At 57.9% G+C, this 70,046-nt stretch overlaps 2 protein-coding genes across 2 annotated transcripts; one reads left to right on the top strand and one right to left on the bottom strand.

Annotated features, from left to right (window-relative positions):
• The first annotated feature begins 12,600 nt into the window (after positions 1-12,600).
• On the top strand, positions 12,601-32,492 carry GPR143 (G protein-coupled receptor 143). Its single transcript, XM_056113786.1, is given in 10 exon segments — positions 12,601-12,772; positions 12,775-12,858; positions 16,030-16,139; positions 16,761-16,855; positions 19,390-19,482; positions 19,772-19,881; positions 21,097-21,205; positions 22,235-22,352; positions 25,206-25,440; positions 32,387-32,492. Coding segments are annotated over 10 exon segments (1,194 nt in total). The 5' UTR covers positions 12,601-12,624; the 3' UTR covers positions 32,479-32,492.
• Positions 32,493-37,203: 4,711 nt separating this feature from the next.
• TBL1X (transducin beta like 1 X-linked) lies at positions 37,204-57,622 on the bottom strand. The gene is made up of 14 exons (XM_056113782.1): positions 57,520-57,622; positions 47,218-47,363; positions 45,608-45,866; positions 44,634-44,766; positions 44,350-44,491; positions 43,738-43,801; positions 43,526-43,623; positions 40,639-40,699; positions 40,146-40,267; positions 39,195-39,269; positions 38,982-39,109; positions 38,322-38,487; positions 37,772-37,873; positions 37,204-37,628 (listed from the first exon to the last, which is right to left on the bottom strand). Exons 1-14 carry the CDS (start codon positions 57,575-57,577, stop codon positions 37,602-37,604), a joined length of 1,581 nt encoding a protein of 526 aa, XP_055969757.1. The 5' UTR covers positions 57,578-57,622; the 3' UTR covers positions 37,204-37,601.
• Positions 57,623-70,046: the final 12,424 nt, after the last annotated feature.

The following is a 70,046-nucleotide window of genomic DNA, read 5'->3' as shown; positions in this document are numbered from 1 at the left end:
GGGTTGGGGGGGTGCATCATCAGTTTGTTATTGATTGTTCTTAAACCGGTGGACACACGTTCAGCTGGTATATTTCCGGAGGGATTCGGGCGAAATTCTGAAAAAGCCAGCACTACCGCACACGCACACACACGGGCGCCCAGACGGACGCGCCGGAGGCAGCGCGCGGCTCGGGTGCGCTCCGGTCCCCGGCCCCCCGGGCACGCTCGCGGGCGCTGCCGCGGGGGCCGAAACTCAGTAAATATTGATGGGCGATGGGAAACGGAGAAGCCGGGCAGCTGCGAGCCTGGGTTTCGCTCCAGATAAAGGGGCGCGGGTCCAAAGGCGCGGGTCCCGCCCGTCCCCAGCCTCCCAGCCTGGCACGGCGCGAGCAGCCTCGCCGAGCTCTGGGCAGCGGGGCGCGTGCGGGGCGGCCCCGGGCGAGACCCTCGGGCACGCCTGCGGGGGGGAGGGGACCCGGAACCGAGGCCACCGAGACTGTCGGGCGGCCGGGAGCGAGCCGGGCCAGGGGGTGGCGTCCGGGCGCCCGCGTCCCCCGCAGGTGAGCCGGCCCGCCGCGCGTCGGGGCCGTCCCGCCCGGCGCCAGGTCCCCGGCGGCCCCCGAGCCGCCCCCACGGGAGGCGCGCCCTACCTTAGTGATGACCAGCGGCTCGCCGTGCTCGCGGCCGCCCTTGAGGGTGAAGCCCCACGGGGCGCCGCCGCTCAGCCGCACCTCCAGCAGCCGCTCGGGCCGCGCGCGGGGCTCGGCGCCGGCCATGGCGAGGACGGGGCGGCCGAGGGCGCGGGGCCAGGAGGCCGGGCCGCGCGCCGGCGGCAAACTCGGGCTGCAAACTTGGGGAGAAAGTGCCGGCCCGGCCGGCGGCGGGCGGGAGACAGGCGCGCGGGCGGGCGGGCGGCCCCGGGGGGGCGGGCCCAGGGGGGCGTGGGCGCCAGGCCGGCCCGGCACGGGGCGGGGGCGGGGCCGCGCGCACGGGAACCGGGGCGGGACGGGACTTTGTGCCGTGGGGCGGGGCGAGCTCTCCGATTGGACCCGAGGCCTCGGGGGCGGGCGTGCGCGCAAAGAGGGGCGGAGCCCGAGCCTAGAAAGGGGCGGGGCATGCGTTCAGTTCGGGCCGGGGGCGGGACGTGCTCTAGCAGAGGCGAGAGCAAGCAGGGGGCGTGGCGTGCTCCTTGAGAGGGGCGTGGTGTGCCTCAGATAGGGGCGGGGAGGAAGTCCCAAGAGGGGCGCGCCGTGCGTTCTGAGAGGACCGGGAAAGAAGGGGGCGGGGCTCGCGCCCTCAGATGGGCGGGGCGTGCGCTCTGAGAACCAGAGACAAAGGGGGCGGGGCTCGAGCTCAAAGGGGGGCGTGGCGTGCTCTCTGAGAGGCCCGCGGACGAAGGAGGCGGGGCTCGTGCTCAGAGCGGGGCGGAGCGTGCACTCGTAAGACTCGGAAAGAAGGGGGCGGGGCTAGATCTCAGAGAGGGGCGGGGCGTCCTCTGATAGGATCGAGTAGAAAGGGGCGGGGCTCGAGCTCGAAGAGGGCGGGGCGTACGCTCTGAGTGGACCGGGAAAGAAGGGGGCGTGGCGTGCGCTCAGAGCTGGTGGTCCGGTGCAAGGTGCCGGGTACACCCAGGTTCCGGCCCCTTTTGGGGCCGCGGGGCCGTGCGTGGTTAGGGGCGGGGCTGGCCTCGGGCCCCGCCCACCGCGCGCGTGGCCGCTGGCCGGGGAGGACGCGCTGCAGGTGAGCGGGCGGAAGGGGCCGGGCCCGGTGCCCTCCATCTTGCTACGCGCCTGGCCGTTGTCCACCCGAACAAAATGTTTTGGGCAGCCGCGCAGGTGACAGCGGCAGCGCGGCGTGGGCCGGCCCCGATGCTGCCCTTTTCGGTGTCCACACCCCCTGGGACGACAACGTCCAGCTTTGCACCTTCCCGAGCCCCGCTGGTGCAGAGGCCGCCAAGCGCAGGAGTGGCCTGGAGGTCCTGTCTCCCAGACGAGGCTGCATCTCCCACAAGAGGTGGGGGTGCGGGTGGAGGGAGCTCCGCAGGCAGGAACCCCCCTTGCCACCCAGTCCTGCCAAAACTCTTCCCTCTCTTCAAAGCACTCGGCAATTCATGGGCATTGACCCGGGTTTGCACGTTTTACTACACGCATGCCTTCGTGGACTGTTGAGAGTTCGTGGTGGCCGGCTGCTGATTAGCACCTGTTTTCCCCCAAAGCGCCTCCATCCCGGCCTCCCGTTTCTTCAGGTGACAGATTCAGTCCTTTTCACCCTGTGGCTCCTGGCTGATGCGCGTTTCATCTGGGCTACCAAAAGTAAGGCTGCAGGAGGGTGCAGTGACCACGTGCCACTCCGTAAATAGCTCCAAATTCGCGTGCAGAAAGACTGCACGAAGCAACTATTCCCTCTGCAGGGTATGAGACCCAGTGGGCCCCAGTGCGACAACCTGACTTACTCCTCTTTAGGTGCAGCCAGAAGGGGGTCTGGAAGAATCCACATACTGTCCTAATCCACAGGAGGTGTATCTGGGCTGGTGCTGGAGAAGGCAGCTGCAGATGACATTGCCCAAAGCTGAATACCCGCATCTTCATATGCACAGGCAGGTGTGAGTGAATTGGGTGGGGCACAGCTGCCACTGTGTGCTGCCGTTATTTGCAACATGTTACCAGCATGACAGGTTGCAAAGGGAGTCCCCATTTCATTTCTTACAAGTCACAGCACCTGCACATAAAAAAAAAAATTGTAAATCCCTGAACATAAAAAGTAAGCAGTAGAATAAAACAGAAGAAATTGCACCACTTCAGTGGTGGGTGGGGTGGAGTGGGGGGAGTGAACGGTCTCGGGGAAACTGTGGTACCGGATTGCATGATGCATGAAACCCCATCAGTATTGTAAGCCATGGTGCCTAAAATTTTAAAAAGACCTAAAAAGATAGTATGTAATGCACTATGTAAATGTACCTAGAAGTTTCCAAAACTCTCTTTGCCCCAAAACAGTACCCCACCCCCAGTACCTTAGTGGCATTGATTCAAAACTCCCCTCTTGCCTGGAGCTAAAGCTCAGACCACTGTTGCACTTAAGGCAGAGAAGACTATTGCTGGCAGAATCCTCTGTCCGTTGTGAAATCAAGTCTGTGTGCCTCTGGGGCAGGTTTTGCTGCTCATCCCTGAACCTGGTGCCAATGTGTTCTATTCTTAAACTGAGCATAATTTTGCTGGAAAATTGGGGTTTTTTGATTATTTTTTGAGCTTTTTGTTTTTGACTTTGGGGCCACACCCAGTAGTGCTCAAGGCTGACTCGTGGCTCTGTGCTCAGGCATTACTCCTGGCGGGGATTGGGGAACCCTATGGGGTGGCGGGGATCAAACCTGGCTTGGCCACATCCAAGGCAAATTCCCTATCCATTGTGCTATGGCTTCAGCCCTGGAAAACTGCTTTTGAGTCTTCCTAGGGCGCCTTCGCCTTCCTCCCAGTTTCCCATCACTTGGTGCTGGCGAGGCCACTCTCTGCTCTTGCTGTTAAGCCTGAGCTAAGTACAGGGACTATGAGAAATGAGCCTCCGTAGCCCTTGCAGTTTTTCCATGAACTGTTTTGGGGCGGGGGTTGGGGGCCCACACTTGGCGATGCTCAAGGGTTACTCCTGGCCCTGTACTCAGGAACCAGTCCTGCTGGTGCTGAGAGTACCCTACAGGATGCCCGAGGTTCAACCCAGGTTGGCTGCATGCAAGACAAACGCTCTCCCCACCATCCTATCACTCTGGCCTCTCATGGAAATTTAGGGGAGTCATTTGTTCCTAAATTACTGCACGTGCTGCCTTCACTCCAAGGCATATGTCTTGAGTCCCTGCTGTCACTGCAAGACACTGCTGGGTGTCGTGTGGAAACACCAGTGATTCATGGCTGGAAGGGTCAACTCAGAAGGGGGACTGACTCTTAAGAACTCACGACCCATGGAGCCAGAGCGGCAGGACAGCAGGGAGGGCACTTGCCTTGCACACGGCCAGCCCAGGTTTGAACCCCAGCACCCCATAGGGTCCAGTGAACCCAACCAAGAGTGATCCCCAAGCACAGAGCCAAGAATAAGCCCTGATGAGCACAGCCAGGCGTGTCCGCAAAACAAACCCCAAAAACTCACAGCTGAGACCGAGAGTCTCTGCAGTGGGTCTGATTGTCAGTGCCCACTTTTGTCCTTGCAGAAAGTGGGGCACCCGTGTTCCACGGGCCACTTCTCTCGCCCCCACTGCCTGTGCTGAGATCACGGGAGCCGCAGTCCAGGCTTGTCCCTCGACAGCAGCCGGCTGGCACTCAAGGAAGCCCTGCCCTCGATGCCAATGTCGAGTGTCCTTGCGCTGAAGGTGAACGCCCAGTGTCAGATGTTTAATCCAGAACTAATCCTCTTTCAGAAATGCGACTCACCCAGTTACGGTTTCCGTTGCTGTTGTGCAAAAAGAAGAGGTCAGTCTGAATGACAAACGAATGACAAAGGTATGCAGAGCTCCCCAGTCCTCCTTCATTTCCAGTTGTGGCCTTGCAGGTGACAGCGGGCCCCGCAGGACACCTTTCATCTGCTCCCTCCCGTTCTTTTTGGAGGAGGCCATTGGGCCCGCCAGCCCACTGCTCAGGGCTTCCTCCTGGCCCTGTGCTCACGGATCACTCCCAGCAGGGCTCAGATATGACCATCTGCGGTGACGGACATTGAACCTAGAAGGGTGCCAACAAGACCAGGGGAACCCTGGTCCTCTCTCTCAGCTCTTGTCTCCTTCCTGCCCACCCTCCACCCTCCACCCTCCAGCTGGCCTCCTGGCCTCCTGCTGTAGCCCTCCTTGTCCCCAGCCCACCCCCCCGCCGCCCCCCCCCCCCCCCCCGTTTTTGCAACTTCCAGCTGTGGCCTCCTTGGAATAACCAAGGAGGAATTTTCTGGAATATCCTGGAGGGGATGATGCAGCAGGAAGCCCCACAGTTGGGAGACACTGTTCTGAATAGCCCTGATGTTCATCCTTCTGGGACTGGGCCCCCCCTTCCCCCTCCTCCACCTTCGGTTGGCCGACTGGGACCCTGCAGAGCGCCTGCCTGCTGTCCCCCAGCCTGCTGTGGTTCCTGTGGCTTTCCTGTGCCCGCCAGCATGGCCCTCGGAAGGAGCTGTGGTCTGCGGTCTGTGTGCACTTCCCCTGGGGGGGCGGGGGTGAAAGGGCCACAGCGACAGTACAACTCAGGGCGGGCGCTTGCCTAGCCTGCAACTGGCCCCGGGGTCCATCCCCAGCCATACGGTATGTCCCTGGAGCCCATCAGGTGATTCCTGAGCTCAGACCCTCGAGCACTGAGCACCGCTGCATGCGACCCCAAAAAGGAAACAAGATACCAAAACCGCGAAGGTCCTGAGCATGTTGGGTGGGCTCGGTTTGGTCTGGACAGGGTACCACCTAGCTGCGCTGCCAGGCTACTCTGGGCCTGGTGCACAAGGCACCCTGGGCATTGCCAGGGCTGGGAGCTGGGCCCCCGACATGCCAGACGTTAGCTGCGGCCTGTGGGGCTCTCCCAGCCCCCGGTGACCTTTGTGTGTGCGTGTATTTGATTTGGGCCACACCATTAGGGCTCAGAGGGTTACTCTTGTCTCTGTGCATGGGGTCACCCTCCTCCGCCATGCCCAGGAGCCGTGCTGTGTTGTGGACGGGACCTGGGGGCCCCCAGCTGCCTGTGCTGCTTACACACACCTCACGGGCCTCACCCTCTATATGCACTCTCACACACTCCACACATACACACCCTCCACGTGCACACGCTCACACCCTACACACACACCCTCACACCTTACACACACACTCCACACGCACACACCCTCCACATGTACACACCCTCCACAAGCATACCCTCACGCCCTCCACACCCTCACATCCTCCACACACATCCTCATACCCACCACACATATACACACAGCCTCATACTCTACACACATACACACTCCTTCATAACTTACACATATCCCTTCATACCCTACCACACATATACACACAGCCTCATACCCTACACACACACACACACACACACACACGCGCGCGCGCGCGCGCGCGCGCACACACACACACCAGTATACCCTACACAGACACAGACCCTCATATCCTACACACACACACACACACACACACACACACACACACACGCGCGCGCGCGCGCACACACACACACACCGGTATACCCTACACAGACACAGACCCTCATATCCTACACACACACACACACACACACACACACACACACACACACTCTTCAAAATTCCTTTTTTGGTTTCAGGCCACACTCTCTGCTCGGGGCTTCCTCCTGCCTCTGTGCTCAGGAATCCCCCGAGGTTGGGATGAAGGAACCACATGAGCCGCCGGATGGCCCCGGTCTGCCCCCTGCACTGTTCTTTCTTCCCGGTGTGGCCAGCTGTGGCCTGCCCAGCGCTGAGGGAGGGAGCACATCCCGCCTTGGCCCCACGTGCCCAGTTCCTCGCATTTCCGTCCTGGGGGGAGGGCTGGGAAGGCTTTGTGGGACCTGAAACCGGCTGAGAAGGCGGGAAGGAAGGGCCCAGAGCCCAGGGTCCGGTGAGCTGTCACTCTGCTTCCCTTGGCTGGTCAGTGGGGTCGAGGCAGAGTACCCCCGGGTACTGGAGGATGGAAGTCCAGGCCCCCTTTCTCCTCTCTGCACGCCTCTCCTTCCCCCATCCCACCCCCACCGCGGTGCTCCCCTCCCCTCGGCCCAAGCCCCCTCCCTCGCATCCATCCCCAGGGAGCTCGCCCTGGCCACAAGGAGGCAGATCTAACTCCAGTGGGGGCGACCTGGTAGGGGTCGCCCTGGAGGGTCCATCTGAGGCTCTCGGGCCTGGGGAAGCTGTTCCAGCTCACCCCCTGCGCCCCTCTGGCCTGGCCAAGCCGAGCATTTCTCTCTGTGTCCACCTTCTGGCCGGAGCAGGCCCCAGAGAGCTGGCCCAGGAGCCCAGGCCCCCGTTAGCGTGTCCCTGGCCCACCCTACCCATGTGTGGGAGGGCGACCTAGGCGACTGGGTGCACGGCCCCGGGTAGCTGCGGGAGGTCTGGTGGCGTCCAGACCCTGGGGGTGCGTCCCTGCCCGTCTCACTGGCAGCCACAGCAGTGGACACCCAGCTCGTGACCTCCGTCGGACCACTCCACAGATTGGCTGCAGATGGACACTCAGGTGCCCAGAAGGGTGGACACGGTGTGGATAGCCCCTGCGGGGTCCCTGGGTTCTCCACATTCAGGACTCTCAGTGTCACCTGCAGAACCTTCTTGGTCGAGTCCATGTGTGTGCCGCTGGGGCTCGAACCCCAGACCTCACCCACGGACCGCAGGTGCTTCCCCGCTGAGCACTTCCCCCCCCCCAGCAAAATCTTTCTTGCAGCCTTCGTGGACACATACTTCGGGGCCCCTTGGCGGCTCTGCAGAACCCACAGGGCGCCACGTCCTCTGAAGTGGGAACACTGGGACCTGACATTTTCCCACTGGTGCCCGGGAGTGAGTGCCCTACCCACAGCCCACCCAGGTCTGAGCCCTGCCTGGTACCTCAGAGTTTCCCCTGAGCCCCCCCAGGAGGGATGCCTGAGTGCAGAGCTGGGGGTAAACTCTGAGCACTGCCAAATCCAAACCAGAAGTTACTGCAGGAGCTGGAGAGATGGTGAGCGCCCCCCGGGTCCAGAAAAAGCTCTTGCTTGTGTTTTGATGTGTAACTGTGACTCATCGGCACCGGCACCGGCACCGGCACCGCTGTCTTAGCCATCATTTATTTACTTGACAGCAGGACGGGGAGGGGAGGGGGGAGCCCGGAGCACTGAGGCACACGCTCTGCTTGTGAAGACCCAGGTTCAATCCCTGCTAACCTTAAGGTTCACAGCACGCCACCTGGAGTTGGCTCCTGAGTACCGCGGGGCGTCACCCCAAAACCCAACTAAAAATGATTACTGGGCTGTGGGGTGGGGGAGGGGGAATGTGCCTTACTGGCTGCAGAAGACAGCAAGTTGGCTCACAGCACCCCTGCCCAGTGCCCGGGGACACTCCCCAGGACTGTCTCCCAAGCTGGGCCCCAGCATAGCACAGCAAAGAGAAGGAAGGGGAGAGGGAGGAAGGGGGGCAGGGCAGGCTGCAAAGAGAGAGGGGGGAGGGAGAGAGAGGAAGGAAGAGAAAGAGGGAGGGAGAGAAAGAGGGAGGAAGGGAGAGAGAGGGAAGGAAAGAGAGAGGGAGGGAGAGAGAGAGGGATGGAGAGGGAGAGAGGGATGGAGGGAGAGAGTGAGGGAGAGGGAGAGAGAGGGAGGGAGAGGAGGGAGAGGGAAGGAGAGAGAGGGAGGGAGAGAGGGAGAGAGGGAGAGAGAGAGGGAGACAGAGAGGGAGGGAGAGAGAGGGAGGGAGGGAGAGAGGGAAGGAGGGAGAGGGAGAGAGAGAGGGAGGGAGAGAGAGGGAGGGAGGGAGAGGAAGGAGGGAGAGGGAGACAGGGAGGGAGAGAGAGGGAGGGAGGGAGAGAGTGAGGGAGAGAGAGGGAGAGAGAGAGGGAGGGAGAGGAGGGAGAGGGAAGGAGAGAGAGGGAGGGAGAGAGAGGGAGAGAGGGAAAGAGAGAGGGGGAAGGAGAGAGGGAGAGAGGGGGGGAGGGAGAGAGAGGGAAGGAAAGAGAGGGAGGGGGAGAGAGAGGGATGGAGAGGGAGGGAGGGAGAGAGGGAGAGAGAGAGAGAGGGAGGGAGGGAGGGAGAGAAAGAGAGAGGGGGAGAGAGAGGGAGGGAGAAAGAGGGAGGGGAGAGAGGGAAGGAGAGAGAGAGGGAGGGAGAGGGAAGGAGAGGGAGAGAGAGAAGGGAGAGGGAGGGAGGGAGAGGTGGGGGCTGTGGTCCTAGGCCTAGGCTCCAGATAGGGAGGGGGAAGGGGCGGGGGAGCAGGAAAGGGGGAGCTGGAGGGGGTTGCAGAGAGCCCTGGGGTACTTTGCGGCCCATCCTCACACAGGCCTCAGGGAAGGCCTGGGCCAGTCCCTGCCGAGTGTCCCCGGGCCCCTTCCAGAGGACTCGGCTGGGCATCCCCCTAGCTCAGCGCACTCAGCTTGCCTGTCTCCTTATCATCTTCCTTCCCGGCCTTCCCTTTCCGGCCGGCATCCTGCCTGCACTGGCGCTTTGTCCCCTGCAGTCCCCCCTCGGGGGCCTTCAGAGTCCCTGAAGGGCGCCTCACGTGCTTACAACCACGTGCACAGCCACACTCACACAACCACGCACGCACACACGCAAGCAGCCAACATCAGCCTCACCTGTACTCCTGCCATCTGAAAAGCAATCTCATTATTAATCTTTTTTGTATGAAATAATGGGATGGGTTTGGGTGAGGCCACGCTCTCTCCCTCTTGCTCTCTCCCCCTTTCTGGTCTCTGTCTCTGTCTCTGTCTCTCTCTCTCTCTCTTTTCTCTCTTTTGGGATAGGGCCAGGGTTGGTTTGAGCCACATCTGGCTGTGTTCAGGGCTTCCTCCTGGCTCTATGCTCAGGGATTACTCCTGGCGGGACTGAGAAGACCCTGAGGGGTACCTGGGCTTGAACGGGGGTCAGCCGCGCATTGTCTCACTGTCTACTGTCGCTCTGGACCCATCTCTCTCTCTCTCCCTCTCTCTCTCTCTCTCCTCTTCAGGTGCTCAGGGGAAGCAGATGATGCGGTGTGTTGCACTGAACCCAAGGCCTCAGGCGTGCGGGATTTGTGCTCCAGCCCTCTGGCCTATCACCTCCGCCCCCCTGCCTGCATCTGTTGTTTTGGGCCTAGACCCAAAAATGCTCAGGAGTTCCCTGTGTTCAGGGGCCATATGTGGTGCCAGAATTCGAACCCGGGTCAGCTGCATAGCAGGCCGGCGGCTCCCTCCTGCCCTGTCTCTCCGTGCCACTCCTGCATCTCTTTGATTTTTGTATGTTTGTTATTTGGACATAGGGGTCACGGCCACTCTCCCTAGTCACAGAGCCTTGCTCAGCACTTGCTCCTAGCTCTGTGCTCAAGGCTCAGTCCCAGAGGCCGTTTCTGGGACCTACGGCACGGCTAAGAATCAAACCGTACTTAGCCACAACAAAGCAATCGCCCCACACCACCCCCAGTCTCTGGCCCCTTTGTGAATAAAACTTTATTGGGACAAAGGTGGGGGCTGGGGGGAGTGCGGGATGTCTTGGTTGGTCGTGGGGTGGGTTTTTCGCGGCCATGCCCGCGGGGATCAGGGCTGACTCGGGGAGCACTCATGACGGGCCGTGTGCAGGCAAGTACCCTGACATGCTGTTCCATCTCCCTGGCCCTTGCAGGCACGTTGAATCACCATGGGGTGTCCTGGCCTGTGGGTGGCTGCAGCACAATGTGACGGGGAGCCAGCGGTGTGCACAGAAGCCACCTGCTTCCTGCTGATGGCAGCCTCAGAGCCCAGGGCTGCTCGCTCACTTGGGAGTTGGCGGGCTGGGCTTTTTGGCTCGGGTGGTTGCTTTGGGGCCAGCAGCGGTGATGTTCGGGACTGTGCGGTATTGGGGGACGGGCCCCAGGACCCCTGCTTCACGGGCTTGCGCTTGCTCGTTGCTTCTAGAGTCACACGCAGCTCTGCTCAGGGCGACGCCTGGCAGTGCCCAGGGTGCAGCCTGGCTCCCCCCGACCCAGACCCTGCCCTGGAGGGAAGCTCAGGGAGGTCACAGCCCCTCGTGCCCAGCATTGCCATGTGCCACCGCGCTGGTTCCCCGGACTCTGCACATGTGACCTTGCAACCGCAGGACAAGAAAGAGATGAGAAACATGTGTTCTCTGGTTGGCTTGCAGAAGACGCACCTGGCAATGGTAATGAAGTCGGCAGGGCAGGCTGCGCGTCAGCTGCTACAAGGCACCCAGCTAGTCCCTACCACCCCAGCACGAGGTGACAGTGAAAGCTTTCGGAGGCCACAGCGACAGCACTGCAGGGAGGGTGCCTGCCTTGCACGTGGCCAACTGGGGTTCCATCCCCGGCACCCCATAGGGTCCCCCAAGCACTGTCAGGAGTCAGAGTGCAGAGCCAGGAGGAGCCCTGAGGACTGCCAGCTGTGACCTCCTAAGAACAAAGAGACAGAAAAACCACCTTTGCTTAGTAAATCCATCCCTGGGGAAGGGCGCTCTTACTTTCACTGTGGAACTTTCCATTTTTGCCCCCACCTTCAGTCTATGTCTTTGTTCTCCATTGATCCATGTAAGAAACATGCGTGTGGAAAAAAGTGGAATTTTCACTTATGGAATATAGGGGAAGCAATGGGGGCGGGTCATGTTGGAGCAGCGGTAAACTGTTGGCAAGACCCGGTACCCCCAGCACCTGGAGAAGGATTCCCAGCAACCCCGTGCTGCGAAGAAAAAGAAGAAGGAAAAGAAAAGAAAAGACCCAGCCTGCTCAGGGTTTCCTCCAGCAAACCACTCAGGGACCACTCAGGTAGGGGAGGGGATGGATTCTGATTTGGCTCCCCCACCGAGCGATAGCACAGCAGTAGGGCGTTCGCCTTACAAGCAGCCAACATGGCCGACCCGAGTTCGATTCCTCCGCCCCTCTCGGAGAGCCCGGCAAGCTACCGAGAGTATTCGATATGCCAGACACAGTAACAACAAAGTCTCCAATGGAGACGTTACTGGGCCTGCTCGAGCAAATCGACGAACAACGGGAGGGCCTTTACCTTTACCTTTACCATAGTTCTGGCCGAAATAGTAACTCATTTTTTTTCTTTTTTCTTTTCTTTCTTTCTTTTTTTTCTTTTTAATTAAACCACTGTGAGATACACAGTTACAAAGTTGCTCATGATCAGGTTTCAGTGATAGTGTCCCAACACCTGTTCCTTCGGCCATGTACAATTTCCCACCACCAATGACTCCAGTTTCCCTGACACCTCCACCCCAACCCCGAGGTCTTTGTCTGTGTGTGTGTGTGTGTGCCTCTGTGTCTCTGTTTCTGTCTCTGTGTCTATCTCTGTGTCTGTCTTTTCTCTTTCTCTCTCTCCCTCCCCCCACTTTAGGCACTGAGGTTTGTAATCCCATCAGGGAAAGGGGTTCATGCATCCCCCTTCACCTCCTTTCAGCCTTCGACTTTTGTACAGAAAGTGAAGTTTCGTACAGAAATTGCTTACTTGGCTGGGGCTGAGAGTCACACTTGCCTAGCATGCATGAAACCCGGGGTTCAGTCCTAAACACCGACAGCGACAAGGAAAGGAAAACGCAGCGACCTTCTACTGGCGGCTGAGCCCTTTTGCTGTTCCGGACTCGCTTCGACTGCGTCGGGTGGGGCCGTGTTTCCCACGCGGGAGCCGTGTTTGACCCCGCGCGTGGCTGGGGGCACACGTTAGAGTGCACTGGGGCCTGTCAGCAGCGCCAGCAGGGAAGATGATGTTCCCACAGTGTCCGCGCGGACATCCCAGCACCCGTTTCCTGCCCACTCCGGTTTTAGGGGTGCGGATAGGCAGGACTGACCCCCAGGGCGGCTCCTGGGAGCCGCTGAGGAGAGAGGCAGCCCGGCACCCTCCCCCGGGCCGCGTGAGGCCCTCGTGCCCTTTCGGGGGCGCGCGGCCCCGCCCCGTGCGGGGCCTGGTAGGGGGGCGGCGGGCACATGACGCCCCGCCTGACCCGGCCAGGCCGCCCCGCAGAGCCGCGCCTATCCCCCAGCGTGGCCCATGGCTTCCCCGCGCCTGGGCACGGCCTGCTGCCCCACGCGGGACGCCGCCACGCAGCTGGTGCTGAGCTGGCAGCCGCGGGCCTTCCACGCGCTGTGCCTGGGCAGCGGCGCGCTCCGCCTGGCGCTCGGTCTCCTGCAGCGGCGGCCCCCCCGAGCGCCCCTCGGCGCGCGCCCCCGGCCGCCCCCCGCATCCTGCGCGCCGCCTCCGCCTGCGACCTGCTCGGCTGCCTGGGTAAGGGGGCGCGCGCGTGGCCCGGCCTGGCCCCGGGGCAGACCCCTGTCCCCGCACGGCCCGGGCTAACTGCCCGACCCCCCTGGGAAAGGCGCTTGTGCGGCGGGCTCTCTGGGCACAGCACTCCGAGGGACATAGGTGCACGCGTGGGGCGGTCACTGGGCTCCCGGACCCTGCAGGCAAAGCCTGAGCGCTCCAGCCCTTGCCCGTCTTCCAGGTCAGACATTTGATCTGTTTTGAAGGGCTGCTCGTAAAGTGATGCTCAGAAAGTGTGTGTGGGGGGGGAGGGGGCACACGACCACCAGCCACAGGATCACCAGCACTTCTCTGTATAGGGACCCCAGTATACCCTCAGGTCTGCTGTGCTGGGGATACCCGGACCGCCCCTCCCCCCAACCATAATGGGCACGACCCTGTCCACATCCAGAGAGATGCTCTCTGCCCAGAATGGGGGTGGGGGGGCTGGATGGGGCCATAGCTACAGGGACTTGACCCCACTCTCTGCTATACTGTCTCCCCACCCAGATGTTTGTCTTCTCCTTCAAAAAACAAACAGTTGTGTTTGTTATGGCAAGTTTTCTAGAGACATTTTACTTGTCACTTTGGCGTTTCTCTGATGTTTGGCTGGCTGGTTTTTCTCTTCATCATGTTAGTGCCCGGGAGCAAAGCCAGGCAAAGTATGTCCTCCGCCTTGGGAACTCTCTCTACCCCTAAAGGAAATTTAGAATGCAATTTATCAGCACCCAGAAAATTTCATGGGAGGCCACAGCAATAGCAGAGTGGGTAGGGCGCTGTTGGTGCATGTTCTTGGTCTGGTTTTGATCCCTGGCACCACATATGGTACCCCAAACTCCACGCGGAGTGAGCCCTGAGCACCGCTGGATGTGGACCCAAAGACAAAAACAGAGAAAAGAGGGACCAAAGCGATACGACAGTGGGTAAGGTGCTTGCCGTGCACGTGGCCAATGTGGACTTGATCCCCAGCATCCTGTATGCTGCCTGAGGCCGCAGGAGGAAGCCCGGAGTTCCGCTGGGTGTGAGCCAGAAACAAAGGAAGAAATATTTCATGAGTGCCGAACAGCATGTGTGCGTGCGTGCGTGTGTGTGCGCGTGCGTGCATGTGTGTGTGTGTGTGTGTGTGTGTGTGTGTGTGTCCGTGTCCCAACCCCACCCCATTCCCAACTTTGGGTTTTATACTCCAAGTAAATAAGCCACAACCCACCAGGCAAAACCTCCCTCTTAGCTGCGGCCCGCAGGGAGGATTTGACATTTCTGGTCTGTTTGTCTCTTACTGGCTGCCGCCGCCACTCCTGTTGGCGCTCTAACCCTGTGGGGTGGTGCCCAGGGGCTGTGCCAGGCCCGCACCCGGATGTGCTAGGGAGGGAACCCAGGGCCTGGCACATGAACGACACGCGCTCCATCTCTGGCACCACATCTGCAGCATGAGGGCCGTTTTCCTGCACGGAAATCTGAGCACTTCCTGGCTCACATGAATGCCACAGGACACCTGCACAGTGCTGGCTCATGCCGTGGCCTTCAGCCACCGGAAGTGGTGCCAGTCTGCAGGCGCAGAAGGGTTGAGGTGCCCTCTTGGTGAGTGCGTGCGTGCGTGCGTGTGTGTGTGTGTGCGTGTGTGTGTGTGTGTGTGTGTGAGATGCATGGTGGTGGCTAGGATCCAGGGCCTCACATATGGAAGGCAAGTGCTCTAATGCTGAGCCACAGTCCCGTGCCCCAGAGAATATTTTCAATAATTTTCCCACTGATTCCTCCGGAAGTGACATAAGATTGTGGGAACCTTTCCCACAGAGAGGCTGGCTTAAAGGGCAATTTCCTCTTCCTGTTTCCTTTCCCACATATCTCTGGTGGCACTTGTGTCATCCACTTCCTCCCCTGACATGCAAGGACTGTCTGTGACTTCGAGATCTCCCTCTGACTCCTCCATCCTCATTTGCTGTGGAATCTTTTTTTCAGCACTCAGGGGTCACTCCTCAAAGGACTCATGGGACTATTGGGGTGCCGGAGGTTGAAGCCAAGTCAGCCTCTCAGAAGGCCCCTCACTCCTGCCTCCCAGAATCACATCTTAATGCCAAAAAAACTAGGACATCAATTCTAGCAAATAGTTTTTTTTGGGTAAAATCCAAGTGCCTGGAGTGATTTTGCCCAAGTCATAGTTATTGCCCTAGTCAGTCACGCCATCTCAGTCTCCCCTGCTGTTCCGGCCTCCTCCCCCTCCCTCTTGCCCCACCCCTCTCTCTCATTTCTCTGCCTCCCTGCTTCCACACATGGCATCCTTTCCTCCTACTTCCCTTTCTCCCTTCCCCGTCCCTATCTGTCTACTCATTCATCCACCGGTCTGTCATACATCCACTCACCATCCATCAACCCATGTCTGCACCAACGCACGTGCCCATCTATCCACCTTCCCATGTATTCATCCCCCCACTACCCATCCATCCATCCATCCATCCATCCATGACCCATCCACTCACCTGTCCGTCCATCTGTCCACCCACTTATCCATGTCTCCATTTGTCCACCCATCCATTCATGTGTCTACCCACCTACTACCCATGCATTGTTCATCAATCCATTTGTACATGTGTGCATCCACCACTCATCCATTCACCTTCCAATCTATGTATCCATTCATCCATCCGTCTATATCCATCCATTCACCTATCTATCCATCCATCCGCTTATTCATCCATTGGCCATCTACTTCTACACATCCACTTAAGTCCTCCACCCAGTTATCCATCCATCCATCCATCCATGTATCCATCTACTCCTCGACCTACCTATCCACCCACTTATCCCTCCATCTACTTCTCCATCCATCCAATTATCCATCCATCCATGAATCCATCCATCTACTTCAACCATCCACTTGCCCATCCATCGATACACTCACCTATCCCTCCCTCCATTAATCCATCTATCCACTGCAACCACTCACTTATCCACCCATCCACTTCTCCATCATTCATTCCTCCATCCACTCCTGCACCCACCCACGCCCATCCATGTATCCATGTCTCTATCCCCATGCACCTGCTCACCCATCCGTCTCTCCATCTGTCCGCCATTGCACGTGTCGCCGCCCCGTCTTGTGGGGAGCCTGGTCAGCCTCTGAGTGCATGAGCAGACACAGCCCCCGCGTCCTCTCCACAGGAATCGCCGTCCGCTCTGCAGTGTGGCTGGGCTTCCCGGACTTTGTGGCACAGGTGTCTGACGGAAACAGCACGGAGCCCTGGGCTGCCGCCTTCTGTGTGGGGAGCGCGGTGAGTACCCGCATCCCCTGCCTCCCTCCTGCGTGCCTCCAAGTCCCCCTGACCCAGCACCCAGCTTCTCAGCCCGGGCCCCAGGCCCCTCACTCCTGACGGCAGAAAGCCAAGTTCTGCTGCACCCCACCTTCCCCACTGCCACTCTCAGAGCCAGCTGGATTGGGGGGCGCCTTCCTCCCCCATCTGCCCCTTCACCTTCCCTGCCACCACACTCAGCTGAATCGGGGTGGGGGTGGGGCAGAACATGACACAGAGGGACCAAAGGGAAGAGCCGGATCTGCTGGCCGTGTGCAGATGAAACACGCATTGAGAGCCATCACGCTGCAGGTCCGTGCCCAGGACACGCCCCGTGCCCGCAAGCCACATGCAAGGACTCGCCAGCTTGCCCCTTGCCTGTAGCACCACCCCGTGTTCTGGGCACCCCCATCTGTGAGCCTGTCCCTGCTAGGCCGGGCTGTCACGCAGGGGACCATCCCCCCCTTCCCCAACACACACACTCAGTGGAGTACGGAGCACAAGGGCCACCAGCTTTCCCCAGCCCCACGTCCCCTGGCTGCCAAGGCTGGCGCGGGTGGCTGCGGGGGTGCGGTGTGCCCTGATGCGACTTCTCGGCCTCAGGTGTGGGTGCAGCTACTGTACAGCGCCGCCTTCTACTGGCTCTTCTGCTACGCGCTCGACGCCTACCTGGTGGTCCGCAGGTCCACGGGGTTCAGGTACTCCTCGGCCGGGCGGGTGGAGGGCCAGGCAGGCAGCGGGAAGCAGGCATCCACTCGCCACAGCTCCTTGGCACCAGCTGTTTCCTCTGAAGGCCAGACCCCCCTGCCTATCTAAAAGGGGGGCCCGGGGGCTGGAGTGATAGCACAGCGGGTAGGGCGTTTGCCTTGTACGCGGTCAACCCGGGTTTGATCCCCAGCATCCCATATGGTCACCCGAGCACCACCAGGAGTAATTCCTGAGTGCATGAACCAGGAGTAACCCCCATGCATCACCGGGTGCGACCCAAAAAAGCAAATAAATAAATACATAATAAAAAATAAATAAATGGGGGGCCAGGAAGTGTCGGGCTTCTGGAAGTGTCCTGCTATGTCAGCTGCCTCCCGCCCCCAGCCATCAAAGGAGGGCCCGAGACTACGTCAGCACGTAGGGCATCTGCCTTGCACACAGCTCGCTCGGGTTGGCTCCCCGAACCCCGCATGGCCCTCTGAGACCCACCAGAAGTGCTCCCTGAGCACAGAGCCACGAGTGAACCCCAAGCACTGCCCAATGCGGCCCTAAAACAGAACAACCAAAATATTAAAATATGGCAAGGGACCTTGAAATCTCATTTAAGAACAATTTTTCAAAGCCCAGATTGAATTCAGTATGTACTCTTTTCTTTGAAACAAAAAACAATCATAATTTAAAAAATAACAGTTTTTTTTTCTTTTTGGGTCACACCCGGCAATGTTCAGGGGTTACTCCTGGCTCTGCGCTCAGGAATTACCCCTGGCAGTGCTCAGGGGACCATATGAGATGCTGGGAATCGAACCCCGGTTGGCCGCGTGCAAGGCAAACGCCCTACCCACTGTGCTATTGCTCCAGCCCCCAAAAATAACAGTTTTTAATGCCAGAAAATGTCAGTAAATAGGCTGGCCTCTCTCCCCTCTCTCTCCGTCTCCCTTTCCCTCTCTCTCTTCTCTCCCTCTCTCACCCTCTTTCTTCTCTCTCTCCCTCTCTCTTCCCTCTCCCTCTCTTCTTTCTTTCTTTCCTTCCTTCCTTCCTTCCTTCCTCCCTCCCTCTCTCCCTCCCTCCCTCCCTCCTTTCTTTCCTTCCTTCCTTCCTTCCTTCTTTCTTTCCTTCCTTCTTTCTTTCTTTCTTTCTTTCTTTCTTTCTTTCTTTCTTTCTTTCTTGCTTTCTTTCTTGCTTTCTTGCCTTCTTGCCTTCTTGCTTTCTTGCTATTTGGCTATACCTGGCAATGCTCAGGGGTTACTCCTGGCTCTGCACTCATGAATTACTCCTGGTGGTGCTTGAGGGACCCCATGGGAGTCCCCCAAGGGGTGCCAGGGATGGAGCCTGGGTCGGTCATGTGCCAGGCAAACGTCCTCCCCATGGTGCTATCTCTCCAGCCCCAGGAGCTGTTGGCGGTTCATATTTCACTCACCATCCATCCATCCACCCTCCCATTCATGTATACACTCATCCACTTAAAAAAATATTTTGTCTTTGAAATATTGTTTTGCTTTCTTTGAAGCCACCCTCAGATGATGAGCTGAGGCCATTCCTGGCTCTGTGGGCAGGAGAGACCATCCCGGTGCAGGGGCTGGAGTGGGATCCCCGTAACCCCTGAACCACCCTCCGCCCTGATGGAATTTGTTTTTGGCAGCCGTGAAAGCTTTTTTGCAAGTGTTTCTTATGTTGGATCAAGCTATTATTCTATCAGCAGAGAAAAGTTACAAAAGTAGCCCATGAAAGTGTTGCAAGATAGCAGAAATCTGTCTCGAAGAGGAAACCATACTTGAATGCTTTGTTTTACAAAGGATTTGGTAGCAACCATTTATAAGTACAACATCGAAGCTAGGAGGAATATTACTGCGGGTGAGAGAGATAGTACCGGGGAAAGTGGGCGACTTGGTGCTGGAGCGATAGCCCAGCGGGTAGGGCATTTGCCTTGCACGCGGCCGACCCGGGTTCGATTCCCAGCATCCCATATGGTTCCCCGAGCACCGCCAGGAGTAATTCCTGTGTGCATGAGCCAGGAGTAACCCCTGTGTATCGCCGGGTGTGACCCAAAAAGCAAAAAAAGAAAGAAAAAAGAAAAGAAAGTGGGGGCCTTACTTGTGGCCAATCTCTGTAGCAACCGGCTGTATGTGGCCCCCAAACTTAAACAAACAAGCTACAAACATCTGAAAACTTGGGGAAATGTGGCAGCAGAGGTTTTGCGGGTGCCGTGTCGAATTTGGGAACTCTGTAGGAATTATGGGCAGGGGTGTAGCAAATGAGAACTCCTTGCAGCCAGAGCAAGGTCGAGACACTTCTGCAGATTCCTGTGTGTGTGCGTGCCTTGTACCCTAGTTCTATCCCTGACGTAGTAGAGGATCCCCAGGCGCCACCAGGAGCCAATGACAAGCAGGGGAACCCTCCGAGCTCCGCCCCCTGTCGCCCCAGTGCAGAGGGAACAGGGGACAGAAGCGGGGCGGCAGGCGCTTAGCTCACTGCCCCGCTCCCGGCACTGCCCTTCGTGCCCTCAGCCCCTCCTGCTCCCCCCCAGCACCATCCTCGTCTACCACATCATGGCCTGGGGCCTGGCCGTGCTACTGTGCGTGGAGGGCGGGCTCATGCTCTACTCCCCGTCTGTGTCCAGGTAAGCCGTGACCCCCAACCCCCGCCGGGCCGGGCTCCCCTTGGTGTGCTCACGGGGCCCTGTGCAGGCTGTGACTACACACCCCAGAACGGCCCACCCCGGACTGGGGAGTACTCTGACCTGACCTGGCCTTCCCATGAGGGTGGGCAGGTGCCCCCAGGGAACTGTGCCCAGGGAGAGCATGCCCCTCAGCTGTGCCCACGGGGGAGTGTACAGACCCCAGGTGTGCCCAGATGAGTGTGCCCCTGCAGGTGTGCCCAGGTGAGTATGCCCCTTCTTGTGTGTGCAGGTGCGAGCGGGGCCTGGAGCAGGCCATCCCGCACTACGTGAGCACGTACTTTCCCCTGCTACTGGTGCTGCTGGTCAACCCCATCCTCTTCAGGAAGACGGTGGCTGCTGGTAAGGGACAGCAGGACCCCAGGAACCCCTTCTCGGGCCGGAGCCTCCCGGGAGCGGACTGCAGGGAGCGCCCCAGTGGGCCTCTCCCTGCCAGGCAGCAAGATTCTCCCTCCCAAAGGCTCCAGGGAGGGGACAGGGGAGGGGGTGGCAGGGAGCTCGCACTGAGCACAGCTGCGAGGATGTCTTGCAGGGGGCCCCGGGTGGGGGGTGGGGGGTGCTCAGGAAACAGGACGTGGAGCACAGGAAATGAGAAGGACGCCCTCCTGCTGGGATGCAGTGTCCCAGCCACCCTCCTCCTCCAGGCATCAGGTGCGGGCCAGAGCAGCTGCCCCTGTGTCCTGCCCGCTGGCGGCTGCTGACCGCCCAGCCCACTGGGCCACTCCAACAGGAAGTGGTTTTCGTCTCCGTCTTTTCACGCCTACATTCAAACCCGCCTCCAGGGCAGGAGGGATAGTGCAGCCGGGACGGCGCTGGCCTGGCATGCCACCAACCTGGGTTGAGTCCTTGGCACTGCCCATGTGGTGCGCCAGGAGTGATCCCTGAGCGCAGAGCCAAGACTAAGCCCCTCACATCGCGACCCTGTGTCCAACCTGATTTAGTCGTGATAGCAACCAGAGGAATAACGCTGCTTCAGTTGCCAGTCCCCTGCCAAGTTTGGTGTCGTAGTACTTGTAGAGTAGTTGTGGCAAACGTTGATGGAGAACAGCTGATCCGGGAGTCTGGAGCCTTTCCCTTCCTTCTCTCTTCCGCTCCACCCTCTTCTCTTCCCACGCCCGAGTGGGGACGGGGGTGCACCTTATCTCCGACCTGGAGAGACCCTGCCAAGTTTGGTGTCGCAGTACTTGTAGAGTAGTTGTGGCAAATGTTGATGGGGGCTTGGACAGAGGGGACAGAGCGCCCCTCCCACTCCTGACTCTATTTGCCAAACTTCTGTGCTTCTGAAACCATTCCAGGACACCCCATGCACGGAAGCCCGAACACAGTAGCGGCTGAACTACTCAAACATTCCCCGGCAAAAACAGTAATAAAACGATTCCAGAGCTGAGGTGGTGGGCTGTCTCTCCCACTGGCTCTGTGACAGCACCAGTGGCTATTGGACTGGGAAGGGTAGGCAGGGCCTACCCGCCCCACGGGCCCTTGGGGATCCCCTTCCTGGTTTCCGGGAAACCATCCACGGGGCCACTCAGGGCATGTCCCCTCTGCTCCTCCACGCAGTGACATCCCTGCTCAAAGGAAGACAAGGCGTCTACACGGACACCGAGAGGCAGATGGGCTCCATGATCAAGACCCGATTTGTCAAAATCATGCTGGTTCTAATTACCTGGTAACTTTAATTGTCATTGCCTGGAGCAGGGATGACGCTGTTATTCCCTTATTCGGCAGGTCCACCAGCCCAGGCTGCCAACAGCTTCCAAGGGGGAGGGGGGGCTAGAGAGTGGGCCCGGGTTCGCAGAGAGAAGTATCAGCCGGTGCATATTCTAGGAGGTGTTCAGGAATCCCCCGCATCTGCATGAGGGTGGGATGGAGCATGTGAATACACGGTCCGGCGGGCGTTGGCAGCATCTAGGGGGCACGCCGGCACACGCACAGGGGTGGGCAGAGAACCCTGGCCACCGTCAAGGGAAGTGTATGTCAGCATGTCGTAAAGAACACAGAGGCTCGTGGACGGAAAGGGTCCACCCCTGGCCACTACTGTCCAGCAGGGCTCTGGGCTCCCTGTCAGTGCAGGACAAAAGTTCTACCTGGGCCCAGTCAGAGTCAAGAGAAAGGAACAGGGCAGCTGCTCCGCTAGAAAAGTGCTCACCCTGTCTAAATGACATGCCTCGGTCAGGTCCATTTTGACGTTTCCTAACCCTGGGGAATCCTGCCTTTCCGGAGGGACAGTGGCAGGAAGCTCTGGCAGGGAGACACCCTTGTGTCCACCGCCGAGTTGGCTCTGTCCCTCGGGGGCCTCCAGGCTTCTGGCCCTGGATGTCAGGTGCGGGCTTTCCTTACCCCCCTCCCCCCGCCGCAGACCAGGCTCTGTGAGATGGAAGCTGCCCAGCGTCCGGGGCGCTGCCCCGTGGAGAGGAAGAAAGTGAGAGGGTCACCGCAGCTCAGAGTCTGGGGTCGTGCCCGCGAGGGCACTTCCACCGCAGGAAGTGACCAAGACCCAGACCCAAGAGGGAGAATGGGAGGGCCGGAGCCTGCCTGGACCCGATCCCGCAGAGGTGCTGGGTCTGGCGGCTCCTGGGAGAGTCAGGCAGTCAGTCACCTCTCTCTGCCGATGCGCCATGCTCACGGGTTCGAACGGGTCCAAATGGGTCTCCCCCAAATAACTAAGCCTTGGTTCGGGGCCGCTTCTCTCCGCCAGCTGGCTGCCCAACGTCATCAATGAGAGCCTGTTATTCTACCTGGAAACGCAACCGGACATCAGCCGGGGCTCTCTGAGGCAGGCCAGGACTGCAGCGAAGACCACCTGGTTCATTCTGGTGCGTCTCTCTGGGCCTGGGGCTTGGCGGCGCGTCTTTGTCTTGTGGGGTTTTGGGCGGCGCCCGTGACACTCAAGGACTGCTGCTGGCTCTGGGCTTCGGGTCAGTCCTGCCATGCGGGGGTCAAACCCAAACCTCTCACATGGACAGCCCATGAGCCAGCGTGCCAGCCCTGGAGTTTTCCTTCTTGGAGAGAAGCGGGGAGGGGAAACATGAAGAGCAACAACAGAGAAATCCGTAACTGCCTGCGCGCCCGGCCAGTGCGTGTGGAGGGTCCACCGGGTTCCGCCTTGGAGGCCTGAAAGCACTGCCAAGTGTAATACTGCATATCCCAGTACAAGGAGCCCCTTACCCGCTCCTCAGGCTTATTTTTTTTCTTTTTGGCTTTTTGGGTCACACCCAGCGATGCTCAGGGGTGACTCCTGGCTCTGCACTCAGAAATTATTCTTGGCATGCTCAGGGCACCCTATGAGACGCTGGGGATCGAACCCGGGTCAGCTGCAAGCAAGGCAAATGACCTCCCCACTGGACTATCGCTCTGGCCCTACCCTCATCAGGTTCCCCAGGGTCCCCTGATGACTGGGAACCCTACCCCCCAGCGCATAACCCCATGACTTCCCACCTCACCCCCAGTCAGGAGGGCGGGGTTTGGCTCCTGGCTCTTTGCAGCCTCCAGGCCGTGGGTGAATGCAGACAGCCCCGGCACACAAGTCTGGCCACCGGCCAAAGCCATTCAGACAGACTCGGCGTGTCTGGGCACTGCACCTGCACAGCCGTTTCCAACGCCGGCAGAGCTGCAGGGAGAGAGATGCACCATAACGTTACTCAGCCACGCCAGCCGCCCTGCCGTGTCCCATCCCCGGCACCCTGTTTGGTCCCCACCGGGAGTAAGCCCTGAGCACCGTGAGGTGGGACCCAAAGCAAAACCAAAGGGAAAAAAAGCATTATTCATAAGTGGAATGATTTGGAGACAACCCAAATTAAATCTATATTTAATACATATCATGATCACGATCATCCTGTTGTTCATCGATTGCCTCGAGCAGGCCCCAGTAACGTCTCCTTCGTCCTAGCCCTGAGATTTTTTAAAAAGTGCCATATTCGAGGCTCTTTCAGGGTTAGGAGAATGAGAGCCATCATTGTTACTGGTATTTGGCAAATTGGGTAAGTCACGGGGAGTTTGCCAGACTCTGCCGTGTGGGCAGGTGACATTCCGTAGCCTGCCAGGTTGTCCAAAGCAAGAGTGAGAAAGTGAGATGTCGCGTGGCTGCAAATTAATTAATTAATACATATCAATTAATATAATTATATAATTATATAATAAACATGTATTTAATATATATCAACACACAACACAGTGTGCGTTGAGGAACATATCTCCAGCACTACAGCACATGTGCAGGAACGGGCAGAGAATCCTGGCCACCTTCGGATGTGTATATGACTATGTCATGGAGAGCACGGAGGCACGTGGTGGGAAGGGTCCCCTGCGACCACTGTCCAACAGGGCACTGGGCTCCCCCCAGTACAGTCTAAACATATATATTTAATTGGGATTGTCTCCATATGTACTTATGTACATGCATGAGCAGAGGGGAATCATTAGGTAAATTTCTCTTTTTCAACCTGGTAGACTGTCCTGCAGACATGTACAATGTCAGGTCAGGGGGCTGAGCCATAGTACAGGTTATATGTCAGGCTGGCCTCACATGCAGCCGACCCAGGTTCTACCCCCGGCATCCCATATGGTCCCTCCACCCTCCAGGAGGGACCCTGAGCATAGCCAGGTGTGACCCCAACCAACAAAAGTGGCAGTGGTGGGGGCTGAGGCGTCAGGCATCGCTCTGTGTGCAGGGTGGCCTGGTGGGCACCCAGGACACGACCAGTCCCCCAGCACTGCTGGGAGCAGCCCTAAAGCAGAGCCGGAAGGAGCCCTCAAACACCTTGAGGTGTGTCCCCCTAAATGAAAAAAGAAACAACCCCCCACCAGCATTGCGTGGAAAAACATGTACTGCGTGGGTCCACACAAAACACGTGGAAAGGTCATTTTGTTCCACGGTGCTCATCATAAACTGTCTCCCCCACACCACAAGCTCCCAGCCGAGCTGCTGGGAGAGGCCCCTGCCTCCACGGAGCTGCGAGCTCCCCTCCCCTCCCCCTCACGAGGGTACCCAAACGTTTACCTTTTGATATTTTGGGCCACAGCCAGCGATGCTCAGGGCTTACCGTCACTCTGCACCCGGGGACTCTCTGGTGCTTTGCCCACAGAACCCGAATCAGCTGCCTGCCAGGCAAATACCCTCCGTGCTGGACCACTACTCTGGCCCCCGAAACTTCTATTTTTTTGGGGGGTGGGTGGTTTGGGGCTGGAGCGATAGCACAGTGGGTAGGGCGTTTGCCTTGCACGCAGCCAACTTGGCCGACCCGGGTTCGATTCCTCCGCCCCTCTCGGAGAACCCGGCAAGCTACCGAGAGTATCTCGCCCGCATGGCAAAGCCTGGCAAGCTACCCATGACGTATTTGATATGCCAGACACAGTAACAAGTCTCACAATATTACTGGGCCGGCTCGAGCAAATCGATAAACAACAGGAGGACAGTGATACAGTGATACAGGGTGGTTTCGGGCCACACCTGACTCTGTGCTCAGGGATCACTCCCGGCAGGGCTTGGGGGACCATATGGGATGCTGGGGATCGAACCTGAACCCAGGTGTGTCGCACGCAAGGCAGCTGCCCTTCTCGCTGCACTACGCCTGCACCTCGCACCCTAACCTGCCCGACCCGAGTGATCTACAGATGTGTTTCCACGTGGGGCCGCCTGCGGTGCTCAGCCCTGTCTCTGTCCCCTGCAGGGCATCCTGAACCCGGCCCAGGGCTTCCTCTTGTCCCTGGCCTTCCATGGCTGGACGGGCTGCGGCGCACCTGGGCGGTCCACAACGAAGGAGATCCCGTGGGAGTCGCTGACCTCCGCTCCTGAGCCCGCTTATCCGTCCCCTGAGGGCTCCCGCGGGCCCCTCAACGGGCTCCCTTCCCGGAAGGTGGGAGCGGGCCACACATCGGATGAAGCCCTGAGCCTGCTGTCCGAAGGTGAGGCGCCCGGGCCCTGGCAGCCTGCCTCTGCCCCGCGGAGATGCAGGCCGTGTGGGAAGAAGGGCCCCTGGGGTCTGCACCGTCTGGGCACCCGTGCAGTCAGCGCAGCAGGGTTGGGCTGGGGGAATCCAGAGGGTGATGGCCACACCCAGCAAGGCCAGACCAGTGGGGCATGGGAGGGAGGCCTGGCCTTAGCTGTCAGGTGCTCTCCTTGCCAAGCTGGCCCGTAGTGCAGCCGGAGAGACAGCACAGCCGGGAGGGCACTTGCCTTGCACGCAGCCAACACGAGTTCAATCCCCGGCATTCCACAGGACTCCCCCGAGCACCGCCAGGAGTGGCTCCTGAGTGCCGCCAGATGCGCCCCCCCCCCCCCCATACACTTACCAAGAAAAAAACCCATTCAGTTTCCTTAAAGGCTTCGGTCAGGCCCTAGAGGAGAGCAGCAAGAAGGGGCCGTGTTCAGGACTGGAGTGATAGCACAGCAGGTAGGGCGTTTGCCTTGCATGCGGACGACCCGGGTTCGATTCCTAGCATCCCATAGGGTCCCCCAAGCACTTCCAGGGGTGATCCCTGAGCACTGCAGGTTGTGGTGGCCCCCACCCCCACCCCCAAGTAGAATGTGGTAGGCCTGAGTGATAGCACTTGCCTTGAACACGGCTGACTCAGGTTCAGTCCCTGATATCACAGATGGTCCTCCAAGTCTGGCCAGGAGTGATCCCTGAGTAGAGGGAGGGCATGGGTGAGAGAGAGAAAGGGAGAGAGAGAGAGAGGAAGAGAGAGACAGAGACAGAGAGAGAGGGAGAGACAGAGGAGAGGGAGGGAGAGAGAGACAGAGACAGAGAGACGGATGGTGAGAAAGACAGAGAGTGACAGGGAGAGAGAGAGGGAGGGAGGGAGGGAGAAACAGCAAGCAGAAAGCAGATGCCAGCACCGTGGGCTGCAGTGTGAGCCCCGCATCTGGGAAGCTCAGGATTGATCCTCGGCACCACGTGGTCCCATAGGACTAAGCCAGCAGTTGGAACTGGGGAGCACTGCTGGGTGAGCCTCCAAGGAGAGGACTGTTCCAAGGGCCAGGAGACAGCTCAAAGGGATGAGCGTGTATTCTGCACGGGAGAGGTATGGTTCAAACTCTGGAACCTCATGGTCCCCACACCGAGCATGACCCAGAAGCACAGAGTGTGTCTCCAAAACAACTAAAAAAAATAACGAGAGGCTGGGGCGATAGAACAGTGGGGAGGGCGTTTGTCTTGCACATGGCTGACCCCGGGGTTGGATCCCCGGCATCCCATAGGGTCCCGAGCACCGCCAGGAGTAATTCCTGAGTGTAGAGTCAGGAGTAAACCCCGAACATTGCTGGGTGTGACCAAAAAGCCCCCTTCCCCCCCAAAAAAGTGAAGGGACGCCATTGGGTACACAGATGTCACAGCAGCCTGCTCATCACAGCTCACTGGCACAGGTCCACTCCGGGACAGGCTTCCTGCGGAAACACCGTCTTTCAAGGCAGAAGGAGCATAAGTGTAGACCCATGCTTAGCTTGACTCACTTATCTCTTGGCTTGAGGCCCTCATGCAGGGGTGCCCCGTGTTGGCTGCCCACCCTGGTCGCTGCCCTATTGCTCTGCCCCGGGATGGGAGGCGAGTGGGCACATGCTGGCCACCCAGGCATGTCCCCGAGCTGGAGGGAGAGCTTCTGTGTGACAGGCACTGACAGCCTCCAGTTTTCCTTTGGGGAGTGGGGAGTGAGTGTGAGCGAGGGTGCTGGCCCCAGCGCGGCCAGTGGGCAACGGAGGTGCTGAGCAGAGCAGCAGGAGGACCCGGACAGGGACAGGGAGGGTGGAGGGACCAGGAGCGGGAGCAGGCAGCTGGGGGCCAGATGAAGGCTTCATCCCAGTGCTCAGGAAGTCTGCCCTCCTCCCCCTGCCCCCCGCCCCACCAGAGAGTTTGCTTTGCTCTGCAGTGCCGGGGTTACCCCCAGCCCAGTGCTCCAACAGATCAAACACTCTCCCTGCCCTCGCCCCCACTTTTTTTTGTTGTTTGTTTGATGTTAGGGTTTTTAAGCTGGAGAGACAGGCTCAGATCTGCTGGGGCCCAGCCCCCCCAGGCCTGGGTGTGGGAGGGGCTTGCGGGCCTCTTTTGGTGGTGACAGTTTACAAAGAGTTTACATCCGTGAGTGACAGTTTCCTCCAAAACAGCTTTGTAAAGAACTGGAATTTCCCTGTGGGCTAAAAGTCTAGAAAAATGGTGGTGGTGGTGGTGGGGAGGCTTCTTTTTTTTTCCTTTAAACAGACAAAAACTTGGTTGCTTTCCATCCTAAGGCCACCGGAATGCTTCACCAGGCCTGACATTTCCTCTTTCCTGGAGTCTGAAGGAACTGAGGCGGAACCAGTGCCTTTATACTCCGCAGGAATGTTCTTTTGTGTGTGCACGCGGCGTGCCTGTGTGTGTCTGTGGGGGGGGGAGGTCTGTGCACTACATACAGCAGTGCTCAGCACTTACTCCTGACCCTGTGTTCAGGGATTACTCCTGGCAGGGCTCAGGGGACCATTTGGAGTGCTGAGACTGAATGTGGGTCAGCTGTGAGCAAGGACCCTCCTCAACAGAGAGCTTCTGGGTCCAGCAACGCACTTACCTGCTGGCTGTCCCCTGCTCTTAACTCTCCCTGTCCCTGCTTCCATCAACCAGTCTTTAAATTTCTTCCCCTCCTTTTCATCCTTTTTTATTTGGGGGGAGGGGGCCACACCTGGCAGTGCGGAGATTTTACTTCCGGCTCTGTGCTGAGAGATCACTCCTGGCAGGCTTGGGGGAACCATATGGGGTGCTGGGGATTGAACCCGGGTTGGCTACGTACAAGGCAAACCACCTGTACCATCACTCCAGCTCTATGACCCTAATATCGTTACTGCTGGTACAAGAAGAACGTTGGGGAGCACATCTGACTCCACTGGGTAGAAAACTGTAAGAGCTAGGATAGGTTCGACTTCACTATAACTGTGTCCAGAAATGCACGAGACGCAGATGTTTCTTCAGGGGTCTGCAAGTAGAGCTTGAGGTGAGAACACTCCCCTGCACGCCTGACGCCCTCAAGCTGATCCCTAGCATTGGCGGGTGGGCAAGTTCCCTTTTGCTGCCTGGAGTTATTCCTGCTAAGCGGATCTAGCAGCCCCAGGCTTATCAAGTCCTGCCTGCTGCCCCACCCGCTCCTAGCAAGACACATCTTCCTTTGCTTGCTAGTCTCTTCTTGTCTCACCAAAACTCAGGTCGGGGTGCTGGAACGATAGGACAGCAGGTAGAGCACTTACTTGCAGGCGGGAAACTCCAGCTGGATCCTCAGCATCCCCATGGTCTCCCGAGCCCAACAGGAATGAATGATTCCTGAGTGCAGAGTCAGGAGGAGGACCTGAGCAATGAGGGTGTGCCCCCCAAACCAAACAAGAGAAAACCGGAAACTCAGCCCCTCAGCCCGGGTCATCCTTGGGCAGTACTGCTCCTTGAGATCTGCTACTTGTCTGCAGTAATGGGGGGGTGCTGGTGCCTGAGGCTGCATGTTAGGGTGCCCGGACTGCAAGCAGGCTCTGGCCCTGCAGAACAAGCTCTAGCTCTAGGCTGCTCCCAGAATGCTCCCAGAGGGCCTTCAGAAAGGGACACAGGGGGCTGGAGCGATAGTACAGCGGGTAGGGCGTTTGCCTTGCACGCGGCCGACCCAAGTTTGATTTCCGGCATCCCATATGGTCTCCCCAGCACTGCCAGGAGTAATTCCTGAGTGCAGAGCCAGGAGTAACCCTTGAGCATTGTTGGGTGTGAACCAAAAAGAAAAAAACAAAACAAAACAAAAAAAAACACAGAAAGGGACACAGATGGAAAGGGGGCGTGACCAGAATAGGGTTCTAGGCGTGGCTCTGGAGGTTGGCCTTTGGGGGGCTGGGGGCGTGGCTTTGTCGGGAGGGGCGTGGCCAAGGCGAGCTCACCTGAGGGCCCCTGAGCTAACCGGGTGTCCTCTAAGGCTGGGGCGAGGGCCCCTGAGCTAACCGGGTGTCCTCTAAGGCTGGGGCGAGGGCCTTGCGCTAGTGAGAGGTGAAGGGAGGTAGGCATTGGAGTGTGGGTGAGCTGGTCATGGGATCTATGTTCCGTGCCTCCTGGTCTTATCCCTGGCAGGTAGAACGCATGCCCACAATGCTGGTTTGTAAGGTGGCCTCCCAGTCGCATCCCTGGCAAACAGAAGAAATGCCCACAGTTCTGGTTGCTGTCTCTGTGTCTTAGGGTGTCTCAGTGTCGGGGTGTGGCTTGATATGTTGGTGTCTCCATGTTTTGTTAGTGTGTCCCTGTGTGTTGGTATGTATGTCTCCGTGTATCTCAGTGTGTGTTGGTGTGTGTCTGAGTCTGTGTCTCAGTGTGTGTGTATCTCGGTGAGTGTTGGGTTCTGTGTTTGTCTGTGTTAGGCAGGATCGGTCCCTGGATCTGATGCCCGGAGCTCTCTGCCCCCTCCCCTCTTCCCCTTCCTGCAGCCCACGTGGACCTGAAGGCCATCTGTGGCCCCTGCACTGCTCCTTCTGCTGTTGCTACAGGCCCCATCTCCCGCCATGCCCCGCCCCCCCCCCCAAGTGTCAGGTTGCCCTGACCACTTTCCCAGCCTCTGCATTTCTGCTCCCTGCCCTGCCCCTAGGGCAGTGTTCTCTGTCTCAGCTGTCCCCAGCTCACGGTCATCCCTGTCTTTACCCCAGTGTTCCAGCCTTCTGGCCTCTGCCCACCCGTTTCCCATTTTACTCCGGGCCACATCCCTGCCCTGCCCTGTGCAGCTGTCTGGGGTGCAAGGGCTCAACAGAGGCTGTGAGGGCCTGTGGGGCTGCAGGCAGCACAGTGGCTCAGGCGCTCACCTTGCACACAGCTGAGCCCGCTTGATTCCCAGCCCAGAGAAGCCCGCCTGGCAGGAGTGATCCCTGAGCACAGGGGCAGGAATCGCCCCCTACCACCGCCAAGTGTGACGCTGCCAGATGTTCCTTTAACGGGTGTCACTATGGGGCATGGGTAGAGCTCAAGGTGGAAATTTGAACCCCAGCACCAAAGGGTGCCCCAAGCACTACGAAAGTAACTGCTTTTCTAAAGGGTGTTGTCATGGGGCTGGAGTGATAGTACAGTGGGTTGGGCGTTTGCCTTGCACGCAGCGGACCCGGGTTCGATTCCCAGCATACCATATGGTCTCCCGAGCACCACCAGGGGCAATTCCTGAGTGCATGAGCCAGGAATGATCCCTGTGCATTGCCGGGTGTGACCCAAAAAGCAAAAAAAAAAAAAAAAGGTGCCATTGTGGGGCATTAGTGATGGCTACCTGGGTGCAGCACGAGCTTTGCATTAAGGAGTCATTAAACAGCAGCTTGGGGCCAGAACGACTTGGGTTTGATTCCCGGCATCCCTCTGGTCCCCCGAGCCCTCCAGGAGGAGTAAGCGCTGAGCACTGCTGGGTGTGACCCCCAAAGCCCAAATAATTGAAGGAGCACTCGGCCCTTGGGCAATATGCATTCACAGCATCTTTCTCCCAGTCTCCGGGTTGGGACCAGGCTTGCCGCCAGGGGGCGCACAGCAGGTGGGGGATGCCTGACAATGCAGCTGAGGCTCCCATGCACCCTGGAGCCCAGCGCCTCGCCAAAGTAGCAGGAACAGCTCCCCGGGAAGTGCATGAGTGCACCCCAAGGTGTGAGGTCACCCCACAAGCCTCTAGTGCATGTGACTGCACACCAAAGTGTGAGGTCGCCCTGGCAAGCCCTGGGTGCATGTGACAGCACCCCAAATTGTGAGGTTGCCCTCACAAGCCCCGGGTACATCTGAGTGCACCCCAAAGTGTGATATCGCCCCCACAAGCCCCGGGTGCATCTGAGTGCACCCCAAAGTGTGAGGTCGCCCCCACAGGCCTCCATGACCAGTCTTGCCTGTTTGGCGGAAGGGCTGAGAAGTGACACGAAGTTCCCACGCGTCCGGCCTGTCCTTGGGAGCACGGGTGACCCTGCAGGAACCCCAGTTTTCTGTGCCCGTGTCTCCGGCCAGCCCCTCCTGCAGGAATGTAGCTCCCCAGGGCCCTGCCCGCTTTGGCGTTGCGCCCTCAGGCCATCCTGGCTCCAATGTGAGTGAGCAGTGTGCCAGCAGGCACTCTCGGGACGATGTACTGCCCCAGCTGTGGCAATACTCTTCCTTGCGACCCACAAGGAAGGTGGGCGTGATGAGGACACCTTTCCTGCATGACCGGCCACCTTCAGTGCACCCACTCTCCTGCCCAGAGCAGATGCGTGATGCCACACAGCATCCCAGCTTGCTGGGAGGGGTGCAGAGCAAGGATTCTAGAAATCCCCCCACGGGGAGGCTGGCCCAGCGCAGATCCGGAGATAAGCTGCCCAGCACAGCCCCGTGGCACCGCCACGCTCAGAGAGGCAGGCCAGCAGGCACGCAGACAGGACACGGGCAGCCATGGTGAGGCCAGTCACTGGGCATTTGCAACTTTCCCCTGGGCATCTGTCCCACCCATTGGACAGGCTTCCTGCGTGTCCCTGCAGAGACCAGGCCCTTCTGGGCCACTTGTGGGCAAGAGAAGCCGGCAGCTGCCCTCAGGCACGCTGGCTCGTGGGAAGCGGGTGCTGGCCTGAGAGGCGCCCACAGAGTGCCATGAACCTTCGTGTCCCGGGAATGACGTCCACTGTGAGCTGCAGGTGCTTGCTTGTCCTCACTGCGGCCTTATTTGTGTGTACATGTGTGTGTGTGGGGGGGAGGGGGGCGCCTCTCTGGGATGCATCTCTGCTGTCGCAAGATCTTGGTGCGTGGGCCAAGGTGGCCCGTGGCCCCATCTTCATAATTCCTTTCCAGTGGTGTCTAGTGGTGTGACGTGAGCCGGTGGTGCGGACGAGGCAGCCTTGGGACCGGGTGCCGACCCCCACCTCCCTGTTCTCTCTCCCCCCACCCAGGCTCCGACGCCAGCACCATTGAAATCCATGTTGGCAGCAACGGGGCCGTCCACGGAAAAAGCTCGGTGCCCGAAGTCCACGGAGACGTGTGAGGGAAGTGTCGGGGATGGGCACACAGCCACTCTGGGCCCTGCCCACCTCCTCATCCCACCTGCGGGAATGCGACGCCCCCAAACCCTTTTTGCCCCCACCATAGCAGAACCTCGCGAGGCACGGCAGGAAGCGTGTAGCCAGGTCCTCGCAAAAGCCGCACAATAAAGGGGCCAGAGCTGTGCTCCCCTCCTCAGCTGAGGCTCCCCGAAGTCCGGCTTCTGCTCCCAAGCACACCTCGCTGTTGTCTCTGCACTGAAGCTAGAGGTTCAGAAAACGGGTTGTCGTGGCCAGGGCGATGGGACGGTGGGTAAGAGAGCGCTTACCCTGTCCGGAACTGGCTTCAGGGACCCTCAAAAGGAAGGAAGGAAAGCACTTTCCAGGCCTGAAGCAAAAGCAGTGTGGGCAGTGCTTGCTCTGAGTGTGACTGAGCCAGGTCTAGTCCCCAGCACCCCGGGTGTCCCCCTGAGCCCGCTATAAGCTGTCCCTGAGCACAGAGCCAGGAGTAAGCCCTGAACACTGCCAGGTGTGACCCCAAACAAACAACAGAAAAGGGTGGGGGCAAGCGAGGTGGCCTGCTGGGGATCCCTGAGCAGAGGCTGTGATCAGACCCAGCAAAACCAACCTCCCCCAACAAAAGCCAAACACCGGAAAATGTCCAAACAGAAAAGTGTCCTCTCGGTGGGGGAAGGACATTGGATGCATCCGCAGAGGCTCTGTCCAGCCACCACTCCCCGGAGGCCTGCGCCAGCCGCCAGCCCAGATGCCCCCTGACCTTCAGGATAGCTAGAGCCAGGCCGACTTGGCTGAGGCCACAGGCCGGGGGCCCTGGGCAGTTGGGAGCCGGGCCAGGCGGAGGCCCAGCTCCCACGGCCTGCCCTGTCAGGGCGCCGCGGTCCCCCGTCTCCCGTGACCATCCGGGTCTCCAGCCACTTGAGGCCACCGGACATGCCTCTCAGCTGACCATCCACCCGTTCCTCAGCCTTCCTCTGGGGCTCAGTATAAAATGCAGGAGGCTGACAGGAGCGTGACACACGTCCACATTCAGCTACGGGCAGCCCGTGGTGGCCATGGAGGGGGTGCACGAAGTGTCCGTCTGTGAGGCGCCTGCCTGGGCAGCATCGGGACTGCGTGGCCCCACGCCTCTCCTCGCACGTGCTGCTTGTGACGTCGATGGCCATGTCGGTGGTGGCGACAGTGGTCAGTGCTAGTGTGTGGCTGGGGAAGCTCCCCACGAGCCGTGCCAGCCAGGAGCCTGCAGTTTGGCTTAGTGGACACCCCTCAAAGGCCTGTCCAGGTCACTGCTCGTGCCTGGGCACCATCTCATGTCCACGACCGAGCTTGGCAGGGAGCAGGATGGTCCAGTGCTCCGGAGCATTGACTGAGGAGTGCGGCTGGAGACAGGCTCTGTGCTGCTTTCTAGCACCACGCTGCAGGCGGGTGCCACGCACAGGGGGAACATCACACCCATGGCCGGGTCCAGCCAGCTGCGAGCCTGTGCAGGGAGAGGGGCGTCACCCTCTGTCCCCGTTTCTCTCCTCCAAGTAAGTCCACACACACAGCTATGGCCGGGTGGGGGTCACAGACATGCACAGCCCATGTCCACACTGGGTAGGGTTCACCAAAACACACAGCTCATGTCCACGCTGGGCTGGGGTCATGGACACGCACAGCCCATGTCTGGGTGGGGCAGGCCTGGAGCCCAGAACATCAGCGCAGCGGGGGCCTGGCGTGGAGACAGTTTTAGAGTGGGCCAACCCGAAGGGCACTCTGCAGGCCCTGCACCATGGGCCGGGGTGGGGCGGGGAGAGGGGCAGTCCAGCGGGGAGGGCATTTGTGCTGCACACAGCTGACCCAGGTTCCATCCCCGGCACCCCACAGGTGATTCCCTGAGCACCACCAGGTGATTCCTGAGTGTAGGCAGAGCCAGAAGGGAGCTCTGAGCATCATCAGGTGGGACCCCAAAACAACAACAAAATAGTAAAAGCACGGCGCCCCATCTCTGCACCCCTCACCTCATCACGTTCCCTCGACCCAGACACCGAGTTACCCTGGGTGTCAGGTCCCAGCCGGTGGCACTTAGAGGTCTGTGCAGCCCCTGCTCCAGCCCTCTGACCTGCTGGCCCAGCCCCTGAGAGACCCAGGTCGAGCGCCTGAAACCCCCATAGCGGCTGGCCTGTTCCAGGTGCCTCTTGGCCGTCCGGCCAGCCATGGCTTCTCGCTTGGCAGTCGGCCTCCACAGCGTGGAGTGGCATCAGTGGAATCAGGCTGGCATGGTCTGGCCTGTATCAGCTCCCAGCACCACTGAGCCCAGAGCAAGTCCCCCTGCACAGGCCCAAGTCCAAGAACCGAGAGAGACACAGCAGGGACTCGCACGGGGCCTCCACGGACTCCCAGAGTCCGTCAGGCACAGCCCAGACATCCGCCCCGCAATCCCGGTCACTCCACACAGCAGGACCCTGGCAGAGAAATGCTCTGGAGGTAGAGTTCATGTCCAATTCAATCAGCCTAATCAGTGGCTGAATAAATAGCAGTACTCCTACCTTAAAAAAAAAACAAAAACAACAAAAAATCACGCTCCGGAGGACTGTCCAGGGCACCCGGCATGGCCCGACCCACCGGATCCACACAGGGAGGGAGGACCGCCACGGCAGCCTGCCAGGGTGCAGATACAATGACCAAGCGGCTGCAGCCGGGCTGACACCCAGTGCCACCAGCACGGCGGCACCTGTGGACAAGCCCCCACCCCCCACCCCGCAAACCGAGCATGAGCTCCTCCAACCTGGGGCTGGCACCACGGCACCCGAGTGCAGGGGATGGTCTCCGTCAGTCCTCACATGCCCTGACCCGGCCCAAGGAAGCAGGCCACGGCACTTGGGCTCTTGTACCACAGAGCACCTCATTCTGCACACCGCACAGGTAGGGCTTCCCGGGCCGTGCAGAGGGGGCACGGGGCGGGTGGCGGGTCCCATCTGACAGCAACCCGGCCGAGCAGAGTCCGGCACGCAGGGCCGGGGCGGCAGGAAGAGCGGCAGTCTGGCGCCCAGGCGGGGACCGAGCTCGGGGCCGGGAAGGTGGCAGCTCGTTGTGCATCGGACGAAGTCTGGAACTGAGGACCTCGAGAGAAGCCAGGCCCGCATCCGTCTTAGCTTCCAGGGACAAAGTTCCGAGTTTGGCAAGAATGGGAGCAGTGCCAGAGGGGCAGGTCCCTCCCGGTGCATCCTGTGTCACCCACGCAGTGCACCTGCTGCCACTGAACGCCAGCACCGCCTGTGTGCCCAGCTGGGCGTAACAGCCACCCAGGGCCCAGAACGGTCTTGCAGACACGGTGGCGAACAGCATAGCATCTCACCCCAGGGCTGGCCGCTGGGCTATGCAGGTGCAGGCCGCGTCTGCATCTCGCCCCAAAAACCCCAGCTTGGTCAGACCTCACGGCTCAACTCTGTGGCGCTCGGCACCAGCCCACACCTAGGGCTAAAGGTGCAGTGTGGGGGGAAGACGGGCTTCACGGCCAGTGCTCTCTGTGATGTCGCCACGGGCCCTCAGAGAAGGGCCCCCACGAAGTGTAGGGCACAGCTCACGTGCCATGGGGACACAGTGTCTCAGAAGGGCCCCCATGAACTTCATCGCAGCTTGAGAGTGCTTGGGGCAGGACATGTGCCAGCTCCCTGCTGGGTTCTGGCCTCTGCTGACGGGATGGGGGTGTGGCGGGTGAGTTGCCAGATGCCACCCAATCGTCATCCTCTGCTTGGTCTGCAGACGGCTGAGGAGCTTGTGGACACAGGCCACGGAGGCCAGCCATGGATCCCACCTCACCCGTCCAATGACAACATGTGGCCTCCATGGAGACGACCCTGCCACTCATTGGCCCCCTCAGAATAAACTGTCACGGCTGCAGTGGGGCCACGACGAAACGCACCCCACAGACACCCCAGCCGCCGCTCCTGCAGAAAAGCAGGCCTCGCCACGGGGCGGAGCCCAGTCTCCCCGCCACAGGGTTGGGGCGGGGGTGTGGGGGTCACCATCCACAAAGACCACAGACACCAGTGCCACAACGGGAAAGTGTTGGTGACACAGGCTGCGGGCACACTCTTCCGCCCAAAGAGAGAAAAAAACCCCAGCCAGGAGCTTCAAGCCAGCCCACAGGGTCACTCAGCTGCCACCTGCACAGTCCTCTTGTGGGTAAGGACACTCTTGTCCGGCCCCTATGTGGGCCTCTGTCCCTGTCCCTCGAGACCCCGTCAGCTTGCGGGGCCGACCCATGTCGGCGTGAGACAAAGTTGTGTCTGAAGGCTGCGTTAGGATTTTTTCTTTTTTAATCATTTCAACATAAAAATAACTGTTTTTTTTTTTTCTGCAAAAATACTCAGGGCTCTTCTTCCTCTTATAAGTCTTTCCCCCGCCCACCCCCCGTCTGAAAAAAGCCCCTCGCCTTCGTACATAAAGCACTTAGTAATGCGCCAGAAAGTGCCCTGGACACCGACCCGATGAACATCTGAAGCAAGAGGGGACAAGACGGGCGGGAGGGGCGGACGGACAGAGGAGACGGGAGGAGAGGGCTGGGCGCAGGGCGGCCACCCGAGACAGAGTGACCCCCGTCCCCTCCCCCAAGCCCCAGGCCACACCAGGAAACAACGCAACAGGGATCGTAGAGAAGCAAAGTGTGCGGGTCACAGCTTGCGCCAGTGACTCCGGGTGTCCAGACTGCGGGGGACGTGAGGGGCGTCCTCGAGGCTGTCCTGGCCGCCCCGTGGCTCCACCGCAGCGCCGCGTCCTTCCTTTTGGCACAGCTGTTCCCGTCCGCCCCCCGCGGCCGTGTCCGGGCCCCTGTCCTTGGCAGCCCGGGAGGGGCGCTGTGCACGCGCTCCTGTCAACGCCCACGCCAGGATTCCAAACAAACAAACGAACAAACAAACAAAAGAAAACCAATGGACCCTCGAGTGGCCGGGGCCGCGCGGACTCCCCAGCCGCCTGGACCGCAGGCCGCGCCTGTGTCCGCTGTGGCAGTAGACAGGGTGAGGCAGCACATCGATGCCGACGACCGCCGTCGCGGCTGGACCAGACGCCGGCGTCTGCTTCCGGGCCCCCTTGAAAATCTGGGTGTCTTGGCGGCCCCACGTGGCCTTCACTTCCGCAGATCTAGGACGCACACCTGCAGGGGGCAACAGTGGCCCTCACCTTAACATGGCAGCCCGGCTCGCAGCACACGCAGCCCCCCAGCCCCCCGCCGCACAATGAACCTGTACAGCCCGTCCACCCTGTGCCTCGCCCCCACGGCCCCCGGGAGTTGCTTACAGAGCCATCGGACGCGCTGGCACCCACTTTGTCCCCTCGGGCGTTCCAACACACCTCGAAGATTCCACCGGTGCCCCGGTAGCTGTGCACCAGGTTGCCGCTCTGGAAGGCAAAGCCGAGCGTCAGCGTGGCCGTGCCCACACCCAGCGCCTCCCGTGCCATCAGGACCCTGTGCAGGCAGCACACGGGGACCCGGCCCCAGGTGCCCCCCGCAGCCCGCCCTCCGCTCTTGGCATCCTCCCGCAAGAAACAACTTAGGGTGGGGCACACCCACACCCTCGCCCATGACCTCCTTTCTGAGGCCAGCGCAGGCCAGGACACCCGACCTGGCCCTGAGGCACGCTAGACCAGTGCCCCGCCCACTGAGCTACCTCTCTGGCCCGGGACAGACGCTTTGTGTTTTTCGAGGGGGCGGGGGCAGTACACCTGGCCACATCCCAGATTTACTCCTGCCTCTGTGCTCATGAATCATTTTCGGGGGTGGCGGGGATCCAAGCTGGGTCTCCGCAAACCAAGGCTCAGCCCCCCCAGTCCGCCCCGGCCCACTCACCTGGGTGCTCCAGATGTGCACGCACTTGTCGAAGGAGCCGCTGGCCAGGTACTTGCCGTCGGGGCTGAAGGCCACGCTGTACACGGGCTCCTGGTGCTTGGTGAGCGTATGCAAGCACACGCCTCGTTCCACGTCCCACAGCCGCACGGTGGAGTCGAAGGAGGCGCTGGGGAGAGCGCGCGCCGTGAGCGCTCCCGACCACTCCCCACCCCACACACCTGCCATCCACGCACAGACCCAGAAGCAACAAGCCAGGGCCACGAAGCCCATATCTGCTCACTTCATCTGCCTTTGGTGGGGGGGTGGGGGGGGCAGGGCACCACGGCCCATGGCACTCAGGGACTTGCTCGGAGCCACAGTCCCCTGCGGGCTACGGGCTGCACCCAGGCACACGCGCTAGCACCTCGACTTCCCCCCTGCTTCCAATGTGTGTTTTCTTTTTTGGGGTGATGGGGCACAACCCAAGGGTTACTCCTGGCTCTGTGCTCAGGGATCACCTCTCCTGAGGCGCGGGAGGGATCTGGGGTGTGTGGATGGAACCTGGGCCAGGCCTTCCCCGGCACGGCCCCAAATAGTAGCGCCGCGCTGGACGCCTTTGGGACCTTCTGGACATGTGCCAGCGGCAGCCATGCCCCTCGTCACCTGGCCCCCGCCCCGTACCTGGCCAGCATGTTGCTGGTGCCGGGGTTGTTGGTGGCCGGCCCCGTGGGGCTCCACTTGATGGTGTAGATCTCTTTACTGTGAGCTTGCAGATCGTGTACACTCGTGTCCTGCTTCATGCTCCAGATCTGGGCGACACAGGGCAGCTGGTGAGGGTCCGCGGGCCTGCGCGGTGGGCTGGAGGGGGTGGTGGCGGGGGGAGGGGGGCTTTACCTTCAGCGTCATGTCATCCGAGCAGGACGCCAGCAGCATCCCTGATGGGTCCCACTTGATGGCATTGACCTCGTTCTGGAAGAGAAGCCCGCAAGGGGGTGGGGCCGACCATGAGCCCCGTGCAGGAAGCGTGGCCGGCCAGCAGGGGGCAGCAGCGTGCAGTAAGCCCGAGTCACTAAAGTAAGGGCTTGGTAGAGCGTCAGTGCTCAGCCTGCATCCACAGCCCTCCCAGAAAACAACAGCACCCCAGGTGGAAAAAGCCCAGTTGTGCAGTAGAAAAAAAAAACCCCATTGCTTTGGATGGGACTTACCCCCCACACACACAATCTTCCATGCTAAGCTAGTGTAAGAGGGGGCAGACTGGAGGGGCCGGGGGCCCTCCAGGGGGAGCTGAGGACCATGCACCCCAGACCCAGACCCACACCCCACACAGACGCACACACACACAGAGAACACAGACATAGACACACAACACACAGACACACATAACAGACACAGACCCCCCCACAACACACAGACACGCATATGCAGACATACGCACATACACGGACACACCATCGCAGGGCAGGGACGCTGTTAAAAAGTTGTGGAGTGCAGGGTGCTGAGGAGACAGCACAGTAGGTAGGGGCTCGTGTTTCTGCACACGGCCAAACCAGGTTTGATCTCCAGCACCCCGCATGGTCCCCGGAGCCCCACCAGGAATGGTCCTGAGTGCAGAGCCAGGAATCAGCAGCCCTGAGCAACACACACACACACACACACACACACACACACACACACACACACACACACACACCACACACACCATTTTTAGGGGGGAGAGGGTGAGCCTAGCGTTGCATCATAGCCACCCTCTGCCACCCCAAGATGCCTGGCCTCAATTCCCTGACAGACACTCACGCAGTGCACGCCCATCCAGGCGTGTCTCCGTGCTGGTGCCCCCCCGCTCACCGTGTGCCCCTGGAATGTCTTGACAGGCCGGTCGCAGCCCAGTCGGCAGACATGGATACACATGTCGGTGCTGCAGGAGGCGAAGGTGGTGTTGTTCTGCCAGTCCACGTCCAGGGCAGGAGCTGTGGGCATGCGGCGTGCAGTGGCTGCAGTGGGGCACCCCCAGCAGCGCACCCCACCTCACACGGCTTCTCACGCCAACCCCAAAGGTGTTTCGGGGCGGGGTGAAGGCACAGCGTGAGGGTCCCCCGGGTCTCTGGGTGAGCTCAGCCACAGGGCAACGACATGGGGCAGAAGGGTGACCCGGGGGGGGGGGCACCATCTCGGGGCCCCCACTAGCAATGTCCTCCCTGAGCCAGAGGTGGGTGCCGACGTCCTGAAGTCAGCCCGCGGGGTCTGGCGTGCCCTGCGTAGTGCCCACCCCCGTTCCATCCCTGGCAGCAGACAGACCCCAGCCCTGCCAGGACCCCCCGGCCCGCGGGGCGGCACTCACCGGAGTGAAAGGGAAACTGCTGCTTCGACTCGCCGGTGTGCGCGTCCCAGATGATGGTTGTCTGTACTCCGCAGACGAAAGCCACGCGTCAGCAAAAACGATCCCCCGTGCCCAGCCACGCCGCACCCACCCCACGGCTATCGCCCACACGGGAACCCACCCCTCAGCCCACACACCCCGACGCCACTGTGCCTGTGTCCTGTGTTGCTTTTGGTTTTGGGGGCCACACCTGGCAGTGCGCAGAGGACGCCTGGCCCTGCGCTCCGGCTTGCTCTGAGGACCGGACCCAGGCCGGCCACGTGCAAAGGAAATGCTCCGTGCTGTGCTCCTGCTCCGTGCACCTGGTGCGGTCAGAGGCCGAACCCAGAGTGGCTACACACATCCTGTCGGGCCCTTCCTTTTGGGGGCCACCCCCGTTGCTTCTCAGGTGCTGCAGGCTGTGGGGCACTGACCTCTCCCCCACAGGGAAGCCTCCGTGCCTGCCCCAAGCGACGGCCTGGATGGTACCGGTGCTCCTAAACTTCAGTCCCCAATATCACGGCGTGGCGGGGGGACACCTGGGTCTGCCATGACGTGGCTGAACAGCCCATGGCAGAACCACAAACAGCACTGAGAGGGGTCAGTCTGCATCCACCGGGGAACCACCCAAGGGCCCTGGAACCCAAGACTTCTCTGTGGCTCACTGAAGGCCGATGTGCTACACCGGTGCTCCTGGGGTCAGACACTGCGGCTGCGCTGCAGGGCGTGCTCCGCCCATGGTGTGGATCCTCCCAATGGCCAGGGAGCGACACGCATGTGCCTGGACAACAGCAGATCCCCCCATGTCTCTTGCGGCCTGCCTACCCCCCCCCCCCCGCCCCCAACGAGCCAATACAGACCCGCACGGGGCTGTGTGCCAAGGAAACTGTCCTGACAGAAACAGGCAATAGGCCACAGCTCGCCCACGGGCCAGTTGCCCAAAAGACTTCTACGAGAGCACCACGAGGCTCCTAGGAAGATCCACAATTTCCCAGCAACTTACGGAACCCAGGTGAAAGCCTCAAACCAGGCTTTCCAACGCTTCCGAACTATTCTAACAATTGCGAACTATTCTAACAATTGACTTGTTGTACAGGACGCAAACAGAATTTGGTGAGAAACAAAATTCCCAGACCCAACTTCTTTTGCCATTTTTTCCCTTTTGTGGTTAGGCCACATCCGGCAGTGCTGAGGACAGGGAATGGAACCCGGGTCGGCCACGTACAAGGCAGGCACCATCCACGCTGTACTATGCTCCAGACACCAACTCTTTCTTTCTTCCTCTCTAAATCACTCACAGCTGCACACGCCGGCATCCCTTGCCCTCAAGATTATGTGGGGTGGGGCAGGCCCGGGCGTGTCGCCAGTCCAACTGGCCACTGAGACAAGTGAAAGCAAAACTGTTCCCTGCTACAATGATGAGATTCAGAGATGGGCACAGCCTGCAAAGCGCCCCAACACCGCTCCGACCCTCCATCCCTCCTCCAGCCAGCACACATGACAGCATGTCGGGGAGCCGCCACCAAAACCTATCCCTTCCGCCAGACTGCAAAGCCTTCTGCACACCGGCCCAACAACTCGGGGACACAACACCTCTGTGTAGGGCACCTGGACCCACGCCACATCCACGGTGAGACACCATCATGCTAAGTGAAATGAGTCAGAAAGAGAGGGACAGACATAGACTGCACTTATTTGTGGAATATAAAATAACATACTATGAGACTGATAGCCAAGGACAGTAGAGACCAGGGCCAGAAAGACTGCCCTATAGTTGGCAGCCTGCCTCATGATCTGGGGGAGAAGGCAGCTGGGATAGAGAAGGCATCACTAAGTCAATGATGGTTGGAGGGATCGCTCAGGATGGGAGATGTGTGCTGAAAGTAGATCAAGGACCAAACGTGATGGCCTCTCAGTATCTATACTACAAACCATGATGCCCAAAAGGAGAGAGGATGGGGGAGATTGTCTGCCCTGGAGGCAGGGGAGGGTTGGGATGGGGGGATACTGGGGACATTGGTGGTGGGGAATGGGCACTGGTGGAGGGAGGGGGGTTCCATCATTGTGTGACTGAAACTCAAACATGAAAGCTTTGTAACTCTCTCATGGTGATTTAATTAAAAAGAGAAAATTAACAAAAGAAAATAAGATGTGAGCATAAAAGAGGAGAGAGAGAGAGAGAGAGAGAGAGAGAGAGAGAGAGAGAGAGAGAGCATGCACGAGCAAGTGAGCGAGCCTCATGCACCAAACAGGCGCCAGCCTGCAAGACAACAGGCCCGAGCTGCCCGAGAACCCCCCGCTAGGCCATGCTCACGCTCATGGGGGCACACGCAGTCCTGTTCTAGAAGCCCCCCAGGAAAACAGCGCTCAGAGAGGAGCTTGGCCCAGACAAGGCGAGCATGACAGGGCAGTGGCACAGCAGGCAGGGCGCTTGCCTGCGTGCAGCTGACCTCGGCTCAGTCTCTGGCAACCCTGAGCACTGCCTGCAGTGTGAGCAGACACGGGCGTGGCCAAACCACCACCAAACCACGAAAGCTCAGAGTGAAGCACTATCAAACAATCCTTCGTATTTTCCGGCACGGGAAGCCCAGGAAGGCAGAGTTGGGGGAGGGGCTGCAGGCCAGCACAGCCGGAGGAGCTCGCCACGCACGCACGGGACTGAGTGCAGGTTTGGTCCCTGACACCCCACAGGGCTCCCTGGAGCACCGCCAGGAATGATTCCTGGGCCCAGAGCCTGGAAGAAGCCGGAGCATCGCCAGGTGTGATCCCCCAACACAAAAACAACAGATGGACATGCCCCCAGGATTTCCTGGGATCCAACTGGGCTGGCAGAAAGGGTAGCAGAAGCGCCTTGGGAGGTATTACTCACTTTGTCTACACCCGCGCTCAGAATATAGTTCCCCTTCTTGTTCCACTTCAAGGCAAAGATGGGGCCTTTGTGTTGGCCTAAGGTGCTGGCAAGGTTACCTGCGGTGGGAGCAGAAACGCAGACTCGTGTCCAGCCCAACGCAGTCACGTGCACGCAGCCTCCACCCCCACCCCCACCCCCACCCTGCAACCCCGATGTCAGGGCGCCCTTACCGTCTCCCGTCCAGATTCTGGCAAAGCCGTCGTAGGACCCTGTGGCCAGCAGTGTCCCATCGCTCTGTGGCCAGGGGAGAGAGAAGCAGCCGACAAGAGCCGCTCAGTCAGGGATGGGGACCCGTCACCCGTGCATCAGGGCTCAGCGTCCACATTCTCCCCGGAAGGAAGCGCCGGGAGCCCGCGGCAGCACCCAGTCACGGCAGCGTAGCTCACCCCGGCAGCATTTTGGGCAAGAGGGATGAGCCCCTGTGACACCCCACAGGATGCCTGCACGCCTACACCTGTGGCCCCAGGGGTGAGCCGCCCTGCACAGGACCACGTGCGCATGTGCCCCTGAGCAGATGTGTGCGTGGCCCAGAATGAACATGCGTGTCCCCCACAGCAAGGGCGCGAACCCCCAGCATTTGTGCACAAGCCCCCTAGCATGAGTGCGCTCCCTGGGCATTTGTGGACGTGCCCCTCAGTACGCGCGTGTACCCTGAGCATTTGGACACGGTCCTAGCATGCATGTGCCCCTGAGCATTTGTGCATGAGCTCCCCCAGCACGCGCCCGTGCATGTGCCCGCGTCCGGAGCAAGGGTCCCCAGGACCCGGCGTCGGGACGCTCACATTCCAGTCCAGCGAGGTGACGTCCTTGTTACTCGGCACGTCGTGGCCCCCCTCGCGGATGCAGTGGCGCAGCACCAGCTGCGTGGAGCCCCCGTTGCTGTTCTCATTCAGGTTCCAGATCCGCGCCGTGGAATCTCCAGACCTGTGGGAGGCGTGTGTCACGGGACTGGGCCATTGCTGTCTGTCTGAGGCCCCGGCACACCCCAAGGCCGGTGCCTCTGGGGCATGACGGCAGGGGCAGTGGTGGGGGGACCCTGGGGCCTGGCTCCCACCGCAAGCCTCACCCCGAGGCCAGGAGGTCGCTGACAGGGTTCCAGGCACAGATGAAGACCTCGGACTCGTGGCCCCGGAGCACTGTGGCCTTGCTGGCAGGAATCTCCACGTCTCCGTCGATCTCCATGGGTTTGGAATGGTTGTCTGCGGGCACACAGAGGTGTCAGCGGGCTGGCACTAAGCAATGCCACAGTGATGGACCCAACCACTGGCCATGCCGAGGACAGTGAGGGGACGCCAGAGGCAGCTGCCCGCCTGCAGCGCTTAGTCTCGGAATCCCCTGTGCCAGACTCATCACCCCGGGCTGGAGTGATCAGGCAGCGTGGAGGGGCGCCTGCCTTGCACGCACCCAACCTGGGTTCAATCCCCACCAGCCTGCAGACTCCCCAAAGCACTGCCAGGAGTGATCCCTGGGTGGAGAGCCAGGAGTCACCCCTGAAAATTGCCAGTGTAGCCCCCAAACAAAAACAGAACCACCCCCCCCTAAAATGCTGGTTTGGGGAGTATCCCAAACTGTTCCGGGGTGCCTGGGGGACCCCTCCACTGAGACCCAGAGGAGTGGCAGGTTCAGTGTCAAGCTGATGCCCACGTGGCACCTGGCATTCTACTGGGGCCCTGGCACACGAGGGCATGAGCTCCCTAGCCTGAAGCCTAGGGGGCCTTTCTTCCTGCCCAAGGCTTCGTGTGCCAGGCGGGCCGGCCTAGGGTACCCCAGCTCGTGCACCGAGAGGACAGGGTGCCACAACACTCCACACAGGCATGCCAAGCGCCGCTGCCCACACACCCTCTTCCAGCTCACTGGCAAAGCCAGGAGAGGACTGGAAATGCAGTGTCTTTCCAGTCCGTGGTGCCAAGGAGCGCGCTGTTGGCCGGGATTGAAACCAGAGTGGCAGGCCCCACACTGTGGCCTGGTTCCGCCAAGGGACCGCCACAAGTGTGGCCGAGGCACCTGCAGGCGCCGGCCCACCCGCCCGCCCGCACTTACTGACATGCGCTCCATTCTCCTCCCCATTAACCGTGGTCTCTCCATTCTTTGGTGCATTCTGCTGGGAAACAGCCGCTGGTGAGGCTGTGGTTCCCGTGGCCACGACCGCCGTGGCTGTGACCGCCGTGGTGGCTGCTGCGGCCTGCTGCTGGGCCAGCTTCTCCCGGAAGGCCTGCTGCCGGGTCTGCACCACATCGGGCATCACCGCGTCGATGAGGGACAGTGACTCAATGGGGCGGCCGTCGAACACCGTGCCGTCCTGTGGAGAGCAACCCCCACGTGGCCCTCAGTCCTGGCAGCCGCCCTGCCGGACTCTCCTGGACGGCGATGCTGCCCCCTTGGGAGACACTTGGCCTTGCTGGGAGCTTCTGCTTAGTATCTACTGCATGCCCACAGATGGTAGGTGCCCGCAATAGCACCCTGTGTACATACACATACACGCTCTCTAACACACTCTTCACACTCACATCCACCAACATACTGACACACCCAATCACACCCACTCTTCACACACATACACACACACTCAAACACACAATCACTCTCACACACTGACACAGATACATACACACACACTCGCACTCACAGACACATACATACTCTCTCTCACACACACACAGCCACTGTGGACACGTCGCGGCCAGGCCGTGTGCAGGGGCGGATACAGCCAAGGGCGGGCTTGGACACGCGTCTGCCTTGTCCCTTGCAGACACGGCTTGGCCACAGAGAGCGCCTTCCTGAGCGGAGACGCTGCTGGGCTCACTGCCGCCTCTGTCGGCTTTGGGGTTGGGGGACCATGCAGTACCCGGAGTGGGTGTGGGTCTCTTGCATGCCAACCGGGGTCACTGTTCTATGTGTCCGGGTCTTCCTGCCTCCTCCCGCCATGAGAATGATTTTCAGCCACACTTTGGAACACAAGAGGGGGCACCCAAGCAACAGCACGGCGGGAGGACGCTTTCCTTGCACGGGGCTGACCCGGGTTCGATCCCCAGCATCCCACAGGGTCCCCTGAGCCGCCAGGAGTCATTGCCAAGCACAGATGCACACGTCACCCAAGTCTCACTGAGTGTGCCCCCCAAGAACCCCACACAGGTGGTAACCTTTGCGCTCAGAGGCCAGCAGGTCGCAAGCAAGGGCGCCACTCAAACCCGTGGAGCAGACTGATAAACCCAAACTTCAGGCCCACAGGGAGAGGGTGCTGGATCCAGTTTCAATCCTCGCATCCCAAACACTCTCCTGAGCACCTCCAGGAGTCACTCCTGAGCACCCAGCAGGGAGTCACTTGAGCATTGCCGGGTGTGACCCCAAGCAACCCAAGCGCTGGCAGGAGAGACAAAGCCTTTGCCTGCCGGGAGTGGCAACACAGCCTGAGCCCTGGCACCCCAGCAACTGCACAGAGCACAGAAGGAGCCCCCGAGCACTGTGAGGCAGAGCACCCCACTCCAAAGTCCCAAATAAAAGAGAAGCTAAGTCAGAGCTCGGGACGTATTCCTCTGTCCCAGGGGCCGGGCCACGTGCCACAGAGGCCGGCAATGCGCCATGGGCCCAAGAGTTTCAGCGCGAGCATCCGTGGGAGCCGAGGTGCGCTCGTGTCCCCGACCTGCACGTACCTCATTGATGCTGATCTCGGCCTCCACATATTGCAGCCCCTTCTGTAGGATGGACACGAGGGCAGCTGGTGGCACGAGCGTTCCGTTGATGTTGCTCTGGCTGATGTGGCTCTCAATACCAAACGTGAAGGCCGAGTGGGAAAACCCTGCAGGAGACAGAAAGGGGGTGGTGGTGAGCAGGCGCCGTGCAGGGATGGGGGCCCCAGGAGAGGGAGGAAACGCAGGCGGCGGAGCCCAAGTGTGCACTGAGCAACCCTGTCACCAAACCCAGGCAGGGAGGAGGAGCTGGAGCGAGAGCACAGCCACGAAGGTGCTCGCCTGGCACGTGGCCAACCCAGGTTCCATCCGCGGCACCCCACACGGTCCCCTGAGAACTGCCTGCAGTAGTTTCTGAGTGCAGAGGCAGCAGTAAGCCCTGAGCATCAGCAGGTGGGGTTCGACTCACCCCACCCCCTCAAACCACCCCAGCAGTGAGGGGGGCCTGCAGAATGCCTTGCAGGTGGCTGACCCAGGTTTGATCCCCGGCACGATATAGAGTGCTCATGAGCACTGCTGGGAGTGATCCCTGAACAGAGCCAGGAGTACGCTGTGAGCACGGCAGGCGGGACCCCAAAACATACAGACTCGAGGGGCACGCACTCATTCGCAGAAGCAACCACTTGGGACACAGTTCTGGAAAACGTCATTCGCTCACGGGCTCACGCACACCGGGAACGTACTTCATTCATTCCCTCATTCGTTCCCACTACAACCGATGCTCAGCGCGTACCTGACTCCTTCCCTCTTACAACACGCAGCCAGCCCTGGGCGTGTGCGCGGCCGCCGCCGCCAACCAATGGGGACACCTTCTCTCCCCTTCAGCCACTGCGGGCAGCTCACAGCACACGGCTGCAGGGCACCGGGCCCCTTGCTCGGATTCTGAGACACCATGTCTCACCCCCCGAGACACAGAAAGCTGCAGCCTTTGGGTCTAAGAAAACACAACTCTGCTCAGAGAAGAACAGAAGCAGCTGGCCACCTGTAGAGAGCCCAGCTGGAGGTTTGACTCAGGGTTTCTTTTCTTTTATGTCCCTTCCCCCTTAAACTTTACATAAGCACCGTGGTTTACAGACTTGCTCATGATGATTCAACACCCCAGCACCCGTCCCACCACCATTACACCTTCCCTCCACCATAATCTCCAATTTTCCCAACTACCCCATAAGCCATAGCGGACCCTCAGTAATTTATTTTATATTGGTTGTTATCAATAATGTGCTAACAGAATAATCAAAAGGATGTTCCCTTAGAGACTCTGCGATGTCCCCTCAGAGTCCCCTGCCCCCGCGCCTGGCTGTCCTCGCCGGGGCCCCTTGGAAGGGAGCGGGTTGAGTTTCCCTCCCCGCCCCGACCAGGGCTCCGGCAGACGAAGACCTCCAGAACCAGCCACAACCATGCTGGGACCACTCTCCACACGCATGAAGGTACCGGCAGAGGAACACAGGCATGTGGGTCCCGGGGCTGAGATCTCCAAGCCTGCTCCGATCGGGGCTGAGCATCCTCCAGTCAGATCCTCCGAATTCCAGTAGGCGGGGGTCACACCCATCAACTGGCCCCCTGGCGCCGTGTAATCCTATCAACGGCCAAGACCCAGAGACTATAAAACCCAGCTCCCGGAAGCGTGCGGCCGCATTTGCGGCCGTGCGACATCTTATTATCTCATTCCTACTTTGGACAAACTGGCAGGCTACCGAATGTAACCTGCCCCACATGGCAGAGTCTGGCAAACTCCTCGTGGCGTACCCAATATGCCAAATACCAGTAACAATGATGGGTCTCGTTCTCCTAACCCTGAAAGAGCCTTGCATACGGCACTTTTGAAAATCTCAGGGCTAGGACGAAGGAGACATTACTGGCGCCTGCTCAAGGCAATCAACGAACAACAGGATGGTCGTGATCATGATTGTTCCCTTAGAAAAAAGTCAGTGAAGATTGTTGTATCTCATCATGGAGCCAATACGTCCTTGTCGGAGAGATTACCAAGATGCTGCTCCAGGGTAAAAACTCTGTATTTATGTTTTGTTAGTCGAGACTGCTTGCCTTCTACATGACATACCACCAAATCTGGTGTGCTATTCCTGGGTTATCAGTGTGGTAGATTTTGAGATGTTGCTCCAGGAAGTCCAAAATTTTTCACGTGGTGATATAGCTGGAGTTAAGTTTTTGAACTGGGTGGCTGGTGTCTTCGGGGTGTGTGCTGACTGCCAGGACTTCAGAAAGTACAGGGGGATGGGGGGAGATAGCCCATCCTGACTCAGCGAAAGCCTGGAGATTTCAGTCATAAAACCTGCATACCTCAGTGTTTCAGCAGATTAACTACTGGGTGGGGCTCATCCCCAGCAGTGGGGTCCAGCCAGGAACGTAGCAGCAATTGTGAAATGTGGAGGTTTTTGGCTGCCGGGGCTCTGTTTGGAGGGATGCTTGGCTCATTCACCCCCTCTGGGCGGCCCTGAAAGTTTGTCTACGTCATTATCTGGCGGATAATGTCCAGCTGCAGATGTGGCCCACCTTGTTCAGCCCCAAGAGGGAGATGGATGGGCTGAGTGGGACCAGGGGCTGAGTCTTCTGCAGACAGCTGACGATGGGAGAGGTCCATGGCAGGACCAGGAAGGAGGGCCAAGCAGCTGGGTCTCTGCTTCGTTCCATAGAACATGTAAGTGAAAAGGTACCTCAAGGAGCTGAAGGGAGAGTCCAGGGGTGCCCAGCAGAAAATGCAGACACTTGAATCAGGAGCAGAAGTTCTGGTGGAGGGAAACTCGTGCAGCAGGCCTCTGGATAAGGCCGACAGAAGGAACCTTAGCAGATGTGATGCTCACTGTCCAGGGAGACTCCCAAGAATTTGCTTATCAAGGCCTTCCAGGGCACTTCCTCTCAGACCACATGTCAACAAAGCTCGCTTGTGCTAAGATGCTGCATAAAGTGCCATCTTGAAAACTGGAACTTTCTCTTTCAAAGTTAACTGAGCTAAAAAAAAAAAAGTTAACTGAGCTAAACGAGTTAGCTCAGCTGCTGGGAATCTGTCCCATGTGAGATGCTGCATAAGGCGCCGCCCTGGCAACTGGAGCCTCTTCTCAACCACAACTGCCAGGACCCATCTTTCACACTGGACACTTCCTCTCGCACCACACTTGCTTGGGGCCTTATCCTGGATGAAGATGGTGCATGTAGGGCCATCTCTGAACCGGGATCTCCCTTTCAGAATACAGCTGCTAGAGGCAAAATAAGTTAAGGGGGAAAGATGAGCAACAGAGTCAGAGAGGACACGGGGAAGATACTGCAAGAAGACTGAACTCCAGGATTAATCATCTGAGTGATGGAGGAAGTGGCTGGTGAATTTCATAGGGAAAAATAATCTGGCAGGAGGGAAGCATTTTATTAAAGTAACTATGCCTGTTATATTGTTCCTAGATGATGTTTAGGGCAATAGTTACATTAAAGAGGCCAGTCAGGAAACTATCAAATGAAGCCAAACTGAAAGATGAATGCACTGAACTGAACATGAAGGTGACAGGGATCAGTAAGAGATAATTGATTTGTGGACATATGCTGAAAGTAAATGCAAAGTGGTGAACTACTGATTAGAAAAAAATAAAAAATGGAACTCAGGAAAAAAAAAAGAATACAGCTGCAGGAAGCTTATCCTGGTGAAGATGTTGCATGAGGCGGTCTGGGGGAGGGGAGGACCCTAAGTGGCTTGGTGGGGGGCCGGGGGGAAATGGCAGGGGCTGAGCACAAGCAAAGCCTGCAGGTGGTAGCCCTGACACCCCCGAGCACTATCGGGGGTGACCCCTGAACACAGAGCCCCCTACCCCAGCCTCACCAAGTGTGTCCCAACAAGGAGAAGAAAGAACAGCACGTCCCGCTGTGGCTGCCAGCTACGCTCACCCACTGGCCTGCAACACTTTCTCCCACACCTGCTTCTGCTTGAGACCTCCTGGGCGATCTCAGGGAGGGGGTGGGCCAAGCCCCCCACAACCTCCAAAGCCCCGGCAGCCGCACTCACACCCCAACAGGCTGGACTACCCACTTAAATACTCTGGCTCACCCGGAGCGACTACCCCACCCGGAGCGACACCCGCACACTCCCGACACCGGCACGCCGGCAGGAGCACGGCAGCTTGGATGGGGCTGTTTTGGGGAAGCAAGGAGCGACACACAGGCTCAGTGGGCACCGCTGCACAGGCACCCTCACACGAGAATTAACGTTCCCACGGAGAGACACAGTGACTTTCATGAATTTTCCTTTAAGAATTAAGGAATCTGGGGGTGGACTGATAGCACAGCAGGTAGGGCGTTTGCCTTGCACGCAGCCGACCCAGGTTCGATTCCCAGCATCCCATATGGTCCCCCAAGAACCACCAGGAGCAATTCCTGAGTGCGTGAGCCAGGAGTAACCCCTGAGCATCACTGGGTGTGACCCAAAAACAAACAAACAACAACAACAACAAGAATTAAGGAATCTATTTCTAGTAGCAAACAATGTAAAGTGACCGACCGTGGGCCTGCTACGGGGCAGGCTGGCGCGGTGCCTGGGAAAATCAGTGGAGGGAAGGGGACAGCGGTGGTGGGACTTGGGTTGACCTATGGAGTGCCAGAAACAAATCATCACCAACAACCTTGCCAACCATGCTGCTTAAAGCAGGGAAAAGGTAAAGGCCCTCCTGTTGTTCGTCGATTTGCTCGAGTGGGCCCAGTAACATCTCCATTGGAGACTTTGTTGTCACTGTGTTTGGCAAATCGAATACGTCACGGGGAGCTTGCCAGGCTCTGCCATGCAGGCGAGATACTCTCAGTAGCTTGCCGGGCTCTCCGAGAGGGGCGGAGGAATCGAACTCGGGTCGGCCATGTTGGCTGCGTGCAAGGCAAACGCCCTACTGCTGTGCTATCGCTCCAGCCGGGAAAAAAGAAGAAAAATTAACCGGGAAGAAAAGAGGGTAGGAATAGGCTGAGCACATGCAGACAACATGAACTGCATCCCCAGCAGGGCATGGCCCCGGGAGCACTGAGGTGAGAGTCACCGTGAGCACTGCAGGGGAGACCCCAGCCCAAGAAACACACAGGCCTTAAAGGCACCTTTCACCTCGCTTGGAGGGCCACGCCCATAGAAACTGTGGGGCTCTAATGAACAGAACACACTGTAGCTTACAAACAAACTCCCCAAGGCTCTGCAGGCTAAGGGTTTTCTCCCTGACTTCTTGTTGATTAACTTCTCTCGAATACGTTGATTATTTGCGTTCCTTCCTCCTTTCATCGATGTCGGGGGAGCGGGAACAGTCATCCGGCCCTGAATGCACCCAGGGGACCCTCAGGTCACGGTGGTCAGGCCGGTGACCAACCCCCTCCCAGGAGCAGCGACATCCTATGACCAGTACGATCTCCCTGACCCCTCCGGAACCATTTTCAGTCTGATTCTTATATTTGTGGTTTGTGGCTTCACACCAGCACCTGCCGAGCAGGCTGGCTCTCTCTGGTCCTCAGGTCTCACTCCAGGCTCTGTGCTCAGCAGTGCCCCTGGTGGTGTGATGGGGGAAGAGAACCTGGGTTCTTTTCCTGATTCAAAGGCCTTTTTTTTTTTTTTTGCGGGGGCGGGGGTGCTTTTTGGTTGATGCTCAGGGTTACTTCTGCCTCTGCACCAGGAATTATTCCTGGCGGTGCCCGGGGGACCCTATGGGAAGCCAAGGATCGAACCTGGGTTGCTGGCGTGCAAGGCAAATTGCCCTCCCTGCCATGCTATCGCTCCGGCCCCCAGAGGCCTTTTAAACAAGGTAACATCAGCATCCTGCACAAAGCTACTGCACTCAGAAGAGATTGGGAGGCAGCTTGGGGCAAGACCTGAACACCTCTGCTGGCATTAAGAGAGAGGACACATTCCTACTCCTCCCTGGAAATGCACCGGAGACAAAGGTTGACCTGGCCGGGAAACCTGGGGCTAAGTGGCCCCTCCCGTTTGTGGCCCCGATTCCTCACCACTATAAACTCTGTCCTCCGAGTTACGTAACCTCCTCCCCTCCACAAAGGGGGGGGGGCACCTCCTATTCAGTCAGCTACCCCTAATTATTTTATTATCTGCCGGAGAACGTTCTTGGCAGACTTTCTCCTTCCTCGAGGGAAAAAATACCATGGAAAATTTTAATGAAATCGGAAAGTGCATTGAAAACATCTATTTGAGCTCTGCAGCTGCAGGAAACCAAAGGCCGGCCAAGATGATAAAGGAGGAAGAAACGAGAATCCCAGGAAAACTCCCGGCAGATGATGACAGACACGACTCTAAAATCTCCCATTTACAAAATGATTCAAGTCTGGTTTTGTTATTCTTTACTTTTTTTTTTTTCTTTCTGGATCACACCCGGCAATGCTCAGGGTTTACTCCTGGCTCTTCACTCAGGAATTACTCCTTGCAATTCTCGGGGGACTATACGGGATGCTGGGAATCGAATCCAGGTCGGCCACCTGCAGGGCCAAAGCCCTCCCCGCTGTATTATTGCTCCAGTTTCTCAAATCTGTTTTTTCAAGACCTGTCTTTCCCCCCGGCTTTAGGAAGGAGGAGAGCAGGGGAAATTCATTGAAGCCCCAATTTTATTTTATGTTTGATTTGGGGGCCAGACCCGGCTGTGCTGGGGGCTTCCTCCTGGCTCTGCACTCCTGGAAGTGCTCAGGGGGGCCGTAAGGGCTGCCGGGGATGGAACCTGGGGGCGATTGCATGCAAGGCCAGCGCCCTCCCTGCTGTGTGGTCTCTCCAGTTCCTCAGCATCAAACTGAGGGGACGTGGGTAATTGGGACACCTGATGCGGACACACACGAATCGACCGACAAGGCACCTGTCCAAAGCCACCGGCGGAAGGCACCGTGAGCAGAGAAGTGCAGATGCGAATGGGAAGGCGAACACGCGTCCCCTGCTGAGCCCAGCCAAGCGCTGCCGAGAGTCTGTGTGCAGAACTGAGGGCCAGGACCGTGCTGAAGACGCTTGGCTGCACAGGTGCGGCCGGCTTCACGCCTGGCACCCCAGGCACTGCCCCAGTCCCTTCCTTCCTGGGGCTCCATTCCCATCAGCAACGGTCCCCAGCAGCACTGTGCGACGGGGGCAGAGGCGGAGGAGGCCGTGCCTGGTTGGCGCAGTCTCACATACAGCTGGTTCCGCTCGGATCCCCTGCGCCAAAAGTAGCGATCCCAGCAGAGAGCACGGAGTCAGCCCCGAGCACCGCCGGATGAGAAAAAAAGGGAGGGGAAAAAAATTGCTTGCCACAGAGGCAGGCAACGGGGTGGAGTGGAGAATAGTGGGGACATTGGTGGTGGGAAATGTTCACAAGTAAAGACACGGATGATGGAACATTGTATGTCTGAAACCCAATGGTAAACAAACAACGCTGTAACTGTATCCCTCACTGTGATTCAATAAAAAATAGAAAATAAATCCCCAAGCACAGAGTCAGAAGTAACCCCTGAGCACACCAGGTGTTGGCCCCCAAAACGATCACAATCACGACCATCCTGTTGTTAGTCGATTGTCTCAAGCAGGCCCCAGTAACGTCTCCTTTGTCCTAGCCCTGAGAATTTTTTAAAAAGTGCTATATTCAAGGCTCTTTCAGGGTTAGGAGAATGAGACTCATCATTGTTACTGGTATTTGGCATATTGGGTACGCCACGGGGAGTTTGCCAGACTCTGCCCTGTGGGCAGGCTACAATCGATAGCCTGCCAGGTTGTCCAAAGTAGGAATGAGATAATAAGATGTTGCACGGCCGCACGCTTCCGGGAGCTGGTTTTTATAGTCTCTGGATCTTGGCCGTTGATGGGATTACACGGCGCCAGGGGGCCAGTTGGTGGGTGTGACCCCCGCCTACTGGAAGGTGGAGGATCTGGGTGGAGGATGCTCAGTCCTGAACCGAGCAGGCTTGGAGATCTCAGCCCCGGGACCCCAAAACTAAAAATAATAAAACAACAACTTGCCCCCACTGTCCACACTGTGCCCACAGTGCGGCCTCAGCCTTGCTCCTGCTCCCTGAGCCTGGCCAGGTCCTCAGCCGACCTGGGGGATCATCGCGGAACTGAGCATGGTGGGGGAGGGAGGGAAGGGTGCCTGAACCCACAGCGCTGCTGGGGCCAGGCCAAGCCCTACACAAAAGAAAACTGAAGTTAAAAAGACAAACAAACAAACAAACAGAAAACTGCCTGCTTCGGAATGACTGGTGTCCCCCAGCCCTGAGCCTATCACGTGGACAAGAGGAAAGCACAAAATACCGCCTGCACTTTGCTTGGGACAGACAGAGGGGGCATGGCCCCAGGCCTCCTCCGCCTGGGGCCACTGCAGGTGACACTCAGCCAACACAACCCTCAGATCGAGGGGCTTTGGGTTTTTTTTTTTCTTTTTGGGTCACACCTGGTGATGCTCAGGGGTCCCTCCTGGCTCTGCGCTCAGGAATCACTCCTGGTGATACTCGAGGGACCATATGGGATGCTGGGGACCGAACCTAGGTTGGTTGCGTGCAAGGCCAGCCCTGGTCTGGGGTGCTTGGGGAGAGGGAGGGGGAGAGTAGGGCCCAGCTGGGCCAGCCTGGGAGGTACTTAGTAGGGGCAGCGGTGTCGGGGTCAAACTCAGGCCGAGTCATATCCCACCCTCACCGGGCTACACTCACATGTGATGTGTTCTACATTCTCTCATCTGGGCTGGGGCGACAGCACAGCGGGTAGAGTGTTTGCCTTGCACGTGGCCGACCCGGGTTCGATTCTTTCACCCCTCTCAAAGAGAGCCCGGCAAGCTCCCGAGAGTATCCCAACGGCATGGCAGAGCCTGGCAAGTTCCCCGAGACATATTCTATATGCCAAACACAGTAACAAGTCTCACAATGGAGACGTTACTCATGCCCACTCGAGCAAATCAATGAACAATGGGAGGACAGTGCTACAATGCTGTATCTGGCCAAGCCACCGTAAGAACAGTAAAACCCATGCCGCTGTGGCCCCGCCACAAAACCACGAAGGCAGCGTGTCCAGCTCCCAGCATGAAGGACCCGGAAGTCCAGCCTGGCTTCCCCACCTTCTCCTGTGGGTGGTGAGTCGGTCAGTCAGTGTCTGGCCATGTCTAGCCAGTAAGAGGCTCAGCAGCTGGCTGGCCTCCACCTCGGAAATCCGTGGCAGGAGACGCACACAACACACCCGACCTCGGGTCAAATCTACAGACGCGTGCCCACCTGCCCACGGTTCCTGGGACAGCCAACTGCTCCCCAGCAGTGCACACGGCCCACGAGGCCCAAAAGGACATAGCTCGGCCTGGGACCCAGCAGGACAGGGCAATGCTTCGAAGTCTGCAGGAGGAAGCCCGATGCACCAGCTGACAGACAGAACAGCGGCGCTGAGCGCAGCCGAGGGGGCGGGAGACAGCCCTCGGCCCCACCCCACACACCTCACAGTCCCATGCGCTGAGCCAGGACTGGTCCCCGAGTGCCACCCTGCCAAAACCAACTATAGGCTAGTTTCTACAGCCCCCTACACCCCTTCCCAGGGAAACACCCCTCTCTCAGAACCCGGCTGGCTGCTCGGAAGACGCCAGGAACAGCGCTCGCACAGAGCCGCGAAGTCCCGAACAGAGAGCACTGGGGGCTGAGGCCGGCGGGGAGGGAAGAGCAGGAGAGGGCACCTGAGCGAGCTTTCTCACCAAAGATAACCCTTGCACTGCCCCTGGGGACGTGCGCTGGCCTCGGGGAGTGCAGCCTAGTGGGTAGCTGCTGGAGCCAGGCCCCGGGCCTGCTGGGAACCACTGGGAGGTAAAAGAGTTTTCTCGGCCGGTCACGTCCCTGTGAGTGCATGCACTTTGGAACTCAGCAAGCATGGAAAGGTCCCAGTGGGGGCACGAACCACCTGGGCCTCCATGTCCAGGGAGGGATGCCACGATACCCCATGGCTCTCCAACACAGACACACACAATCTTGTTTTTGTTCATTCCGTGTTTTTTTGATTTTTGTTGCTTTAGAGCCACACATGTGATGCTCAGAGCTGAGCATCTGAACTCTGCGCTCAGGAACCACCCATGGCGGTGTTTCAGGGGACCCAATAGGGTGCAGGGGATTGAACCTGGGTCAGCGGCATGCAAGACCAAGACCTCCCTGCTGTGCTATGGCTCCGGCCCTGCCACCAGAGCTGCCAACGTGAATCCATTCCAACTTCCTCTCCCAGGACAGAAACGGCGGGGAAAGTCCAACATGCCCCTCCAGAGACCCAACGGCCCACCCTCCGCCTCGCCCGCCACCCCGCCACTCCACGCGCCTTACCTGACTCTTGCAGATACCGATACACCAGGAAGTTGACCTCGTCACTGGTTATGCTCATCTTACTCCACCTGGCAGTGAGGTCGCAGGAAGCAGCAGCCGGGCTCTGCGGGGTGGGAGAGACGGAAGGCGACAGCTTTGACATCAGGCCTCATGCAGGGCTGTGTCAGGGGGCTGTTCATCTGTCTGCTGTGGTTTTGTGAAATGCATTCCCTCGGGGCAACAGCCCCAGATGAGCACCCCGAAACATAAGCTAGACTCGTGACAGGGGAGCCGGGCCGGAGGACGGCAGGGAAGGCGCCTGCCTTGCACACAGCCCGTCTACAGCACCCCACAGGGTCAGGAGCACCGCTGGGAGTGACCGCCGGTGCAGTCGGAGTCGGCCTGAGAACTGCCAGGTGTGCTGTACCCCCAAAAAGCAAAAAGAAACAATCCCTGAGGCGGGGCTCGAAGCAACAGTCCTGCGGGTAAGCCGCTTCCTAAACCGGGCTCAATCCCGGCAGCCCCTAAGGAGCCCTGAGCACTGCCAGCAGGGGCCCAGAGCACTCAGGAGTCAGCCAGAGCACAGGCTCCAAGACCACAAAATCCCTCTAACTGCGTCTCCGTGGGGTGGGGTGGGCAGGGATGACTCATTTCTTCAGTGCTCCTCTGTCTGGCCTCCGACCAGGCTCAAACTTCCCCTCTCACTGCCTTTGATTTTTTTTTTTGCAGTGGGGGGATGTGTTTTGTTTTCTAGCAATAGTTAAAAAAGAATTTTGTCACCATTTTTTGCCAAGATGCCAGGGATGGTCCCTGGGTTGGCCTTAGGTGAGCAAAGTGCCCTAATCATTGTCCTGTGTGGCCCCACGTGAGGTGCATGTATACTGTGTTGGGTCACACCCGGTGATGCTCAGAACTTCTTCCTGGCTCTGTGCTCAGGGATCACTCCTGGCAGGCTCGGGGGACCCTATGGGGTACGGGGGACCAAATCTGGCGAGGTGCAAGGCAAACGCAAATCTTCCGCTGTGCTCTCCCTCTGGTCCGGAGCCCCAAGTTCTTGAAACAGGATAAGGGCCTATTCTGGGAGTTGGGGCTTGGCCTATGGACACGCTGGCCACAGCCCGCAGGTCCGGGGACAAAACAAGGAGCACTAGTCCATGTCCGACAGTGTGCGGGGCTCATGGCCCAAGGTGCTGCCCTGCAAGCATCTGTGCGTTTTGAAACCTCCGATGTTCGTTTTGCTTGTCCTGGACCACCACTACGTGGTGTGTGGATCAAACTGGGCACCCTGGAAATACTCTTGCCAGGGGCTGGAGCGAGAGCACAGCGGGTAGGGCGTTTGCCTTGTACGCGGCCAACCCGGGTTCGATTCCCAGCATCCCATATGGTCCCCTGAGCACCGCCAGGGATAACTCCTGAGTGCAGAGCCAGGAATAACCCCTGTGCATTGCCGGGTGTGACCCAAAAGGCCAGAAAAAAAAAAACCCAAAACCCACCTCTTTCCAAAGCAGATTTTGGGGGAAGCGGGAAAAGCCACACTTGGCAATGTTCAGGGCTTACTCTGGGCAGAGGGTTACACACACACACACACACACACACACACACACACACACACACACACACACACACGTGGTTTCTATCCCTGGCTGTGCGGTCAGGAATTGCTCCTGGAGAGGCTGGGTGCGGGGTCATAGTGGGTGCAGGGAACGGAATCCAACCCTGAGCACGGCAAGTGCTCTCCGCTGTACTCTAAGCCTGTTTCTGCAGGGAGCTTATCACAAGGTCGGGGGGGGGGGGGGGACAGGGGGAGAGGGCAGTTAGGACAGAGAAGGGACCACTATACAGTGACAGTTGGAAATGAGCACCCTGGGCATGAACTGAGTGCTGAAAGGAGCAAAAGGGATATGTATGATAACCTCTCAGGGGAGAGAGGGAGGGAGGGAAGGCAAGAGAGGGTGAGAGAGGAGAGAGAGACGGGTGCCTGCCATAGAGGCAGGCAGGGGGTGTGGGATGATGGGAGGGAACCTGGGGACACTGGTACTGGGAAATGTACACTGGTGAAGAAACCGGTCTTGGAAATTTGTATGACTGAAACCCAATCATGTGCAACTTTGCAACTATTTCTCTCAAGGAAATTTAATTAAAAAATGTTTAATTAAAAAAATCTATTATTAGTGAAACACCATGAGGTACAGTTGTAGACTTACAAATTTTTGTGCTTGGGTTTCGATTATACAATGATCAAATACCCATCCCTCCACCAGAGCCCATTTTCCTATTCTGGAATCTCTAGCTTCCCGGGAGAGCCCGCACGAGGCTCGGGGGCCCAGTGAGGACCCTGTGCCAACAGCTGCCACACATGCCACACAGGAGTGGCTGGAAGACAAGGTCCCTCAGGCCAGTCTCCATGGCCGCCACCTCCGCGTCTGCTCCCAGCCCAAACACGGCACCCGCCGCTCCCTGCGGGCCTTCTCCCTCAGATGGAGTGAGCTCATCCCCACTGCAGTTACAGCCCGGCGACAGCTGGGGGTTTGGGGGAACGTAGTGACGGGGGTCCGAGGGGGCCGCCAGTACACACTAACACAGACACACACGTCCGCAGATGAACTGCAGGCAGCAGGGCCCAGCAAGGCAGAGCAATGAGCCCTGCAGAAGCCCGCCCAGGGGCACACTGACGCTGCAGGCATCACCCATTTGTTTTTCCCCTCTGCGCAGACCTGAATCAATACACATCTCGGCCTGGCTCATGATCGCCGACGGGTTGGCTACTGAGGCCGGGTGGGGGACGTGGTTTAGTGGCAGAGCGCAGTCCTGTGGGGGACGAGGCCTGGGGTGTCAGCTACCATGGGCCCGCATGGGTGCGAGAGGAGGAACAGGAGAAAGAGCAAATGGATTGCATAGACTGTCAGCTGGCTGAGGCCGGGATGTAGGGCCACTCACGGCCGGCCACAGCTCATTCTTGTCACCTTGTCCACTCAGATAAAGGCCATCACTGGCCCTGTCATGCCACGCGGTGGGAAGCTGGGCGCTGCAGAGAGACGGTTCATGTGTCCCAAACCGACACATGCAACCTGTCACTCGGCTTTGTGACTGTCAGGCGGAAATCAGAGAAACGAAGCCCAGGGCAGAGAGAGAACTGGGTAAAGTGCTGGGACTGCCCGTGGCCACCCACAGTGACCCCATACTGGGCCTGACACGTGAGGCCCCAATCCCCATCCACCCGACCTGCTAAGAAAAAGTATTCACCAACTTGTTTGGGTTTTGTTTGGGGCCACACGGACAGGTGCTCAGGGTCTACCCCTGGCTCCGAGCTTAGGACTGCCTCCTGTCACTGCTCGGGGACCCTACGGGATGGAGCCCTGGCCAGCAAGCCCCTCCCCGCTGAACTATTGCTCTGGCCCCAGGGGACAAACTCTTTTTTTTTTGGGGGGGGGGCACATCACACCCAGTGATGCTCAGGGGTTTCTCCTGGTGTTTCTCCTGGCTCTGCACTCAGGAATTACTCCTGGAGGTGCTTGGGGGACCCTATGGGGTGCCGGGGATCAAACCCAGGTCGGCGTATAAAAGGCAAACGACCTCCCTGCTGGACTATGGCTCTGGCCCCACGGGACACTCCTAAGGAGCCGGCTCTCCCAAGAGCACAGCAGCCATGGGCTACAACACACACAGCCCCGAGACCACGCGGGCCCAAGCACGGAAAACCAGGGGACTCTGCTGCTATCGGGATGGAACCGGAAGGTCTTCTGTGCAGTGGGCAGAAGGGGGGGTCAAATGCCAGCCCGCCTCACTGATGTCTGGGATCCAGGACAACGGAGCGCCACAGGGTGGGATCGAATGGGCCACGCTGTCCCCGGGTTAGTCACGAAAGGGCCAGGAAGAAGCGAAACGAGGGCAAAGTAGAATGAGGTGGACGGCACCAGGGGCAGAAGGCCATGTCCTTCTTGCCGTGAGTCACAGACAGGGGTGGCGTGGGCGCTGATCTACAGCAGAGCCATCAACACTCCAGTCTGAATACAAGCCACAATAATGAATCTTAAAAACGAAAATGCGGGGCTGGAGTGACAGATAGTGCTTGCCTTGCATGAGGGCGACCCGGGTTTGATCCCCGGCATTCTAGAAGGTCCCCCAAGCATCAGCAGGAGTGATCCCTGGGAGCAGAGCCAGGAGGAACCCCTGAGCACCACCGGGGTGGCCCTGAAAGCAAACCGACACTGTGCTGAGTAGGTGGCATGCGGCTAAGCCAGGGATTAATCCCAGGTGCCTCGTGCAGCCCCGCCCCCCCCGCCCCAGCACTGCCAAGGCTGATCCAGGAGTAAGCCCTGAGCACTGCCAGGTGCGGCGCAAAAGGAGGGGTTAAAGACGCGTGTCGAGGAGCCGTGGGGCGGAGGGAACCCATGGGTGTTCGTGGCGGGAAGCTGACACTGTTGGTAGGACTGGTGTGGAACCATTGTTTTAGTATAGGTCCATTTAAAAAAGTAACAACCTTGGCTCTAAGAAAATTATTGTGGGGGAGGCCTTCATATGCCTGAAAATTTAGCACAAACAAAATTATAAATCAAACAAACAACAAATACCCAAAACCACCCCACACCACTATTCACAATTAAGGCCAGTCACAGACTTCACTAAGCAGATTGCAACTTTTTTTTTCCTCCCAAACATCAGTTTTCAAATATGCACATGGGCGGCTGAAGGGACAGGATCGCAGGTAGCGGTCAGGTAGGGCACCTGCCTCGCACACAGCTGACCTAGGTTCAATCCCCAGTGCCCTCTCTGGACCCGAGTCCTGCCACGAATGATCTGTGAGCACAGAGGCACTGATGAAGTCCTGAACACCCATGTGTGGCCCCAAATTATCAAGTATTCACTGCACTGTCCTGCGCTGTCCTCCTGTTCATCGATTTGCTTGAGCGGGGACACCAGTAACGTCTCCATTGTGAGACTTGTTGTTACTGTTTTTTGGCATATCGAACATGTCACGGGTAGCCTGCCAACATTTGCTGTGCAGGTAGGATACTCTCAGTAGCTTGCCGGACTCTCCAAGAGGGGCGGAGGAATCAAACCTGGGTTGGCCGCGTGCAAGGCCCTACCTGCTGTGCTATCGCTCCAGCCCATCAAATATCCAAGGAGGAGACAAAAAGAAGTGCACAATGCTTTTATAGGCTCCCTCGGAGTAGTAAAAGCTCGGCTGTCTCGGAGAGAACTGGTCCTCTGGCCCCTTGTATGCAAACAAATACACCTTGGGGCCCAGAGAGTCCAGGCTGAAAGGCGCTGCCGCCCGCACGCAGACCATGCTCGACCCTCTCGGCTGTGTCTGCAGCCCCCTCTTTACCCAAATTGTTTTTGGTTTGGGGGCCCCACCGGGCGACGCTCAGGAGACCCTATGCGGTGCTGGGGATCGAACTTGGGTCAGCTGCACGCAAGGCAAGTGCCCTCCCCACTGGACCTGGCTCTGGCCCCCGCCTATACGTGATTCCAAAGCAGCACTGCAGCGGACCAGTGACCCCATCTGAGATATACACAGACGGCGTTACACGGCCACCAAGGAAGAACCAGGAGTGAAACGACAGCTATATTCTCATGTGTTTGATTTGATTCTTTTCATGTTTCTTTTTTTTTTAATTTTGCTCTTTGGGTCACACCCGGCGATGCTCAGGGGTTACTCCTGACTGTGCACTCAGGAATTACTCCTGGCGGTGCTCAGGGGAACATATGGGATGCTGGGAATCGAACCCGGGTTGGCCGTGTGCAAGGCAAACGCCCTACCTGCTGGGCTATCACTCCAGCCCCCTCATGTTTATTTCTTGTCTTTTTGGGTCACACCTGGCGAAGCTCAGGGCTTCCTCCTGTCTCCGCAGTCGTGGTGGTGCCGGGGAAGCATGTGGGATGCTGGGACCAGACCCATGCTGACCTCGGAGAAGCAAGCACCTTAAGTGCTGTACTAGTTCTCCGGCCCCGTTTTCTCTCTATAGGGCTCACATCCAGTGGCCAGCACGACAGACGGGCACAGGGGGTACCTAACGGTTTGCAGCTCAGCCCAGAAGTATTCCGGGCCCCATTTTCCTCTTTGTGTTGAGAATGTGGCACTGCACTTACGTCGTGAGCAAGGAATGTGAGAAGGCACCGGCCCCTGTAAGACCCTTGCACGCTGGGGACGGTCCCCCCAACCCCCCAGTTCTGAGCAGGCAGCCACCGACCAATCCGTTCGCTACAATGGCTTCTCTTTCCCTGCCTGTCAGCCAAGAAGGGAACGGGGCCACTGGGAAACCGTCTCAGAAGAGAAGGCGGCCGGGTCTGCAGAGCAGCGCCCTGGCGAGGACACGGCTGAGCTTACCTTCAGAGTGACTTCATTTGTCCACGCGGCTCTGGGGTGCCGCAAGCATCGGTCACATCTGCCACGGCGTGTCTGCGGGGAGCCCGTCTGTGGAGAATTAGGACAAATGAGAACCAGCCATTGATAGAAGCCACCCCCAGACTCTTGGCCAAGTCTCTGCCCCGTCGCTTTCTGAAGTGAGCCGCTTTCGAATCCAGGGCCGTGTCTCCGTGTTCCCATCTCGGCAAGAAGCGTCTGAGAATGGCCCCGTCAGCACAGTACCCGAGCTCAGAAATGCCGAGGCCGGGCACTGGCCTTGTCTGGTTAGTCCCCAGCTCAGCATAGTGTGGGGACAGGAAGCCAAAAGCACAGCCAGTGGGGACACAATAAACAAGAACAAAAAATAACTATAAAGGCTGGACAAGGGCATGCAGAGTTGGAAAGAGAGAGAGACCTTTGTCAACTTTGGCCCAGAGCGTACAGACAAGGAAAGAAAGAGCAGACCGCAGGAAGAGAGAGCAGAACAGAGACAGCACGGCAGGGAGGGCGTCTGCCTGGGTTCGATCCCCGGCCCCCCATAGGGTCCCCAGAGTACCACCAGGATTAATTCCTGAGCATCGCCAGGTGTGATGCAAAAAGAAAAAGAAAAAAAAAAAGAGTGGAGGGGAGGGGGAGAAAAGACAACTAGCGACAGGGAGACGGGGACAGGTGGGAAGGAACGGGGAGCCTAGATCCAGGCCACAGGTCAACCACACTGACCCCCAGAGACCCAGACTTGAAACCAGCTGAGAAAGGCGTCTGTCAAGCAGGCTGGGGGATGCGGGAAAGGGAACCGGCGCTGGTGGTGGCATCTAACCCCAACCACAAATCACTTTCTAGATCAATGACGCTTTAATAGAAACAAAAGATGCGCAGATAAAAACAACAACAATAAAGAATGGGCCCTAAGGTCTAACGTCAAGTCACTGGCTGGTTGAGAACCACAAGAACCAACCCCCCCCCCCCCCCACGCATTGTTTTAACTGAAACTGAACACCACCTGACAGAGAAACAAGACGCAACTCTTCCCGTGAAGAACTAGGCTGTGGGGCTGGAGAGAAAGGAAGGAAGGACAGCGAGGAGGGTGCCTGCCTTGCATGGGAGCCCCGTGAGTTTGAGCCCCGTAATCCCACGGGCCCCCCTCCCCTGAGAACTACCTGAGTGCAGAAACATTCCTGAATTGCGAGCCAGGAGGGACCCCTGAGGAGCATCACTGGATGTGGCCCAAACACCAAAAAAAAAAAAAAAAAAAAAAAAAAAACCAAAAAACAAAAAACCCAAAACACCAAACAAAAAAAACCACAAACAAAACCAAAAACAAAACAAACAAAAAAACCAACAACAAAAAACCTCACCTACTTGGCTTTGATTCAACATATACAGACACACATAGCACCGTACTTTACTTCCCCATGCTCCTCGGTGCATTGCTTTGGCTGCTGAAGTGTCCGACTCGTCCAAACCTTAAGCGGTAAGCGTCTGTGGGAGATTCAGACATGGTCATCGGTACACACTCATGCACGAAAACGTACTTCCAGCTCACACAACCGTTCTAACGCGTGACAGAAACGTCAGCAGCTTGGGCCGCAGAGATGTTACAGCCAGAGGGCACTGGTCTGGCACACACAGTCCAGGCTGGATCCCTGGCACCCCACCAGGTTTCTGAGTCCCACCAGGAGTGATCCTCTGCGCAGCCAGGAATAAGCACCCCCATCTCCCAAGGGCACTGAGTTGAATGTCACAAAGCGCCCCTGCAGACACCATGTTTAAAGGTGCTTGCTACTTGTGAATTCTCACAGACCTTAGGAAAGCGCCCTCATGTTTCTTCACTTGATCACTTGACATCCTATTACTCATCGATTCTCGCGCGGGCGCCAGTAACGTCTCTATTCATCTCTGTCGCGTGCTAGTGTAGGCCAATAGCATCCGCTTGTTCTAGGAACACGAAGAGACTCAAACTGATCGTGCAGGGTCTTGACGAAGAAGTCTAACCATCTGGTAGGTGGGTGGCCACGCAATCTTTTGACATCCGGTGGAATCGAGTTGGTAATGGCTCTAGTCCAATGGTCGTCTCCAAATCTCATTACGAGTCCAGCCCATCTGACTTTCAATGCCTTGGCAAACAAGACAGCGTCCCTGATTCTTGACCGTTGACAGAGGTTGGAACTCTGGATTCTTTCTCTCATTTGAGTGAAGCGTGATACTCCAAGCAAAGCTCCTTCAATTCCTCTTTGGGAGACCAGAATGGTGTTCTCACGCTGTTTACGTAGGGCCCAGATCTCTGAGGCATATGTTAATGCAGGAAGATCAGTGAAATCGAAGAGATGTGCCTGGAGCCAAAGGTTCTTTGTCCTCTTAACTATTTCTTCGACACTCCTGAAAGTGTTCCAATCTGCTCTCTTCCTTTTGAGCAACTCAGGTGCCAGGTCATTCATCATGTTGACTTCTCGACCTAGGTACACATAACTGTTACGTTCAGAGATGTTTGTCCCTTGAGAGTGAATGCAACATCAGGAACAAGACTGTTTCTTATAAACATTGTCTTCGTGAGATTCAGCTGTAGTTCGACCTTCCCACACTCACGATTGAAGTTGGCCAGCATTTGTGCCGCTTGGCTGATGTTTGGTGTTATTAGAACGATGTCATCAGCGAAGCGGAGGTGGTGTAGTTGCCGACCATCTATCTTCACTCCCATTCCTTCCTATTCCAGTCATCACATGATGTTCTTGAGGGTGGCACTGAAGAGTTTCAGTGAAACGGTATCACCCTGCTGAACCCCTCTCTTGACATGGATGATCACTTCCTTGTAGAATGGTGAGATCCTGGTAGTGAATCCGTAATACAGTTCACGGAGGATCCTGATGTATTGAGTTTGAATGCCCTGATTGGCTAGGTCTTCAATGACCGCTTCCATCTCAACAGAATCAAAGGCCTTTAAATCAATGAACGTTAGGCAGAGCAACATCTTAAACTCCCGAGAAACCTCAATGAGCTTGGTTATCGTGTGGATTTGTTCGACTGTGCTGAATCTTTTTCAGAACCCGGCTTGCTCACATGGTTGTCCTTCATCTAGTGTTCTGCCAATCCTATTCAGTATGACTCGAGTGAACAGCTTGTAGATGACAGACAACAGGCAGATCGGGCGATAACTGCCAATGTTGTGGATGTCTTCCTTCTTGTACAGTAGTACAGTCCTGCTGGTTTTCCACTGGGACGGAACCTTGCATTCAGACAGGTAGCATGTAAAGAGCCGAGCCAGTGTAATGATGAGTACTGACGGTAGGTTCTTCAGGTGTTCAGGTCTGACCTTGTCTGGGCCAGGTGCTCTGTTTCTTTACAGACAAGATGGTGTGTTGGATTTCGGAAGGGAGAACGTTGGGAACGACATATCCATCCTGCAGAGTTTGGTATGTGGGCACGTGGACGTGGCTATTAAAGAGATCTGAGTAGAAGTCATGAATAATCTTCTCCATTGCCCTTCTGAAAGATGTGATAGATCAGGATGTTGGAAGGCAGTCATCTTGGTCTTGTAGTTGGCGAAGGACAGGCGGGCATTGCAATGCTTTTCCCGGCTTCTGCTGCATCTGCCAGCACTGCTGCTCTTCTCTCTTTGAGGTCTTCCTTTATCACTTCTCTGCAATGCTTTGTGAGCTCGGATGTTTGCTTGCGGTTGCCTGAGGCTTGTGCCAAGCCACACTGATGAATGAGCTTAAGAGTTTTTGAAGACAGGTGTTTTTTTTTTGTGGTTATCTCTCTCTTGGCATTCCTCGCACAATCATGTAGGTACTGAACCAGTTGTTTGTATTCCTTGTCAATGTTGTCAATGACGGCATCTTCCCATGTTGCAGCAATAGTGCCAAAGAGCTCTCAGTTGGTGGTTGTGCTGGGAGTTCTCTTCTTAAACTTTGCAGCCCTTTCTCCCCGCTCTGTGAAGTAGAATTCTGCATGAAGGAGACGGTGGTCCGATCCCGTTTGGAATTTTGGGACAACAGCAACATCGGTCAGGCAAAACCGTCGATTGAATATGATGTGGTCAATTTCATTGTGGAACCGTCCACCAGGAGACTCCCAAGTCCAATGTTTAGATTCGGCCTTCTGGAACTGTGAGTTACCATAGATGGTGTTGGTCGACACGATGAACTCAGTCTCAACCTGTTCGTTCCATTCTAGGCCATGGGTCCCGATGTGGAGTTCTTCGGCTGATCTTCTCGGTCCTATCTTGGCATTAAAATCACGGACAATGATCTTGTAGAAGGTGTGGTCTTCTTTGTAGAACTTCTCCAGCTCCATGTAGAACTTCTCAATTTCTCCTTCATCATAATTAGATGTTGGTGCGTAGATAACGAAGATAGAAACTGCCGGCAGTGAGCCACATCTATTCAAGTGCAATTGTCCGATTTGGGTTGTTAGGCATTCTAATGAATCAACGCTCATGGCCAAGTTCATGTTGACAAGGACACGGACACCTCCAATGCCTCTTTTGCCGCATGTTCCGAGGAACAGTTCTTCTCCAGTGTCGAAAATGGCATGATGTGATTGATGCCTTCTTGTCTCGGTCAGACCAATGATGTTGTACTTGATCTTTCGCACTTGTACCATCAGATCCTCGATGGATGCATCTGATGCCAGCGTACGTGCATTGAAAGTACAGTCATTTTTGTCTTTCTTCGTTTTGGCAGCCTAGTTCGGCCTTGAGATTTTATAGCCTCCCCTTCCTCATCCTTCTTAACACTGCTGTATTGGTGGCTCTTTCAGGGTCAGGGGAATGAGACCCATTGTATTTACTGGTTTGGGCATATCGAATACGCCACGGATAGCTTGCCAGGCTCTCCGAGAGGGATAAAGGCTTTTAGGGCGGCCTCTAATCGCCCTTGCAGGTGTTCCCATGGTTCAGACCGTATCTGAACCCTATCAAATTTGATGTGGCAATTCTGAAAGATGGGTATTAAGTGTCTTATGATGTGTTGTGGCTGCGCAGTCTGGAAAGTGGCCCGGAGCGTGGCGGCAGCTGGGTAGTGGAGATAGTGGAAGTCTGTCGGTGAGGTATTTATCTGGTACCAGTAGGGTGGGTCTTCTGTGTGTAATCCCTGGGTGGCTGGCGGTTGGTGGAAGCACTACCTCCACTACCCAGCCGCCGCCACGCTCCAGGATGCTTTCCGGACGCTTGGGCCGAGACTCATGCACGAGCGAAGACCCACAGAACCAGGTAAGGGGAACTCTGAGACCTTGGACTCCAGGCTCAATGGATCTGGAACAGAGATCCTCTGCCTGCTCCCACCAACCTCAGGTGACCAACGGATTAAAAACCAGGCGCCCCACCCTACCCTGCCCTGTCTCATGTTTCTTAGAATAGTTGGAAGAAAAAAAAAAAGACACATGATTACAGAGATTGTTTCCGAGACACCAACTGCTTTTTATTCTCTGGGAAAGAGTGCCGTTGGTCAGTCCATATGAGAATTCATGACATGGAAGATAAAAACCATTCTTTTAAATGACACTGAAGAAAATGAATGAGGTTGAACCAAAATGTGTCTACAATGGACCGAAAAGGACACCAAATTCAACAGCTGACGAGAATATTGATTTTGCTGGGAAAAAAGGGAAATTTTATTTTCTGTGTGTGTGTGTGGGGGGGGGATATATGGAATCACATCATGCTCCTTATGGCAAGGAAGCCCAAATAAACAGTTTTCAGGGCTGGCCTTCTAAATTACGGGGTGGGGGAAGGAGGGTGCTGCTGAAACTGCCTAATGCCACCAAGTATCAAAATATGAGCAGCTGTCACCACAATAAGCCCCAAACTGCTAGCAAATTAAAACCCGTAATAATTCAATAAGTGATTAATACATAAACAGCTCTTATTACAAGCTGTTCCGGGTGGGGGGGGGGGGCTCAAAACAAAAAAAGAAAAATCTTTGCAATCAAAATTCTTAATCTTTGGTCCAAAGCAGATGGTAACGTAACAAATGAGCGTCTTGGAATTGAAGAAGATCGTTTATATGTAGATACGTGTTGTTCAATTCGTTAGCGTATAATGAACATCGTCTGTTGTAACTGCAGGGGGGATGGAAACTCGAAATGGGGAGAATAACACTTTGACACAGGGCATGTCAATGCGAATTATGTTGGCTGCCAGAAAGAATAAAATGACTACCTGGTCGTTAACAGATTTCCCCGTTAATCGAACCCAAATACAACC

Source organism: Sorex fumeus, unplaced genomic scaffold (genome assembly GCF_029834395.1).
Source record: "Sorex fumeus unplaced genomic scaffold, SorFum_2.1 ptg000023l, whole genome shotgun sequence".
Classification (NCBI taxonomy): Eukaryota; Metazoa; Chordata; class Mammalia; order Eulipotyphla; family Soricidae; genus Sorex; species Sorex fumeus.
This window is presented reverse-complemented; position numbering and strand designations above follow the sequence as displayed.

What these genes read in the sequence shown, in the direction of transcription:
- TBL1X (XM_056113782.1), bottom strand. Translation starts at nt 57,577, where the DNA reads ATGAGCATAACCAGTGACGAGGTCAACTTCCTGGTGTATCGGTATCTG. An exon ending in CCGAGATCAGCATCAATGAG is followed by an intron (nt 45,867 to 47,217) that starts GTACGTGCAGGT and finishes TGCTCTCCACAG; the next exon opens with GACGGCACGGTGTTCGACGG. An exon ending in CCAGCGCGTCCGATGGCTCT is followed by an intron (nt 37,629 to 37,771) that starts GTAAGCAACTCC and finishes TGCCCCCTGCAG; the next exon opens with GTGTGCGTCCTAGATCTGCG.